This window comes from Gavia stellata, chromosome 4 (assembly GCF_030936135.1).
Source record: "Gavia stellata isolate bGavSte3 chromosome 4, bGavSte3.hap2, whole genome shotgun sequence".
In the NCBI taxonomy this organism is placed as follows: Eukaryota; Metazoa; Chordata; class Aves; order Gaviiformes; family Gaviidae; genus Gavia; species Gavia stellata.
The window spans coordinates 77686544-77758632 of record NC_082597.1 but is presented as its reverse complement, the minus strand read 5'-3'; the positions used below and the strand labels follow the sequence as shown (position 1 = coordinate 77758632).

Here is a 72089-nt window from a genome sequence, read left to right as displayed (position 1 = left end):
TTTTTGTGATGAACATTTGGGAGATTGTGATTTCCACACACCCCGCCCCCCTCCCCCCCCCCCCCCCCGTAGTGTGAAGTGTTCTAATAGCATCAATGTTTATTAAATTCTTCTTCACCTACTCCCCTGCCCAACAATTACACAGAATCATTTAGGCTGGAAAAGACCTTTAAGATCATCAGGTCCAACCATCAACCCAACACCACCATGCCCATTAAACCATGTCCTGCAGTGCCATCTCTATACGTTTTTCGAACACCTCCAGTGATGGTGACTCCACCACTTCCCTGGGCAGCCTGTTCCAATGCTTCACCACTCTCAGTAAAGAAATTTTTCCTAATATCCAGCCTAAACCTCCCCGGCACAACTTGAGGCAATTCCCTCTTGTCCTATCACTAGTCACTTGGGAGAAGAGACCAACACCCACCTCTCTCCACCCCGCTTTCAGGTAATTGTAGAGAGCAGTGAGGTCTCCCCTCAGCCTCCTCTTCTCCAGACTGAACAACCCCAGTTCCCTCAGCCGCTCCTCATAAGGTTTGTGCTCCAGACCCCTCAACAGCTTCGTCGCCCTTCTCTGGACACACTCCAGCACCTCAATGTCCTTCTTGTAGTGAGGGGCCCAACACTGAACACGGTGTTCGAGGTGCGGCCTCACCAGTGCTGAGTACAGGGGCACAACCACCTCCCTGCTCCTGCTGGCCACACCATTTCTGATACAGGCCAGGATGCCGTTGGCCTTCTTGGCCACCTGGGCACACTGCTGGCTCGTATTCAGCCGGCTGTCGACCAACACCCCCAGGTCCTTTTCTGTGGGGCAGCTTTCCAGCCACTCGTCCCCAAGCCTGTAGCGTTGCATGGGGTTGTTGTGACCCAAGTGCAGGACCCGGCACTTGGCCTTGTTGAACCTCATACAGTTGGCCTGGGCCCATCGATCCAGCCTGTCCAGATCCCTCTGCAGAGCCTTCCCACCCTCCAGCAGATCAACACTCCCGCCCAACTTGGTGTCATCTGCAAACTTGCTGAGGGAGCACTCAATCCCCTCATCCAGATTATCGATAAATGTATTAAAGAAGACCGGTCCCAAAACTGAGCCCTGGGGGACTCCACTTGTGACCGGCCACCAACTGTTTTTGACTCCATTCACCACAACTCTCTGGGCTCGGCCATCCAGCCAGTTTTTTACCCAGCGAAGAGTGCCCCTGTCTCAGCCACGAGCCGCCAGCTTCTCCAGGAGAGTACTGTGGGAGACAGTGTTGAAGGCTTTACTAAAGTCCAGGTAAACAACATTGACAGCCTTTCCCTCATCCCCTCGGCGGGTCACCTGGTCATAGAAGGAGGTCAGGTTGGTCAAGCAGGACCTGCCCTTCATGAACCCGTGCTGGCTGGGCCTGATCCCTCAGTTGTCCTGCACGTGCCCTGTGAGCACCCTCAAGATGAACCTCTCCATAATGTTCCCCGGCACCGAGGTCAGGCTGACAGGCCTGTAGTTCCCCGCATCCTCCTTCCAGCCCTTCTTGTAGATGGGCGTCACACTGGCAAGCCTCCAGTCTTATGGGACCCTTGGGTGGATGCCATCAGGCCCCATAGACTTGTGAGAGTCCTTGTGGCACAGCAGGTCATTAACTGCTTCCTCCTGGATCATGAGGAGTTTATTTTGCTCTCCATCCTTGTCTTCCAGCTCAGGGAGCTGAATACCCTGAGGATACCTGGTCCGGCTATTAAAGACTGAGACAAAGAAGGCATTAAGTACCTCAGCCTTTTCCTCATCCTTGGTGACAATGTTCCCCCCACATCCAGTAAAGGATGGAGATTCTTCTTGGCTCTCTTTTTGCTGTTAATATATTTGTAAAATTCTTACACTCGGGGGAAAAAAAAGAGCAAAAAAAAGAAAAAGCTTTGTCTTGTAAAGCATGTGGCTGACATGCTTTCCCATTATGTTACTTCCCAGGTAATTCAGGCAAATTTCTGCAGAGATAAACTTTTCCAAGGGAATTCCGTCCACTTCAGACATATTATCTTGAATAGCATATATGAATGTTCAATTTTAATCCAGAGTACTGGCATTGTCTTACACAGTTAAGGTTGGGTTCATTCTTCCTGTTTTTTTTTTTTCGGTATAACCATGGTATGTCATTTGGACAGAGAACTGCCAAGATAATAGAGCAACCTTTTTGTTTTGCCAAGATAATAGACCATATTTTCTATTCTAAAGGTACAAAATATCCCAAAATGCAGAACTAGAATACAAGGCTGTTTGATTTACTGGAAAGCTGTAAAAGACCACATGACACTCTAGGCAGAAATGGTGTCAGCCCAGACTTTTATAGTCGTGAAGAACTTAACACTATCCAAAATGAGGGAAATGTCGACCATGTGTGAATGGAAACTGAACATCATCTTCAGAGGATGGTCTTCATTGCTATTTTGTGGGGGAAAAGAAAATAATTAAGACTTTCATTCTTCTAAATATCATATTGTCAGTTACACCAGCAGTTAAATTCCCCTTATAGATATGCGGTGCAGGAGCCCTGGCCTGAATAAAACACTGGTTGCATATCTGGCTTCTTGGAAGAGTTGCTCTCTGACAGATTGGGCTAAAATTGGAAAGTCATGAGAGAAATCTGTGAGTGGCTCTTCTCAATACTGAAATCATTTTTATGAAGCAAGTTCAATATAATCATGCTTGTTATCTTTTTTCATTGTGTGGAGTTTTAAGAGTAATTCATTGTGATCCTGTTGTAAAGTGTTGTGACGTGGCAGCATTTTCTTGATTAAGATATTGCTGAATTTTCATTTTTAGAAATACTATTGGCAGGGATTTAGAAACCTGGACTCTAGCCAGAAAATAAACAATCACTGAAACCAACTATGCAAGGAGATTCTATACACGCAAGTTGGAGACTGTTAATTATTACTTTGTATTGCAGACTCTCTCGTCTGTGTTTGGGCAAATCCATGAATTCCTATGTGAAGTAACTCAGTAGTCATGTAACCGGCCGCCAAGGGATCGCTGTAGTGCAGGGGCATTAGCCAGCGCAATGGTTACCGAGCCACATCCTGTCCCATAGCTCTTCATGGACTGGTGGCAAATGGAAAGGGTCCCGTGGGCTTGGTGCTCTTCTGCTTCTAACCTGTGATTTGTGACAGTCTTCAAGTTGTTCTATTGCTAGAAGAGCAGCAGGGTGTACAAATCGCTATGCAGTCAGCATCTTTGCTGCAAAGATCAGTCGCTCTTAACTTTGTCCCGTTTCTCTTCTCTTCACTCAGGGTGAGCTTCACTGTTATCTCTTGACTAGTGTCAGTCAAAAGCAGCTCCCTTGGAACTCCAGAGGTGTATAATTTTACATAAGAAACCAGCTCACATCATACATTGCTGATGATAATTACTTTTTAGGAGCCTCACACATAGAACTATATTGATCAATGACAAGCCCAGCTTTCAACAAAGAAACAATTCACCTTTATTTCAGAGTAGAAGAGCACAGGTGAAGAGTTACTGAACAGGGCTCAAATATTTCTTTAATATGAAATAACTATTTTCAAGACATGCATTCTACTTTTATAAGTCCATGGGCAAATTCCTATTTATTTGCATGGAAGCGGGGTCAAGCCCCATGTCTCTGAGGGATGCTATTGTGAAAGCAAGCCCTTGCTGAGTCCCCTCTGCAGGAATCGGGACGCACTCCTGGCCAGTAATCTAACTATAACAATGTGAAATTTATGAGGAAGGGCAGTAATATGGAAGTAATAATACTTCTTTTGCCTTTCTACTCTTTATCGTTAGCTTGCCACACTTTTGGGTCATTCTCAGCAGAGAGCCGTTCAGTGCATTAATTGCCTTTGTTAGACAGTCTCTATCTTCTTTCTCATAGTAGGGAAAGTTCTATTCGTAGCAGGGAAAGTTCTATCCATCATTAGTCATTTAAGCCCTAAGGCCATAGTCGAAAGCTTGCTTCCATTTTTTTTTTCTAGAATCTATTACAAGAGAAATGAATATGTATCCACATGCACACATATAGGCATACATGCATAGCTCTCATTAAAACTAATTTGTGTTACTTGTGTTCATTTTATGCTTTTGTAATTGGTCTAATCTCTCAGTGATAATGTGAGAGGTGCAAGAAGGTTAATGCTTATGGCAAATTTTGGTCCAGAGTTTGTAACCCTTATAACTATTTTGTAACTCCACCTAGCTTCTCCCTAAATCTTCCGAGTTTGGACTGCAGTGGAAGATTTGCAGTAGCATGAACATGAGTCCAAATGACTGAGAACTAGTAAGAACAAAATTTATTACTTTACCTATTGAACATAAGTAACATTGTTCTAAACTTACTGCAGTGATGGAAATGAAATATGGAATAAACATGTTCACAAGGCTTCACAGTTTTAAACATTTAAGAGATTATTTTTCTATTTTCTTTTTTTCTTCTCCGAAGTATGACATTTAATCCAATAGTCTTACATCAATAGGGCTTAGGCAGACATGCAGTGGAGAGTAATGGGACCCTCGTCACTTATTTTAATGACCAAAGTCGGGACTGACTGTGTTTTGCAGTATACTGGTGGCGTGGGTTGGGCTAATAAAGTGGGGGTGTCTCCAGCAGCTGCCTACAAAGTTCCAAAATTTGCTGGACTACTGTCTCAAAGAACATTTATTGTGCCGTCTTCCTCTTCATATCTTGCATAGGAAATGGTACTAGGAACAGTGGCAGTGGTTTTGTTTCATGCAATACTGATCAGAACCAGGAAAATCCTTTTCCTGTTTCATGAGCCTAATCCCTATTTCCTTTGCTTTTTCCTTTCCTTTTCCATTCTGTCTGGTATGAAGTAAATGTTCTGGTGTTTTAGTTTCAAGCATCAAAACCAAACAAATGTTCATGTTTAAATGGGATAAATGTCTTTTCTAATTTTTTCCAACTCAGCTGCCAGAACAACAAAAAATACCAGTCAGTTGCATAGCCTTATTGGAGAATTTATATCTGGCACAGAACAGCCACTCAAAAGAACATGGGTTTTCCTGTGATTTGAGATACTGAGCACATGATACAATCAGTCTGTTTCCAGAGTTGTCATAATTGCAAGTCCTCTTTCCTGGAAGAGAAGTCCTGTCTTCTTGCACAAAAGCATTTTCCATGATTGAAAAGCCAGAGACTCACCGAGTTTGAAGAGTTTAGGAAACCACTAAAAAACCCCCCAGAGCTTGTTTTAAGCGAGTAAATTACCTATGTCCTTTTCTTGAAAACAAAGCTTAAGACATGGTCCTCAAGGAACATGGTATCTTCAGTGCTTAAGCCTGTGCTGGCTAGGCTTATCATAGAATCACAAACTTTTTATCCAGTTTCAAAAAGTGCTGTTAATATGAAATACAAAAATATTTTTTGATAGATACCTGTTGGGCCATATGGTGGAATTATCTCACAAGTCATTTCTATATCCATGCTGAATGCAATCCATCAGTATGATGGTTTTGTTCATTTGGGGAGGAGGGGAAGATGCCACCTAAATTAAATTGCCTAGCTATTAGTAGCAAAGCAGCCTCAGTAAAGCAAGCTGGGTGTTCTACAGCTTGCTACTGCTAACAAATGTAATAATATAACAAAACCAAACATAATATGTAACAAATATACAAAATGTGTAACAAAATATAACAAACGTAATATATAACAAATTTTGAAGCACTAAGTGATGATGGATGCAACTGAAGTTCATCAGGATGGCAGATTCTCTGGCCTTCTTTCCCCTGTGAAGGGGATCCAGACTTCATAGCAAGATCAAGCAGAAATGTCAATGCCTTAAAATACATAAACAAGCACCTAAGCAATACTGAAGATTGTTCTATCACAAGAGTGAAGGATCTCTGAAAATTTAATGATATGAGTAGTTAGGAGCAAATCTCCCACATTAGAAGGGTGAAATAATGTCTGAAGAACATGCTGCTTTAAGACAGAAATGGTGAAGTACCACTTAAAATTAAAAAAAAAATAAAAAATTCCTTCTGTATGGTCTGTTTTCTTAGTGGTGTGCTGTATCAGTTTTTGGTCAAAACCAAAGTTCACCAGGACGCAAACCCTTTATAATTTTCCACCATATAAAGCACAATGCAATAGAAAGTAAAACCCTCAAAACACAGGTGATCAGCAGGGCACAAGTAAGGCATAAGTATCTATACAATATTAGATTCTGGTCAAAAAAAACCCGTGGGAAGATTCTCATTATGACAACAAAAGGGATCAGCTGCTTTCCTAGAAACAACTTAAGGGCTGCATGAGTCTGGTTTTTCTGAAGACCTTATTCTACACAGGCCAAAAACTAAGCTGTGTGCAGGCTGACCACTTGACAAGAGTCTGCTGAAGCTTTTGCTGCTGTTTACCCTGTACAGGGTCCAGTGCAATTTTAAGTTGAATATTTAGATAGTAGTTGTCTATACACAGTAATAATTGCACATCAGTACTGTGGCTTTGTCCTTTAACAAGAATCTGCTTCCAAGATGTGAAAGTCTGTTTGAAGAGTTCTCTTGCGTGCTCTGACCCCAAGTTGTGACTTCATTATATTCTGTGTTTTTAGAGGATCCAAAGCTGGGTCAGCTCTTCAGTAAGACACAGTGAAGGGTGGGTTATAAGTATGAAATTGTGAAGTTTTTGTTTGTGTAGCTGAAGATCAGAACTTGAGGCTATGGTAGTTTGTATTTGCCCAGAAGCAGACTTCCAGGCAGCCTGGAGAATGTCTTCTAGTACCAAGAGGTTGCAGAAAACTGTGATCTTTGCAGCCATCAAAAGCTGACTCTGAAGTCATGATCTGCTCTTGTAGAGTAATGCTTTGTTTGGTTTTGTATAGGCATTCTGCAGGGATGGGGGACAGGGCAAGGAGACTGGGCTTTTGTGTGGCTCTTTTGGATTGGGCAGATGACACAGGATGTAAGAGTGGATGTTCTGGGTCAGGTTAAGCATCCGTCTAGCTTGCTGCCATGTCTCCGACACTGTCTGGGCTAGATACCCTGTTATCTAAGTATAGGGCAAACATATTTCCCCAGATAGACCCTCTCAAGTTTCTCGTCATCTGCATCACAGGTACTTTCTACATTAGAGGTCATAGCTTTGTGTTTAATAGCTGTTGGTGGATGTTTTTATCCATTAAATTTGTTTAATTGTTTTTAAAATATAAGTAAGGTTTTGTCATTAAAAAAAAAAAATCCAGCTAAACTGCATGCTCTGTGGAAAAAACCCACCTCTTCTTGTTTGTTTTAGAACTGCTCTCTGATAATACTGTAATTCTTGTATTATGAAAAGCGATGCATGATTGTTGCCTATTCAGTTTGTCCATGCCACTCATGGATTATTTTTATAGACTTCTATGAGATTCCTTCCCAGCTGAATCTTCCTAGTCTTTTTAAATGCTTGCATACAGAAAACATTCTCCACCTCTTACTATCTGAAATTCTATCTGCTTTCTGACTGCTACTGGGTACTGAATCACCATCTGCATAGAACTGAGATGCGTAAGTTTTTTTATTATAGATTTCATATCCCTCTAAGATGCAGTAGCCCACCCAGTGTTGGAGCCCACCACCATGCAAAGCTGATGAAGGGAGGGGGTTTCCTCCCTGCATTACTTTGCATTTACCACATGAATTTCATTAGGTATTTTATCCCCCAGTTACTCAGTATCACAAGTGGTGGATTCTACTTGAATGATTCCTAGGTGAAGGCAAGGAAGTGTTCCACCAAGCTGTGGATGCTTTGAAGAGGGAGTCAGCTCAGTATAAGGGAATGTATGTCTCAGGGTTTGTCATAGTTTTGTAGAATTGGAACTCCTAAGTTCTCTAAAATAAATTTGGTCAAGAAATTCTCCTGTTAAGCCTGTGCATTTCTTTGCCTTCTGCCAGAGTCTTTGAAGGACTTAATGGGCAAAACCTGACAGCCAAATGAGGTTGTGGAGGAGTAGTGACAGCAGGAATGTGGAAGGTCTGCCTTCCTAGTTCTCAGGATCAAGGGCAGCAGCGGGAGGAGCAGAACACACAGTTGCAGAAGATAAGTTGACAAGAAGGAGAGGAAAAGACTCCTGGAATCACAAAAAAGAGATAAAGGTTGGTCTCCGCCAGGAATCTGTTAGAAACACAGCATCTTGATAGCCGGATGACACTATGGTCAGGTACTTGATCGGTTGACAGCAGAAACATTCATGGAATACATGCACTGTGGTCATCGTGGTTCTGTAGATTTTTGTTTTTTCTTAGCTGGCAACAGTGAAGCAGTTATCCACCATGGCTTTATGCTATGTTTCTTGCACAGATTTAAAGTTTCTGAGACAGGAGTGGTACTTGGTTTTTGCTCACTGTGCAGTGTTTTGGTCAGCAGTAGGAATTAGACTCCTTGGTGCTGAGAGAAGAGACCTTCAAAGTGATCTGAATTCTCCATGCTTACTCAGACTGCTTTAAAACTAGAGTATGCATCCTCAGGAATGCAGTACTTGGGTTTCTTGTGTAAGGCAATCTTAAGATGTGTCTCCTCACAAAATAAAAAACAAGAATAAAAATCTTTAAGGTTGTCAAATCTTCCTTCCCCTATAAACTGTAAGTTTTGCCCATGTGGAAACTAGCAATGTCTTCAGTAAGTCACCAGATGTTCAGGGGTTTTCCCTCCCTGTGTCTTTACCTTGGCTAGGGCATGGGCAATCGTTACCTCTTTGGGAAAGCAAATATCAGTTATTGGTGTTGCAAAAGAATTTGGTTCATTGTGGAGTCACACAGAGTATGTCTAGACAAAATACTTAAGGGGACTACTATCTAGCTAGTCTTCACATTAGTTTTTCTCAAGGAGACAGAACAATCGAACATCACCAACAGCAAACAATAGCAGCTCAGATCAGATATTGAAGAAAACGGAGTTATTTTTGCAACAGCCCTTTGTCTTGGCATCCTTGTGGTCATCTGAACAGTTTGAGGTGCCTCTATTTCCAAATATGGTATTAATGCTATTTTTATTTTTAGGGGATTTACCTTCTTGCTTTTATTTACTCTGTGAATTCTAGTTCTTTCCAGAGCTGTTTAGACCCTCTAGTCATGCTCTTTTGCTCTTTCTTTTAGATTAAGACATCAGCATTGTCAGCATTAACCTTTATATCATCAAAATATCTATGATTGTCCTTTAATTACCTTCTTTGCTGGGAAAGTAATCTACAGAATAAGTTCCCCTAAGGGGTGTCATAAAGGTATTCTGTCTTTCTAAAAGCTTTAGGCATAACCTTAGGCTGCCTAAGGTATAGGAAATACTCAGAATCATTTGTCTCTCCAGATTTCTCCCCTCATTCTCTTTTTATGTATTTGATTGGTTCTTCTCAGCCAATGTCTTAAGTTCTACCTTCGTTTATACTGCAGGTGCGTTCACTCTTTGCTTTTACATGTTATTCCAATAGCCATATGATAGAAGACTCCTCTTATAATCTCTATCTCAAGGCACAGACTGCAGTGCTTGAACTTTTTGAGCTCTGTTCTGTCCCTTCCTGTACCATGTTAACTGTCCTTGGACCCTGCATTAGCAGTTTTATATACATGGGAATGGCCTGTCCAGTGAGCAACGTGGTTAAACTCAGGGGTGGGTAATTCCTCCTCCACCATATTGCTGTGCATTGTACCTTTCTCAGTTCATTTACTTAAGCATTTTATTCTATATTCTCCCATTGTGAAAACAAACTACTCTTGAACTTTAACTTCTTTCCATGAAGTTTTGCTATCATGATTTGGCTAACCATGCCAACTTCTGTATGCCAAATATAAAAGTAATAAACAGCCCATTTGATTTCAGGCTGATAGTCTTGCTTATCTTCTTCTAAAACCCTGTACATGACTTTTAAATAGAATGCTTTTGAACTAATTATGTTATTGACATGGTTCTCATTCATGTTATGCAAGCTTTCGTTCTTATATGCTCTTGCTTAAGTGACATAATCCCCTTGTAGTCACTGCATCTGTTCTTCATATGGTGACAAGTTACCTTGCTGTCAGTTCACCATAGGTCCATGGGCAACTTTCTGTATCAGATTTCTTTTGCCTGTAGTAGCTTGGGTTCTTTGCATTTTGCATAGCGGTTGTCCACTGTATACTTGGATTTGCTTCGCTTCATTTCCTCAAGAAAGTTCAAGTCTGCATCTTCCAGTGGTCGGTCTTTGTTGCTGTTGTATATTGTAGTTACAGCCTGGTCTCTTGTCAGTGCAGTATTCCTAATTTATCTCTAAGGATGTTCTGTAGATGGCCGTCTCTGCTGGATTTGACTAAAAGACAATCAACTGCTGTCAGAAATAAGGTTTCTTGAAATTGTCTCACACTTAGCTGGTGCTCAGTGCTAGTAGATGGGATGTGATTCATCAAACTGGATGTATTCATGCACCATGGAGTTCTCTCCGCCTGTCATCATTCAGTGGAGTCAACAGCACATTCCTTATCTTCAAATGGAAATGTTCATATTGATTTGCATGCAGAAAGTGCTTCCTTCTCCATTGAACTGAGTATAGATATAGATCTGTATGCTGCAGAAAGATTTTAAAGATAGGTGAGATGTATCCCAGGAAAGTCTAAATATCTGCCAGGGGAATTTCTGCTGAGAGACCCTTAATTTAACCCTCTTCTACTAGAGGCATTGAATAGATAACAGATTTTTGTTTGAGTGTCATTTTGATGTGGTTTGTTTGTCTTCCTGGAATACCATTCTGTACTTGATTTTAGAAATGTAGCATGGGGCACAGCAGTCTTTTCCACAAGAGCTGGGTCCTTTACAAGGTTGTGTCTAGAGATGGAAAGCAAGAGCAATGATCACAGCTAATCAATCCAGCGTCATGGGCCAGTAGACAGTCCCTACTTTAGATAATACAAGCTTATGCAGAAGACTAGTTCCCATTAGCGCTCTCTTCTTAATATCTATATTGGATAAATACTCAGTCCATCCTTTTAATGAAGTTGATCTTGGACGAGCAAAGCAAGCTGAGACAACAGAGCTCTAGTGCACGGAAAACCCAAGCCTTATGTACTCACTACTGCCTGACAATAGCAAGGCTGACATTTCAAATAAGGCCCTTCACAGGTATGTGCAGGAATGTTTAGCAAGTTAATCTAATAAGTAAATTAATATTTTTGTTTTGATTTTAAGTGTCTTAAGTTCTGTAGCTTGTTCTCATTGGTTGGTCATGGTTGTTAACATTTAAATTCTTTGGAGATGGGAGACTGGGGAGAGGGGATATGAGTCAGTGAAAATCACACAAAAGTGCCTGTTGCATGGTACCAATTAAATAGATGTGGGCTAAAATGAAGCAGACATTAGCAGAGTCATTTGGATCTGAGATGCTGGGTAACAAAACTGACAGTGTTTCAAGTGCTGAAGGAATTGTTCTTTCCCGGTAGTTTGTAAAGTGACTTACCTTAAAACATTGCTTAATGATGAAGTATTATATGATGATTACTATGGAAATAAAAAACACTACTCTCTCTGTTGGTTTCACTTAAGTTCTTCCTTAGCTGCATTGATTCTTAAAAGAATTAGAACAGGCTTTGAATTTTCATTCTGCACAACTGGTTTTAGTCTCATAGTGTATTTAGGGCAGAAAATAACCATTACAGTGTTCAAAAATACTTTCCTCATACCTGGTAGTCCAGTTATCAGTAGTGAGTAAGTGCTAATGTTTTTAACTAAGTGTATTTTCCTAAACATCTGAAAGAAATGTGCTTTTATTACCTGAAGACAGATGCTTGTTCTGTTGGATTCTATCCTGTGTTTTGCATAAACTTGCCTCATATGTGCAGCATCCTTTTCATTCCTGAACCTTGTTGCTAAGAGGCTTTCTCAGTCATTGGTCCATCTTCTCACTCTTCATTTTTATTAATATCCTATCTCATATTACTTTCTTGTTTCCATTTATATAGTGCAGTATGTTTCAGCATAGTTAGTAGGTGATACTATTGAAAGACAGTAAAAAGGCTTTTGGAATAAGTTTTAAAACATATTTTAGTGGGTTTGAAAACCTGTTTTGTCCCATTTAGCAGCTTGAGACAATGTACTATGATTTCTACCTTAATTCAGGCAGATTCCAAAAGATCAAGCTATTAAGTGGAAACACCTTCATGAACTCACCAATATTTAAAGTTTTTACTACACTGAATATGCAGTGTGCATTGTGGTAATGTAAATCATTGCTTTGCTGATCGTTCAAGGTTCAGGACTGCACAAGGTTCTGACTCGCTCCTGTTTTTCTAAACCTATTCTCTGCCCTTCTTCGAATACACAAAACATCCAGCTAACAGGAGAGGTTACTCTGGTGGAACGTGACTCATCTCATGAGGATCCATCAAAAAGCAAGGTCCTGTTATATATGTATAACATCAAACATCATGTAATATCATATATCTCACAAACTGTGTGTATATCGTATATACTCGTATATATTGTGTATATATCACAGATCTTAAATATCATGTATATGTATCAGATATTGTATATATCGCATATCATATCGTGCATATCTATGACATATTGTATACATCATAGGTAGTATACATCATGTCTATATTGTATATATCACATACTGAGTATCACATAGCATGTATATATCACATATCTATATTGTATATATCACAGATCATGTATATGATGTATTGTGTATATATCACATTGTATATATCATATATCACATACATATAACATATTGTATATATTTTGTATGTATCACAAAATATATATCACATCATGTGTATCATATTGTGTATATAACATATCGATCACATATTGTATATATGGTATATGTATCACACATTGTGTATATATCACATATAGATCACATATCATGTATATATATCACATATCGTATGTATCATGTATATATCACATATATATCTCACATATTGTGTCTGTATCACATATATCTCTTATATACCACATAATGTATATATCATATATATAATATATCAAATATATATCACATATATGTCATATAGCCCATCATGCAGGGAAGTATGTCTCCTGCTTTTGCAAATTACAGGGAACAGCTGCAGTACAGCTTCTGGGCACCTGCACAGCATTATTGGTGCAGGTGTGGCACTGCTTGAAAGAGGACATGAGTTCCCAGCATTATGGCTTGCTTAAAGCAGTAATCATTTAAGAAAAACAGGTAACTTTGATCTTCAGTCATTTTAGCACAAACAACTGAGGACAAATGCTAAAGCAGAAAAGCCTGAAATGCCATTTCCATTGTGAAGTACATGTAACAGTAAACTTTTAGAGGCAAGTTTTCTATAATTAAATTAAAACCAAGAGTGTTTTGAAATCTTTGGCAACCTTTTCTGCTCCCACATGTTGCTTACATGAAGTATTCTGACTTTCTCCGATATAGAATCCTTCTTGGTGACCTAAAGGACTAACATAGTGATGACTGCACAGAATCCAAAGGGTGAAAGTCAAGCTGCTACACACAGATGGGGAGCCTTTTTGTTAAGGCAGTATGAATATACCTGTCAGATTTTAAAACCCTTCAGGAGAAAAAGGATATTAATATCCAAGAATATTCCTTGTCACTTAAGATGAATGCCTGAAAATATTGGCTGAAAATGCTACAGAAGTCTTTCACAAAACAGGGGGGAAATCACTTTCACATCACTTGTTCTCCAGAAGTAAAACTTCCTAGTGTTTGAACAGAAGTCATGCTGCTTGTAATTAATGACAGAATCATTTTTATCTTTAAAAAGCTTATTCTTAAAAGAGTGAGACATCAAAAAGTCCAAGTCCTTTAAGAGAAGTAGGAGCTTTGATTTTTTCAATCTGGCTCTCACTCTGCAAACCCTGAACAAAGCAGATTGCATTGATACTCAGGTATTGCAATACTGTGACAGAACTACACTTGTATAGGGGAGAGAGGGTGTGCTTACAATGACACGTCTACGCTGTAGTGGTTACTATATAGTTCTGTTATAGTTGATTATCAAACTTGAGACCTAGGTTGTAAGTTGCTCACGGAGTGCTGAAGCAACTGGATTGATTTTTAGCCTGTGCATAGCTGAAAAATAGAGTACCGCTTGAGGCTGTTAGGTGCTGTCTGCAGACTGTGCTTAAATACATGGAAATTATCTGTACGCACACTTTCAAATTGAATCAGGTTTGTAACAGTGGAGAAAATATTAATGTTTGCACCACTAGTTATTTTGTGTTGTAAAACTGCTGATTTTCCTTGGTGAAAACCAGCTTTCTTTAATTATCTGATTACCTTTTTCCAGTAAGAATGTTCTGAAGGATTGAAGTATTCATTTTTTGAGCTATATTATGGGTAGCTTTAGAGTGCATTAATTTTCTCTTAGCATTGAGCCAATGGAAGAATGAATATGTTCATCTTCATACGAATGAACAATCTCAGTGATGTGTTTGCATGACAGAACAATATGAATTATACAGAATATACAAAGAGTTTTTATTTTCAAGAATAAATTTTATTAAAAGCAAAGAAGCTTTAGCCTGGCTTTTAGTAATAAAAATAGGTGACATAAATATATGTGGTATAATATAAATATTTAAGGCTGATGATTATTTTTTTTCTTAGGGTACAACAAACCTTTCCAGAATGTTTTTCATGCTCCAACTACAAAGGCAAACTGAAATATGATGCAAAGTGGATGAAAAAGTAGCAGGCTAATTAGGTGCCGCAGTGTAGTGTTGACAGGTTGATACATCCATTATAGTGGAAATGCTTTTGCTGTCATGCCCACTGTGTAACTGTTTGTAATAAAAGCAAATTACTTTTGGACTTCTCGCATTACATTCTCTCTCTTAAATACACAGACACACACACACACACACACATTTTCCTTTGTCTACCTCTGCTCATGCTTTGCCAGAAACTTCCTCGCATGCTGGAAGACCTACCTTTGTAGCCAGGAGATGTGCTGTAGGAGAACCCCACGTTCAAGGGTTTTGTGTTTTCATGTACCGTGCATGTCTCAGCTGGCTCCCTGTTCCGCTTTTCTGTCATGTTCTTGGAAATACTGCTTTCCTGCTAGCTAGTAGCTTGTTAGTACAATGGGAAGCCTGACTGGAGAAAAGATGGATGATTGGGATGCTTTTCCCTTGTTATGAGAGCAAGATGGAAGTTTTCACTAATGTTCCAAGTGGTACTGATGTTTGCTCTATGTGAGTAGTTTCAGAGACCCACTGACGTGCTCAAATGCTGAGTAAGGCTGAATTCAGTTGGCTCTTGTTCTGCTCCACCTAGAAGACAAACAACAGAACCCAGATGCTTCCCTCAGGTTAACTGGCAGCACTTGCAAGCACTGATTTGCCCTGAAACCTTGTATAGGTACTTCTGTGGGAGATCTGCCTTTTTAATAGTAATACTGGCTTTCAGAAAACATGCTGATCACACTGTCCCCACAGAAAGTTTGAAAATGTCTGTGGGCAGTCATACCAATACGACTGCCTGGATTTTTAATTGAATTATTTCAATTGCAAATGCTTTGTTAGCCCTTCACATGGATGTTCTTTTGAACTGGCTGTATTACACAGTTGCAATTGAGACTGTGCTTTATTAACAGCTTGTTTCAAGTTCATTGAGCTGATATCCCCACAGGTCTCTTCTTAAGTGCATCTATTTGTCTTGTATTGCACACATTTAGCAGTCAGTCAGAGATCTTTAGTTCAGAAGTCTATGTATTGCTATCACATACGTGGCTGCTTTGGCTTTCTCATTGCTTGTTGGGTTGTAAACATTAATTGTCATACTTGTCTTCATTCCTAACCAGTTTTCCTTTCTGCTTACTTTAACAAACAATGCCTTCTGGATTTCTTTACGGCTTGCTTTACCTACTTGAAGATCCCAGGTATTTTTCTACTAGATAAACAAATAGGCTTACTCTTTCATGTGCATCAGCGATTCTTAGATGTGTGCTTTTTGCAGCTTTTACCTTTATTAATTATCAAATGACTGTGCCCTGCAAGGAAGTAAACTGGTTGCTGCCTCTTGACTTCCCTGAAGAAGATTATCGCTTCTTCAGATGAACTTTGGTTTCATCTCTGAGCATATTTGGCAATAGTCTTCATTTGAAGAGCCCCTTTGTGACAAGGTTTATGACGTTGGAAGGCAGTTACAGTGCAGATGCTTAGCCTGGTTATGAACCTTTCTGTGAAGGATTCAGTGGAACTTGGTGCCCACAGTCTTGCAGCTTCAAGCTGCAAGCCTGATTAACTGAGAAGCGTTTTCCTAAGTGTGATTTTTCTTAAGTTCTTTCTTAATCAGTGCTGTACTTCAAGGTGAGTTTTCTTTTTTGTCTGAGAGAGAGAGATTTCTGTAAGTTAGAGTGGCGTTCCCAATTATTGTTAATTACCTTATAACATGAGGAAGATGATGAACTGCATGACTTGCTTTGCAACTTCATCTGTTCAAAATTGCCTTCATAAGCTGCTATGCTTAGAGCTTATGAGCAAGATGAAATTGCAGTTTTACCCTTTTTGTTTGGCATTTTCTGTGTACAGCTGAGGTAAAGACAGTAGTGGTGGGAAAAACGGTATGACCCAAAAGCATCCTGCGAGAGTAAATAGCTCTTAGCTAGAAGTATATCAGGTTAAGAACAAGGCCTCCTTTAAACTGACTTTTTGTTGTTCACTGGATGGTGTTTCTAATTGATAGGGTTTCTGAACTACTGTGATGTACCTTCTCAAAGAAAACACAGTTTTTAAGCTATGTAAACATCAGTCTAATCTAAACCGTTTTGAAACCATTTCCTTACTACTTCAAATTAATTGGTGTTTCAATACTCTTGCATTTTCTAAGTGCATCTTGGAAATAAGCGTTATGATCCAAGCCTTATTAAAAGAGAATTCTAGCTTCCTAATCAAGGACTCTTGAGTTTCTCACATATTTCTCAAATGACAAGTGATACAAGACTTGCTCCAGAGAGAATACTGAAAAGATTGAAACTTTATTGGAAGGTGGGATGCAAAAGGACATATGGAATTGTAAGTGATACAGCAAGGGAAGATCAGCCCTTTTGTAATGCAAGAACAAGAGAATGTTAAACTGGTCCAATAGCATTTACTATTTATTTACAACCGAGCAATAGAAGTCACTACGGTAAAAGATAGCCATGCTGATAAGAGCTCTAGAGAAGAGCAGACAATAGAAACAATGAAATAACTGTGCTATATTTCACTGTTATGATAATTACATGAAGAGTTTTCAGGAGTGAATTTTTTCTTTAAAACATTGTAAGCCTCTAATGAAAGGGATATAGAAGAAATTTACCTCTAAGACATACTTCTGCTCATGTCCGCTTTCAAATATCTAGCAGTCTGTTCTGTAGAAGGAAAACTGGATTTGACCTGTGGCTGATATGACAGCCAAATTTTCTGTAGGAATTTCACTGTAGCCTCTTCTAACCTACTGAAATACCTCTAAAAATCTACTGTTAGGAACCAAAACTTCCATTTTGTGTTCTTATATTGAAACTTTTGTCATTGACTTCAGTGTAATGAAGTTGACATTAGAATTAGATTTCTGAGTTAGTGGCCATATGGAAAAATTAAAGCATATTGTATGAGGAATGGAGTGACATTAAATAGGGTTAAACAGAAATGGTTTTGCCTTTTCAAGGAGGGAAAAAACCCACAACTGTTAAATCAACCCAGAATGTTTCATTTGACCCAGGACAGTGTGTATTTCTCTTGCAATGTAAATTAGGGAGAAATAAAATAAGCTTTTGGATGTTTCTAGAATAATTTTTTTTTGGTTTTTTTTTCTGTTGTTGTTCTCAAATGCCTACATCTAGAATATGAAACATTTCTCATTTTAAAAAATAGTAATTTTTAGGTGACTTTACAAATGATTATTCTCGTTATAAAACTTAATTTTTGGTGCATGCAGTATAATCAAAATGTTCTATTTTGATTTACGCCATAAATAAGCAGGAAATCGGCTCTTTTCCTCAAAGAAGACTTCTTAAGAACAGGAACGTCTATAAATTCTGATGAGTTAAACTGTATGTGAAAGAAATTTAGACAACTGGCTTAAAAGAACAGAGCTGAACTTAACTATCTAGAGTATAGCCATCTGATAGTGCTGTCAGCCTGGCCAGTAAGCAGAAAACTGGGATGATTAAAGTTCTGGTAGTTGTAGGAAGGTGTAACGCTACCTGGAAGGAAAAAAACCCAAAACAAACAAAAAACAAACCCTGTTGCAGTTCCAGTGATTAGTCTAATATTTTACTTCTGCTGTGTTTAAATCTGTCACAAATACACATTTTAGGATGAAGCAGCAAGATTAACAGTGTCTCAATGCAAAGAAGAAGCAGAAGAAACCCTCAAAATTCATGCACATGGAATAAGGTATTATTCTGGCTTTTGAAAACTATGTAAACCATTCTTTGGGCAGCTGATTTCCTGTAATCAGGAAGATTTCAATTCTTAGAAATTTTTTCAGTATTGTGGCCAGGACAATTAAAATTTTTCCATTGTATTAATGTAGGATGGATAAGATGCTAAATAAGAATAAATTACATCTTTGTGTGAAAGACCTTGGATTGCCTAAGTCTTTTTAGGAGGGCTGTGTTTATTTGCTACATTTTGCTATGACTATAAGTCTAGATTATTTTCTTACAGCAAAACTTCTTGACAACATATCTAATGGTTTGTTTGACTTATGGTTACATTTAAGGCCTACAGTAGCTACAACAACGGATGCACTGACTATTCAAAAGCCCTTGGAAAAGGCTGAAAAGCCTCCTTTACCATTGTTGTGGTGCCTGTAGTGTGTCATCTGAATAGGACATCCTAGATGGTAACTACGTGACACAAATGACACCAAAACATGCTGCAGTTTATGCTTACCCTTTTAATTGATGTTGAAGCCTAGGTATTAAAACATGAGGATTCAGGGGCCAAGGGGGTTAACCAAGATAAGGATTTTTTTTAAGACAGAGAATAGTACAACAAGGAGAACACAGAGTAATATGTAACCTTTGCTCAAACACCACAAACCAAAGCAATATGGTTAATAGTTTAAACACAGTTGGTTACCAAGGAAGCTGAGGAATGGACTGATGACTTTGATTTTTAGCTAGAAAAGATCATGTGTCAATGAACTTAGAGATGATGGGGAGATGGAGGAGGATTTTAGAAGCAACTAGAATGAAGAATAAAATTCAGGAAAGGGAGGGGTTCTTCAGAAGTTGTCTGGTCATTTCTATTCCCACCATTTTGGCTGGAGGCACTAAATCATGATTTAAGCAGCTGAACGTGGTGGAAGATGGGAAGGAATAGAATAAGGTTAGACAGGAGGGGAGAAATCACTCCTGCATCTGGCTCCTATTTCCTTACTTGGAAGACCCCTTTTTCCATTGCACTGTCACTTAGTTTCTATCTCATCCCTTCCTTTGCCTCTTGTAATACTAGCCATCTTTCTCCCAGAGTTTTCTAGAGAGATCTCTGTGTGTTGTCATTCCAGGTAAAATAAGGAAGGCAGATTGCAATCGTTCTTTCTCTATATCAGAGCTCTTTATTTGGGGGAAGGCTGGAATTCAGGTTTGGAACCCGTAGCTGAAGTGAGTTAACTCTAAATATAAAAAGCCCCTCCGCTCTTCACAGACTTCATTAGATTCAGTTCAACTACATTTGAGTTCTAAGGATTTCATAATTCAGTATATTTTGGATGTAATTTACTGTGCCAAGACACAATTGATTGTCTGGGGTATATGACTTCACCCATACTGATAAATATATAATACATAGTGGACATCAAAGGCCTTGTTGTTAGTGAAAAGAAAATCACTGCAGAATGAGCATCTGTGATGGCTGCCAAAAGGATTATATTTTTATTAGACAAGAGGGTAAAAAAATTTTTGTTACGATAGATACGATGTTTGGGAACAGACCATGAAAATGTATTGAGATACTAGGATTAAAATAATACTCTGCTCATAAAATTTGCATGCATATTGTGCCCCCCCACCTTAGATGCTGTAGCACCAGCTTTTTTTTGTAATATGTTTTATGATTAGGTTTTAAGATAAGTTTTCTGTGTTCCCCATTCAAGCAAAATAGCTAAAACTATCTGTATTACAGGATAATAAAATTGTCACTTAACAAATGTAACTAATTTCATGTTGCTAAAATGCCCAAAATAATGGGTCATTGGGGCCAGACTGTGAGAAACTGTTCCCTGTGCCAATAAGGGATTCTTTACATAGTCTCTGATGAGGTAATGCGTATGATGTAGTATTATTGCAGCGAGGAAATGCAGTTATTCAGCCAGAATTTCCAGAGACAAAGCATCTAATTTTCTAAATCATTCTTGTGATTTAAAACTCTGCATTCTTATTTTGTTTCTTTAAACGTGTCCCAGTTGTGATCTGTTCCTCACCGTCTCTGTGGAGGTTAAGTATGACCCTTCAAAGACAGAAAAGCTTGTTTTCTACAAGGGTGGTTTAAAGTGATATTGGTATCCCTGTATCCTTTCATCACAATCTTTCAATAAATTGAGGTGTGTATTTAATTATATACAGGTTAAATAATTCTCTTTTAAGTTCCTTGGGACAGAGACTTTGTAGGAGTATCTCAAAGATACAGTGGCTGCCATCTAGTTCCCGTCAGAAAGTCGTAAGTTAGACTTCTGACTGCCACTTTCCAACTTCACTTGTGCAGAAGATATCACTATGGCTTATAATGACTTCAAAGCTGACCATTACTAAATAGGGTACAGCAGAATTACCTAGCTGTGCTCTCTTTTGTATGTAAACTTTATGAAAATCATTTAAACATCAAGTGAGTTTATATTCTCATAGGTAATGGGTCTGGTGGGGTTTTTTTAATTTTTTTTTTTTTCCCTAACCTGGTCAGTTTTCACAGGAGCGTGGCATTTTTAATCTGTGTTTCCTGTTTAAGGCATTAGACCTAGAAACTTGATATACAGTTCTCAAAACTGAGGTAGTCTTCCTTTACAACTTTAACTGCTCTGTGCATCAGCTTCTTTTCTGTAAAACAGAAATAGTACCACCTCTCCACTTGTCTGTCTTCATTTGTTTAGACTCTAAAATATCTGGGAGAAAAAAAGGACTGTATGACTGTAATATTGCTTGCTAGTAATATCTTTGCTGTGTGACAGATATGATGAATGCCATACTTTCTTCCTTACATATGAATTATTTGGAGTTGGTATGTTGTGTTGATGATGTTCTATATACGGGTCTATAAGGTAAATAGGAAATGAATGTCACTCAGAGGAACCATTTCAGGAAGTTCTGTCAAATGGAACTATTGCGTGCTGCAACCAGAAGACAAGTAGTGGTTTGTTACTGCAGATGTGAGCATCTGATGCAAAAGGCTGATCCTGTTGACTTTGAGACAAAACTCCCACTGACCTCAGTAAAGCTGGTATTTTACCCTGAAACTTAATTATAAGTTAGCTAAGGAGCTAATCAAAACACTATGGTAAAGTTACTTTGCACAAGATGCAGAAATAAATGCCCTTCTCTATGTAGGGGAAACTAAGATAGCATAAACCAATTGAGCTGGATAGAAATACACGGCTGGGCCATGCTTATTTTAAGCATGTGTACTTTCCATCTGCAAGTTATAAGGTGCTTACTGTTAGTGCGTGCTGAGGTAAGTTGGATTTCAAAGGATGCTGGAACTAGAAACATAATAGTGGCTTACAGAAAGATGGGTAAATGGTTTTTTAGGAATACTTTGTTTCCCACCATAGAGCATGATTGTCAGCTCAGGGGCTGACACATCCTCGAGGGTGGTAATTCCTCAGTCAGTTGCTTTGTAGTCCTGAGCCTGTGTTCAGGGTCATTTCTCTTGATTGGAATGTTGGGTGATTGTTCTCCAGTATATAGTGTGAACCCATCGACTTCCTGCCAGACTTGCGCATGTACCAAGCAAAGGTGAAATTGTGTTTCAAGTGTAGTTGACAGCAAAACTTTATTTCAGTAGTGACATAATTTTGCACCCGGCTGAATCCAGTGGGACTTAATCCCATGATTGAAACCAAGTATATTCATCAGTCTTCATAACAGCACTTACTGCAGTTATATTCTTGAGGCATTTAACTTTTGCCTTTAAGCTTCACCGTTTAAAAATGTAAAACTAATCCCTATCAATATTGGAATTTTTCGACAAAGTAAACTATTCTAGTAACTCTGCAGAGAGAAGCGTACATATGGGTCACATGCAATCAGTGCCAGCTTTGCGCTGGAATGACCCAGAATACCACGCCAGAACCTGTTTCAGGTGTCAGCTGAGCTTCACTCCATCCCTCTTTCCAGCCTCTTTCCAGCATCTCTTCCATACAGATTGTTCTCTGTGTACTGCTGTAATTATAGACATATAAATGGCAAGTGTTTTAGGTGGAAGCCATTTCTTAGGTACGTGGCTGTATGGAGCAAAGTACAGTGTTGATGTCAGTGGCTCACAACTGGGTTTCACAGGTACTATTGTAGTACTCGGAACACGAAGGAGTACGCCCTGTGTGTAGGATGTATGCCTGCCCACTGAGCATGTACAAATAAATATTAAACAAAGGAAACCACTTCTAAATGAATTGTGGTTTCAATCTGCAGTTAATGCTTCTGGTACATGCCTGTATTTTTGCTCAACTCCATGGGGTTCAACGGGGAGGGGGTGTTCAATGCTTGATCCATGTGAGGTCAAGAAACAGGATTCCTGTGGAATTCTATACAAGTCTTTTCAAGTAGCTTCCCTCGCACCTACCTCTGTGCACAGCAAAAAACCGGCAGAAACCCCAAGCTAAACATAAAATAAGCACTTTTTACGTCCTGTAAAACGAAGGACATGACACAAAGGTTGGGGCCTGTGATGTCACCACCAACAGCACAGCTTTGTTTTACCTCGTTTTTCAGTTCCAAAAATGCATGCTCAAAAAAAAAAAAAAAAGAAAAAAAGAGAAATTGTTGAAAGCCACTTTTCTGTTGCTCTGCGTGCCTTTTTTCCTTCTGCTTGGCAACCTCCACACCTGCTGTTCTGACTACTAAAAATTGTCCTTTCTTTTGTCCTGCAAGTATTTCTGCCTAAGAGTAGAAGACAAAGGATTCACTAGTGTTTTTCTTGGTTCTGCTGCCTTGTAACTTTCAAAATGAAGTTCTTGTTAACAATTCAGTTTTTATTGGGGCTCCAAAGTTTAGGGGTTTTAATTAGAATGGCTATGAGCTAGGATGGTTGCAGTAGCACAGGCATGTACTGCTCTTAAAACCAGCTTCTTAATGTATTCTTTAAGTTTATAGCAGTGAAAAATGGCATTTTCTGCTGCAGTGTGAGGCTGGTGTGGTTAACAGGAATGAGGCAAAAGAACAGGTGAAAGGAAGTTACTCCCATCTTCTACCATACAATTTTTCTTTCCAACATTCATTGGTTCAAGGCTCCCACACAGTTTCCTTTTTGCTTAGCTGCAGCTCCTTATCCTGTTCTAGTTTGCTTTAAGAACAACCTTCATTTGTGATGTTACTGAGAGACATTTCAGTATATGAAACATTTGAATATACCATCGCAGGTGTTTCACAGAGGAAGGCTGGTTCTTTCTCAGTTTACTCTGATGGGTGTTTTTCGTCATGATCTTTAATGAGAGGGTGAGCAAGATTTGACCAAAATGTTTCCTGGAATCCAAAGAGTTATTTGCCTCTTAAGGGAACACTGATGGCTAGTTTCAGATTTCAAAAGTGAAAAAGTCTTGCCCTTTGAACAAATTCATACCAGAGCCAACCCATCCCAGAAACACCACCACTACCACACACATGGACATGGTAGATTAAGTGCAGAATTTTGCCAGTTCACCCCAGTGACTACCTGGGCCATTTTATTTCTCATAAGCCTTGTTGCTGCCAGCACTATGGGTATATCAACACTAGTCTGTAGTATAAAGACAGCTGAACGGGTTCTAAATGAATCAACTTAAATACTGGAAGCAACCTATATGTCTTCACAGGGTAGACGAGCCTACGCATAGGTCTGCACTAGGACAGCTAGTGTGCTTTCAGTTCACATTTAGAACTGGCTTGCAGTGCACGTTGAGATGTTTTCCTTAGGGAAGTTGGAATAATACTGCCAAAATACTTGTAGTGCAGATCCATCTATGTCAGATAAGCTACACATTGTATTGGCATAGTAAAATGATCCTCATGGGGAAAAAAAAAAATATCTTTGCTGGTTTAACCACAACTGGCAGCTTCTTCCAGCACTGCTCCATTAATCAGCGGTTGCACCCTTTCCTGACTTAGCTAATTGTGCCAGCAAAATGAGCTGGTTTTCCCATTGCAACGTGTCCTGGTTTTAAAATGCAGAGTGACATTTTTGAGCAGGAAGTTATCATTGCAATACTTGCTGGCCAGAAAACCATTTTAGAGCCTTTTCGAAAGCAGTAGCTCTAGTGCTGTAAGACAGGGCATGCTTAAGGTAATAACTTTGCAAGGATTGATGCCTGGTGGTTAGCCAGAGTTAAAGTACAACTCGGTACCTGTACAGGGGCTTGGATGTTTAATTAGATTGTAAAGGAATGGAGTAATAATTTGTACTTGTAAAAGGAAACATCCTTTCTAAAGTTGATGGCAAGAAGAAAAAAGTATTCATGAGGATTCCGAATTCCTTTGAATTTGACATGTTTAAATTAATCCTTTTTTCTGAGTCCGCTTTAACTTTTGTGTAACTTACTCCTCATATTTTTTCCCTTTTGAGCAAAATAATTTTTGAAACTGTTTTACAAACCCAGAGCGACAGAAGGTTAGAAACCAATCCATTGAGATACAGATAATGATTAACAATGTTCAAGAATGTGCGAATGAAGTAAAATTTAGATGTCAACAGACTTTTCACAGGAAGGTTTATTTTTCAGAATAGGCCATTTTGAAAGGAAAATATATCAAAAGTGTTCCCTTAGAGAGTATAGGTAGTTCTTAATTTCTGTATATATACAGCTGAAAACATATTGGTGAAACCAAAAATTTACTCACACTTATTTTTCACTACATAAATTGTTGATATATTAGTTTTTTCTCAAATGGATAATAAAAATACACTAGCCAGGTTTACTGCCATGTTTATAGATACACATATTCTCAGGTTTTAGAGCTATGCTGTAATATAGAGATGAGCGATATTTGTCCGTCTATGAGATTTGGGAGATTTTTAAAACACGCCTGTTATAAAACCTCTAATCTTACCTTCATAACTTCTTTTATTTCTCAATAGCGTCTTTAAATTTACATGGACAAACTTGTTTCCAATAAACTAGTAGAATTTACATTATTAATTTAAGATTTGGAAATTGTAATATTTTAAATTAAAGTACATTTCCTCTGGTTCTGTACTGAAAGTAGCTCAAAAACACAAGCTTAAGTTTCCCTAGAGAAGAGCTTTGCATTTCTTAAAAGCTGAAATGATGACTTGATTAACAACGGAGATTTGTAATCACTTTAAAATGAATCCTGTCCTGCACTCAAGCTCTCTTAGAAAATTATTACAAAACTGTGTATATTTCCTTATCATTCCTGCCTCATGGGAGACCAAGAGCATTCATAATTCCAGAGTCAAAATTCAGTTGTTTCAGATTACTTTGTTCCATGAATAGACCGGACTTGATAGTTTCATCGTACTAGATTTATTTATTAATTCATTAATGAAGCACTTGTTTCAGCTCACACAGCTGGCTGATCTTAGAAGCTGGTTGCACAAACTCAGTCAGCTGCCTTGTTTGACTCAGTAATCCAGGTATACATCTGAACTGAGTTTAGTTCATTAAAAATAAGGATTCTGGATGACTACAACAAATCTTTGTCAGCTGCCTACACGGATGCTGATACAGTACATGCAAATGAGAATATATGAATATTTCAGTTTCTTAACAAGCCTAAGTGGTGTTCAGAGCATTAGGAAAGGTTGCAGTTCTTGGCTGCAGAAGGAATTTTGCTTTTGAGAAGTGAGAAGGTTGCCACTAACTTGTAGCTGAAGTTAGTTATCGGTGTCAGTAAATCATCACAACTGCAGCTGTTATTTTTACATAGCTGACTGTGTCCCCAAAGTAATTTAGGTATTTTTCCCTAAAATGAGATCTAATGTATACAGTGAAGGGCCAGTTGTAGGACAGACAACAATCTAAAATTTTCTGACCTTCATCAGCAATAAACCCAGGAAATCAAAAATTTATTCTACCAAATGTAAATACGTAATGGATTGCACCAACAAATTGATTAGCTAAAGTTTATTTGCACTACAGTTACATTATAGTAATATCTTTAATATCTTTAGTTTTGCTTTGGTCAATCAAGATTTTGTGCTATCTTAGGGAAGTTTCTTGTCAGTTAAATGTTGTGATTAAAAGGTCTGGATGTACCACTGGTTCTCTAAAATTAATTCTCTTGTAATAAAGGAATCCTTTAACTTCTGTATCAGGTTTTACTGCGCAATGTGCTGCGTAGTCAGGGTAAGAACTGCTAAAATCCATTTCCAGCTTGCATGTGCAGGATGTGTCTCTCAGGATGTAGGTGTAGGGCAGGTCGCAATGGCTGACCGAATGTGTTGGTGAAAAGGGAAAGGGGTAAAAGAGGCAGGAGATGAATGAGCGGCTTTGACAGTTGTAGCATGTACAGGTTTCTTGGCCTTGTCCTATTAGTAACAGCTGTAGACTGCTTGAAGTTCACGAGATGGTCTTCAAGCTGTACTTAATAGCTTTATTTTTTAGGACTCATGCCTGTTGTTTCTTCATAACTATTTGGAGAATAGCTGGGGGAAGTAATAAACATGGGGGGGGGATGTAAAATAAAACAAAGTAGTTCATATTTTCAATTTTAAAATTTATAAAATAAGGGGGAAGAATTTCATGACCAAGTTAGTGTAGAATAAATCCGCTCGTCTTCAGAAATACTAAAACCCTAACTGCAATGCTTTATCTCACACATACTTAACTTCAAGCATATGTGTAGTAAGATGTTTTTAGGGAAGAGACACTGAGTAATGTTAATGCTGCACTATAATCCAAAGGGTTTTCTACCAGCAATTCCTTTTCATAGGTTGTTTCAATCGTTTCAAGCAAGACAACTGTCAACTGAAAACTAGTGTCTGTTTTTCCTAAACATTTTCTTAAGGTTATTGCAGTGTGAAACCACGTTTTCTTAATAAACAGGTTTTCTTTCATGCCAGTTCCATTGCTGCCTTTGTAATAAGACTGTAATTTTGTTGTAATAGCATTCATGAACTCATGCTAGATGCATTTTTAAGCTTGTTTTAATGTGAGAAGTGAACAGAGCTGGACTAGAAGTTAGGTTTGGATCACAGCCTTCTCTTTTCCATCTGATTTTAAACAGCTTTCTCAACCACTGTGATTGTCTTGGCCTCATTATTCATCCCCTTACTGCTGCCACAATGCAACCAGTGTTGTCTGTTATCTTCAGATGAGCAAACAGGTTGAGAGGAGGCCATTTCCCTGCTGGTGATCCTCCTTGTCCCAACAATGTAGAAAGTGCAGCAAAGCTAATATGTGTCTGAGGTTAGTGAGGGTGTTTTCCAAGATGAGACTGGGGAATAAGAGATTACAGAAATCAGAGCTTTTCTTGGTATCCTTTAATCATAACTGTGAAAGATGACCTCCGTGTCCCAGGAGAATGGAGGAGGAAGTGGAGGGAAGCCTATCCCTGCAACTGCTGCTATGGCATGATTTCCCAGGGCCAGGTCACTGGTACTCACTAAGACTGGAAGGCCTGCTGGACATCAGTGTGAAAAGAGAGAGTCATTCTTAATTATGTCACATGTGGTGGTATGCTTTTACCTATATAGTTATGTCTGTTTGTAGATGTCCCTATCTTGGTATATATATATCTTTTCACAGAATCACTAAGGTTGGAAAAGACCTGTAAGATCATCAAGTCCAACCATCAACTAACACCACCATGCCCACTAAACCATGTCCCACAATGCCTCGGCCACACGTTCCTTGAACATCTCCAGGGATGGTGACTCCACCACCATAGTTGATTAACTATGAGAATTAGCAGAAGCTCTATGGCTCTCTGCACTTCCGTAATGCTGTAATTTTATTTATGTTGGAAGAGTTGGCAGCTATTGGGGTGTTTATTAGGACCTTCTGGGCAGTAAGAAAATATAAACAACTGAAACCAAAACTACACTAAAGTTACACGCACAACCTTGCCATAAAGTGTAAAGCCAGATTTAAGAGGAGGTATAGCAAATACGTTTTTTAAGGAAAGATTGTACGAAGTGGAAGTTGTTAGCCTAAGAAGAGGCTGAGTGAAGATATGATAGTGCTTTTTGTACGTGTTAATTAAAGACTGATGCAAAGAGAGATGTAACCACTGTATCTGTAAGTAAAATGTTCTCCAGCTCCACTGGGGTTAGGATGGGCTTGAATCAAAGCAAAGGAGCTGCAAGTTAGACACAGGACAACCTTTCTAGCCATGAAGTTAGAGAAACACTGGAAGGGAATTGCCTGAGAAGGCTGGAAAACCCCTCTGGTGGTGGAGATTCTGTGAACTTCTACTAAGAGTGGTTTAGATGGACTTAATCCTGTGAGAGAAAGATGGATTAAATGATCTCTTGAATCGCCTTATTTTCTGTTATTCTATACAGAGAGCTAATTTGTGAGACAGTGCTGATGTATTTAATAAATTCCCTTGATAGCTCCTTTTGTTCTGTCTAATAACCAAAAAATGCAAAATGTGCAATGTTTTTCAAACATCTCTTCTAAACATAGCTTTTCTTTTCCTTCAAAGTGAAGGGAAAATTATTTCTACATAAAAATGTTGCCACATGAAACGGTTATTTCTCTTGGCAGCTTTTCTTTCCAGTGATTCACTGATTCTCTTCAAGAAAAGACAGCTAGATAAAACTACAAGGATAACCAAAGCAATGTACATAGCAGCAGAGTAAGAGCTAAAATGTCACGGTGTGTAAGTAAAAAGTAAAGTATGGCATAATGATCTGATACATGTATCTGTTCCCTGCACCTAAAGTCCATGGTGAGGAGGGAGGTTAAAGACAAATGAGTTCAGTTTCCGTAGTGGTGGTGAGATTAGAAGTGACAGTGCAATTGCAGGCTTTTCGTCGGCAAACAAAAAGCCACCCACCTGCTGTGTCTCATATTAATGTCTGTTCTCCTTGATCATAATATTACAGCACCTTTCCTTTGAATGTTGCTCTCTTTGAATCATTCATTGTTGCATCTTCTGCAAGGGAAAGCAATATTCCTAGCATAATCCTTATTCCGTGAAAAGATAGCAAAGCACTTAAAACACCTGAGTAAGGACCATTTCTTCTATTTCATGGTAGACATGTTGAAACACAGAGTGAAAAAAAGCCTCTAAAACTCTGATTCTTCAAACTCTACTTTATGATGTAGCTGCAGAGATACTTGTGATTGCTAGCAGAAGGGAGGAGGTGATGTGAAGCTAGGAATCTTAAAGGATATGGAAAAGGATGGGCATTCTCCTTTCCACCATGGTGACCAGAAATAAGCTTAAAATGGTACATTAAAAATTAAAATCGGTGCACTAGACCACCTTTCTGATTGCTGATTTACAGAACGAGGAAGAAAACCTAATGTCTTAGCCTCCAGGCCCTCAAATTTTATTTAAAAAAAAAAACAAACAGGAACCCACAACCAATATGAACTTTCCTCTTTTCTTCAAATGTAATTCTCTAATTTTGAAGTGTCCTATCAGTCAATAATAATAATAATAATAATAATAATAATAATAATAATAATAACAATAACAATAACAATAACAATAACAATAACAATAAAATAATAATAATAATAATAATATTCCGGTAGATCACTGCTAATTACCATGTTTCTATCATCTCTATTCTCTGGCCTAGCATTAGGAAATACTTTGTACAATCTAAGCACTTTCTTTTAGCATGCCACCTATTCTGCCCATGTCTTCCACCTGGCTGACTGAGCTCTAATAACTCAGAGACATCCTCATGATACCGCACTAAATATGACTGCTTTAGTCAGTCAACAGCATGTAAAAAAAAAATTCAAAATGGTCAAGTAGTAAGTGGTTAGTTGTATCTCTGTCCTCCTAAAAATGGTCATATTCAGTTAATGATCAGTGGTTATCAAAACGGAGCATGTCCTTATCATCACAAATATGTATGTCTGTATACATACACACAGATTCTGTCCCTCTCCTGGCCTTCGATGTGTGGCTCTAGTGTTCTAGTCTCCTTGCTCTGATCTTCCCAGCTGGCGCTTAACGAAATACAAGCATCACAAGACTTGGATTAAAATGCCAATTTCATTGTTGCCAGTTCTATTGGACATAATTGAATAAATCTTCCCCTCCCTGAAAAGCTTCTAGATTTCTACATACAGTACTGATTAAAAAATTACCAGTAAGGCTGTGTGTATTCAATTACTAGCAAGACTGTACTTTTCAAAAAACATGCATCTTATTTCCAGTCTGAGTCAGTCTTCCATAACTGATATGCTATATTGGTTTTTTGCATAATTCTCACTGCCTGGACAAATTGCATGCTACTAAGTGAGATATGTTACAGAAATCTACTATATTATTACTATTTTTAAGCTACCTTCATCAACAACAACACTGAGAGAAATAAAATTTGCTTTACCACAAACCCACAGTGATATGCATTAATTATATTAGTATCCTTAATTATTTATTAATTGGATTCTATATTAACCATTCCATTAACTTTCTCTAGATCCACATCACACTCACAAGCTTGTAATTACCTGGATGATCTCATTTACTTCTAAAAATGTCCTTCGGTTTCTTCAGGTCCTCTGAAAGCTGCCATAGTTTCCCAACAAACTGAAAAAAGGATATATATGTCCCCCAGCCAGCTCTTCTAAAATAACTGGATACAAATTACACAGAATTGCAAATATCAAATTACAAACCTTAGTATCAACTCATTAATGTCATCCTAAATTATTCTTGATATGGAAATATTTAATAGTCTCAGCTATACCAAACATCTGTCTCTTCCCAGATACACAACAGAAGTGCCTATTGATCTCTTTTTAATTAACTGTTACTAAAGCCAAGATTTCCCTCTAGTAATGAATCACTATCAGAATTCCTGCAGCTTCGGTTTACTCAACAAAAAATCTTACTCCTTTTATTTCTAACAATATTGGCAATGGCTTGTTCTTTGTATCTGTTTTTCTTGATTAAACTCCTACATTCTTAACCTCTGACTTATAGTCAGTATTATTCTTTTTTATGCAATTCTAACTTTAAGTCTGCTTGGTGTTTTAATTAATATGATATTCCTTCTGAAAAAAAAGTGGTGGCTTTTTCAAACAGGATTGATGCTTAGAGAAATATTCTGAATTAGCATTCATTGTTTTCTGCACTTTTTTTTCCCTTATGGTGTTATGGTTTCTGATTGTTTTCCCCTTGGAAGAACTGACTTATTTTAAAGCTACAAATACAATGGTTTGGATGTTAATCATGCTTGCAGATAACAGTATAAACTGTCATGATTTCTTGTACAAAAGTTACCATTGATTTTTAGGTTTGTGATCTGTTTTTTTCATTTGCTAAGATGACTTCTTAGAGAATCTGCTTGTGCTGGACACAGCATTTTTTGTTAGTGAGAAATCTTTTGTCTCTAAACACTTTGTAGCTAGCACTGTGTCTCCTCTCCTGTGCCCACATATGTTACTCAGAATTTAGCTATTCATGATAATGTTGATTTTCACACCCTCCCCTTTTGTTACAAGCAGGTGCAATTGTCTTGGGATTTTAATTTGATTCAGTAGATTGTAGTAGACACCTATTAGTAAACTACCTAGTGTTTATATGGTAAAGCACTGACTTCATAACCATTTGGCATCATTTTGCTCTTGAGCTGTCAGAAACTGCAATTTTTGACATAAATTGCCATTTTCCTTTCTTTTTTCCAAGTTGCTTCTTACACCTTAGAACAATTTTTTAACAACCCAAGAATTAAACTAACCCCACCATCTTTCAGTAGCACCACCTAGGCTTTCTGTTTTATAGCCCAAGCTCCCAGTGGTGTTGTACTAACAAATAAATTACCTCTTTATTATTCTCTAATGTCAACGTGAGTTCAGAATGCTGAAGACCTTATACGTCCAGCGTTAGTCTGCATTAGCAATGACAACAGGATAGGGTACGAAACGTTCCTACTGATGTTGGTGACGACACCCGTATTGGGACAGAGCCTCTGCTAGAGCTGTAGAATGTGCCGCTGGTGACGTTGAATCAATGTGCGTATGAGATGCAACTGGACTCACCCAGTTGTGGGGCTGTTCTGCAAAAAACTAGGATAGCCTTTTTATGATGACTGCCAACCAAACTGCATCACATCTCACCCTCACTTCTAGGAAAACAAGAAATAGTAATCCCATTAAAAGCTCCGATTCTAATGAAAAGACCTTTTTTTGTAATGTTTCCAACCATCTCAGTTGCTCGACCCACTTTCTGAACGACTGCACCCTCTAATGGGGTAAAACAGATTGACTTTCAAAGCAGCCAATTTATTTTTATATTGTTTATATCCTTCTAGTCCTTATAGGCATAATACAACAGCCCATTCTTGTGACAGTAAAACAAGCACAGTTTTGCTGAATGTAGATTACAGGGGAGGTGAGAATATCCAATAAAGACTTTATATGATTCATCTCTATTCTGGGTTAATGAAAAGTATCTAAATAGATGTATACATTCATGGTGAAACGAGAAAGGGATTTTAACAAAATCATAGAAAGGAGAATTTATTTCACTTCTAAGTCCGGAAAAAAGTATGATTTTTTTTTTCTTACTGTGTGAAGCCATCTCGTTTTACCAAAGCTTTGTGGGGAAGTGAAAGTTTGAACAATGAAAGTGAGATGAAACAGACACTTAACCATGATGTTGCCTCTTGTCCAACAGGTAATTCTCTAATGGACCAATGAAAGCCAACGATGACAAGTTGTGGTCAACAGTCCTTGAATGCGCTGATGGTTCTGTTTTCATTACTCTTGTCAGCAGGTAACTTTTATGGTTTGAATTTATCTTTCACTGATGTGTGCCACAGGGAGAAATGAGTTGCGATTTAATACTGGGTTCCTACAAAAGAAACAAGATCAAATGGATTGTTAATTGAGTAATAAATAAACAAAGCCTCTTTGTATTTAAGAACTGGAAGCTGGAATTTGAAATGCAATTGAAAATTCAGTTTAAGAACGAAAAGGTGGTGGGGGACTGACAGGGTAAAGCAGGCTGAAAATTTAGAAGAAACAAAGCTACTGTTTTGATATGATAGTTTTTCAGCTTATCTAAAAGATAAAAGCAAGCTCTACACCACTGTACAATCCAACGATTTTGCTAAATAACCATCTGTTGAAAGCAGAGCAAGTTGGGTTGCAATTGTGTGTTTTTATATGTGCACACAAGAGTATGTAAGCATGTGAAGGATTGAACTTGGAACTTCAGCTATTCTTGAGATGAATACGTTAGATACAATGTAAGTTGTCTTACATATATTTAAAAGAAAAATGCATGACATCATGGTATGCAAATACTATGTTATTTTCCTGAATCTAAAGAATTGACTGAACCAGGGAATGGTTCCAGAGATTTTTCTCCTGATGCTTGGTAGATCTGCCCTAGATGTTTGCTTCTAGCACACAGAAAGGATTTGCGCAGAAGTCTGTCAGTTGTTAGATTGACAATTAGTCGAATGCTCTGATTATTAGTTGCATTTGTTCTTCAGGAGCTATTTATGACATTAAAGTTTTCTGTAATTGTGAATGCATATTTAAAAAGAGATAATTGAAAAGGTTCTTAGTCCAAATAGATTTGATCCTACAAGTTTTTAACTCTCAGTAAAACGTCTTTCATCCTCCATTCTCAAAGCACCTTTTTAATCCAAAAAGATTTTCTTTTCCATCACTGCTCCTTATTCCCTTGTACTACATCACATCCCTAACCACCACACTTAAAACTTTACCAGCCATTATATATCTTAAAGTATCCTTGTGCTCCAGTTAGAGTTGTTACTACTCTGTCTGCGTAATGCCTATGATATTCAGTGTTAGATCCTCATCAGTTAATTCAAGTGTGCATTTTGTTGCCCACATTCTTATTGCTTGTTTGCAAGTGTTCAAGTTGATTCTTGCTGATGATAGTTCTTTATTTAGCTGTAACTGACACAGTCCTTTTACTAACAATGTTATAATATTATCAATTAGACTACTTCTCTGCCTAATCTTAAAACACTCTTTGCTTTAGAGTCCTTCCACTGCTATCCCTATGTATGGCGCTGCATCCCTAGTTATGTAACTACCCTCCTCCTGTGTACTAGAATCAGGCACAGGGGTTGTAGCAGCTTCTTTGTTGTTTTCCAGGTTAAAGTCATTTCAGAAAGCTATTTCCCTGCTGCATGAATGAAGCCAATTATTCAAGAAGACTTCAGTGGATGTATCCCAGTGATCCAGCATCACAAAACTTTTCCAGCCCCTCCAGTCTCTTCTGCTGATCTTTAGGTTTTCATCCCTTTACCACTCTTTATAGGGAACTTCTACTAGATACTGAGATCCTGAGATCCCACTTCTCCAACCATTTTCCTCAAGATGATGTAAATACCCATGTTCCAGTTGAATGGGACACTGCGATGACACCGTGTGTGCAAATAGAAGTAGTCAGCCACTGGTATATATACACACTTATTCCCTTAAACCCAGACATAAAGCCAGTGTTCCGGTATTTTTTTCTCTTAGAAGAAAAGTACTGCCACTGAAGTACAATGTTTTAATTTGAAACTAGTTACATACAGCTTTTACTTCTTACATAATTTATCTGTTAACATCACAAACTATTGTCTTTGTAAATGCGTACCTTATCTTCTTGTTGCTCCTTGGCTATTAGTATTTTATTATCTGACATCCATTATTAGCATGTAGAATACAGGCTTAATCCGAAATCATCACAAGCCTTTCATGCCAGCCTAACTCTGCTCCTTGGGGAATTTTACTACTGACATCTGTAGGAGTGGGTTTAGGTCATTGCTAACTCACATGCATTTTACAGGATGAACTTTATTATTTTGCAGCCAGCATGAATGTAAATTTTTTTGTCCAAGACAGGTCAGCTTCCATAAAGCAAAACTACTGGCTTTATGCAGTGAGAATGACAGGGGAAAAGAAGGATGCTACTCTCACTGGAATTACATGAATGTAATTTTTAAACTGAGCTGAAAGGAAAATGTAGTGCAAGCTCCTTTTGAGTTCCCTAGATTTACAGACTTCTGTCTGTAAGATCATGCTTTACTTTCAAGCCTTTGATATACTCAGATTCACAATCGTAGTACTAAATTTCTAAAATCTGCATGCATGGTTGAAAACTGCACTTAACAATTGGAAGCGTAACTTTCACTGGCTCCACAAGCAGAATGAAAGTATGGGCACGAGTAGCAGAAAAGTTCCCAGAGCCCGGTCTTCGTTGTGTCAGGAAAGGAGAGAAGCGGTGACAGTGGCAACGGAGCAGATGTGTGGTCAGATACTGAGGTCGTGGCTCAGAATGAGGATGAAGTTTGGCAGCTTTAGCTGTGTGGTTAAGAAGGAGATGCAGTTGCCTAACGTGGGCAAAATGCTCTCAGGGCAGGGACAAATAAGGCTGAAAAGAAAGGTTTCAGTTCATAGTAGGTAGTCTATGGCTTCTTTGTAAAAAAGGATGATATTGAATTGAGAATACGGAAACTTCAGACGGATTTTATTTCAATGCTATCAAGGTCCCAATGGCACGCACTTTTAGGATTTGTGAACACTTACTAGTTGTACTAGCCACACAAGGAGTGCATACTAAAGGGAGGAGCAGCATGCAGTCATGCCAGAAGAATACCCTTTGTCACCACTAACTCTTAGATTTGCTTTGCAGTAATGTCAATACTTATATTCATTTAATGGATTGAAACACATTTATAAAATCAGGGATGACAGCAAGCCTTATATTAACAAGCAAAAATTGACAGATTATTTGCACATTACAGTATTTTTCCTTTGAAGTAGGAAATGAACATCCATATAGGAAAATTATCAGAGGATCTCAAACGACTGGCATTGTGCCAAGAAAAATGCACACGTGTGAATATTTCTGTAGATCCATATGAAAAGCTTATAAAGACCAGCCATTCTGAAAGCCTTGGGGCTTTAAAAATTTAGTAGTTAAATTAAAAATTTAATCAGCATTACACAGATCTGTAACTGTGAACAGATAGGGAAGTAACAGTTTGATGTACACTGGCTGTTTACTTTTTAAGGTAGAGTAGATAAATCTTAAGATGAGCTTAAATCAGTCATTTGAAGCACGACAGACTATTCTCCTCTCAAAATTAGTAGGAACAGAGATAGGAGCATCTATATCACTTAGCTGTTCAATAATACTTTTCAAAAACAGTGTGAGAATTTGCACATGCAACTCCACTTCAGGAACAGCTGCCATCTTTGCAACGACAACTTAAGAGCCTTTCAGGTACAATACTTTCATCTGAAGTATTTCTGTAGAAATAAGGCTCTTTAATCCTCAGGAATTAAGCAAAGTTATTTTCAGGAAAAATACTTTAAAAAAAATATTGCACTTTGTTTATTGGATCTCTGATTCTCAGAGAAGCAAAGACAGCAAGTAAAATTACCCAGATTACAATAAATTGATGAAGTTCTTCCACTGTGTACTAGGTCTGGCTGCGATGGGGTTAATTTTCTTCACCGCACGCGTGGTGCTGTCTTTTAGATTGGTGACCAAGACAGTGTTGGTAACACACCAGTATTTTAGCTGTTGGTGAACAGCCCTTACACAGGGTCAAGACCGCTTCTGTTTCTCGTTGTGCACCCCAGCGAGGAGGCCAGGGTGGGCAGGAGCCTGGCAGGGGACACAGCTGGCACAGCTGACCCGAACTGGCCAAAGTGATACTCCGCACCTTATAACGACATGCTCAGCGATAAAACTGGGGTGGGAATTTACCCAAAAATTGTTTGGGGACTGGCTGGGCATCAGTCTGCTGGTAGTGAGTGATTGCTTTAGCATGACTTGTGGGTTGGGGGTTTTTTTGTTGTTGTTCTTGGGGGTTTTTTCCTTATTCATTTATTAAACGGTCTTTATCTCGACCCACAATTTTTCTCACTTTGCCCTTCTGATTCTCTCGCCCATCGCACTGGGAGGGGGAGTGAGCAAGCAGCTCTGTGGAGCTTAGCTGCCTACCAGGGTTAACCCACCACACACTGACTACCAAATTCAGACTGTAATTCAGTCATCATGTTATGCTCTTATTTGTGCATTTATTTTAATCACTGACACACATTTTACTATTTAAGGATTTGCTTAGGACTACATTTTATTACAGACATCACTCCTCCTCTGACCTGATGTTATCTTCATTCTCCCTTCATTTTGTAGTCATCCTTCCCCCAGTTTTCATCCCCAAAGAAGTCTGGTGTTTGTTTTCCTTTTAAAATGGGCAAAGGACCTGCCTAGGGATCAGGGGACACTTTCACATGAGCTGTTAAGTTAAACCACTTTGTAGTGATGAGCAAGCTAAACTTCTTAGGGCCCTATAGCCCTCTAGTGCATTCTTACAATGCAATGTCTCTCTCAGAGCACTGAATAATTTCAGAAGAATGGACGTATTCGATCACTTATGAAACATAAAGAACTAGTTTTAATTCTTACAGCATGCAGTAGATGTATATACAAGTCAGGTATAACCTTGCAGGGCTGCTGTTCACTTGTGGTAGCTTAACACAGGTGTAATTCACCTAAGCTAAGTTGTAGTAATAACATACAAGAAATGACATTTTTGCTATCCTGTTATTTGCAAAGCTAGTTCTAGCAATAAATGTATTCTGTTAAAATGTCCCAAACTCAAAACCACCATCTATATTGGAGGCTTCAAAAATTACTAACATGTAAGTAGTTGTAATAATGTAAATTTTAAAAGGAAAAGTAAGTTAATATATCTTTAGCCATAAAAGGCACTATACCTGCATTTTGAAAAAAATTATGATTTTGTTGATAATGCATGATAAACAAAACTTGTGTTGCACTCTGAGGCTTTGCAGGTATCAAAGAAGAAAATTTTGTTTCCTAAGAGCAGCTGATATAATTAAAGTGCCGATATTCCAACTAAGAAGGAGTAAGTCGAGATGGCTAAGAAGTGAGAACTGTCAAACTGATCAGTTCAGATCAGTTATATTTTCTCTACGGCTGCAACTGAAGAAGTGCATGCATTAAGCCATCTAATTCTGATAAGAAATCTGTAGGTTCAGTGAAAGTTATCTTTCGGCTGGTTAGGGAGAACACTGGACAAGGTGGGGAGAAAAAACCCAAACACAAATGTTCAGGACATAAGCAACCCCTAAAGGAGAAGAACAGAAAAACATTTTTCTTACTAGAGAGTTTATTGCGCAGCTTTTTCAATATAGCACATATGTATCTTCCTTTGAAGCATCTGAAGCTGGCCATTTATCAGAGAAGGGTTAGATGGGTGCTCTTCTGCTGGATACTGTAAATAAAAATACCGTGGATAAACATCACTATTGGGAGTGCAGTGCTACACTATGTGCGATCCCTTCACTTGCATTTATTAGGTCCAACAAGATGACTTATTTTCTGTTTGTTGACATCAGGCATGGACTCACCTTTTTTCCTAGTAATAATGACTAGTGGAACTACACTCATTGTAATGCATGTAATGCACCCTTGCAAGCTGATATCAAACATTTACAAAACACTTCTGGACCTTTATCAGTGCCTAACCATGTGCATCTAATGCCATTTGCCTTGCCCCAGATCATCCATGTGTGCACCGGACCTACAAGAGACCTGCATCTCCATCACTGAAAGCTGGAGACCAGACAGACCAGCCTAGGGAAATCTTAGCTGGCACTGGAGACCTGTACTTCAGTAACTGAATCAAGCTCCTGTTCTTGTTAGAAATCAAATACTTAGTTAAAAGTTCTATTTAGTTTGTGAATTTCTCCCATGCCACATGTCTCTCCCATCATTTTCTAGATTTAACTTTTCCAAAAACAAATGATACGTAGTTAAAACTAAAATGATGATGGGACAGAGAGCAACCTCAGCAAGTTTCCTGTTGATACAGAAGTGGGAGGAGTGGCTGGTACGCCATAGGGTTGTGCTGCTATCTAGAGGGACCTGGATAGACTGGAGAAATGGACTGACAGGAACCTTCTCAAGTTCAACAAGGGGAAGTGCTAAGTCCTGCACCTTCCTGGGGAGGAACCTCGGGCACCAGTATATGCTGGGGGCCAGCTGCCTGGAAAGCTCTTTGTCTTTGTGGTTCCATTAGTAGGAGGGCTGCCAGCAGGTCGAGGGAGATGATCCTTCCCCTCTACTCAGCACTGGTGAGGCCGCACGTGGAGTGCTGTGTCCATTTCTGGGCTTCCCAGTACAAGAGAGAGATGGAGCTATTGCAGAGAGTTCAGCAAAGGGCCACTGAGTGATGAATGTGACTGGAGCATCTCTCGTACGAGGAAAGGCTGAGAGAGCTGGGACTGTTCAACCTATGGAAGAGAAGGCTCAGGGGGATCTTATCAATGTATATAAATACCTGGATGGGGGGATGTAAAGAAGACTGAGCCAGGCTCTTTTGGGTGGTGCCCGATGACAGGACCAGAGGCAATGGGCAGAAGCTGAAACAGAGAAGGTTCCCTCTGAACGTCAGGAAACACTTTTTCACTGTGAGGGTGACTGAGCACTGCCACAGGTTGCCTCGGGAGGTGGTAGAGTCTCCATCCTTGGAGCTATTCAAAAGCCATCTGGACATGGTTCTGGGCAACAGGCTGTAGGTGGTCCTGCTTGAGCAGAGGGATTGGAGCAGATGATTCCAGAGGTCCCTTCCAACTGCAACCATTGAGTTTTTTCAAAACTTAATCAATCCTGAAACACTTTCATTATTGCTGTGTTAATTAAGGGGAGGTGCAGGGAAGTAAGTACTTGTTCAAAAAAATACATGTTCATGCAATTACATGCTTTGTGGATTTTGTGACAGAATTCGAACATGCAGATTTGTTGCAAGAGTTACAGAGGGTTTTGAAAACCTAAGTCTAAAGAAAGAGTTTCTTTACTGATTGTAGCATCCTCAGATTTGGAACACACATTTTTCCCAGGCAAGGCAAGAACAGATATGTAATTAGTTTTCTCTAATATTATGTTCCTTTGGAAATAGCATTATGTCATGGTTTAACTGCAGCTGGCAATTAAGCACCACACAGCCACTTGCTCACTCTGCCCAACACCCCCCCCCACACACACACAGTGGGATGGGGGAGAGAATAGGAGAAAAAGTAAAACTCGTGGGTTGAGATAAAAACAGTTAATAGGACAGAAAAGAAAAAAATAAGAATGATAAAAGAATATACAGAGGAAGTGATGCACAATGCAATTGCTCACCACCCTCTGACCGATGCCCAGCCCATTCCCGAGCAGCGGCCGTGTCCCCTGTTTTTGTTCAGCATGACGTGATATGGTATAGACTATCCCTTTTGCCAGTTTGGGTCACCTGTCTTGGCTGTGCCCCCTCCCAGCTTCTTGTGCACCTGGCAGGGCAGTGTGAGAAGCTGAAAAGTCCTTGACTTAGTGTAAGCACTGCTCAGCAACAACTGCAACATCACTGTGTTATTAACATTATTCTCGTCCTAAATCCAAAACACAGTACTATACCAGCTACTAGGAAGAATATTATCTCCATCCCAACCCAAACCAGGACATGTTATTCTAGCACTTTCAGTTCCTGACTGAAATAATCTACAAAAGGATTTTCTCTTTTGTTAAAGTAATGATGACAGGTATGTGTGTGTGCGCGTGCCAGCATGTGTGTGTATATATATAAACGTAAAATGTTTAGAGTGGTTTTCCTTCGCACAGAGGGCAGTACAAGTTACCTTGTTTTCTCTTCAGTTTAGTACTCTGGGTTTTGTTCTAGGCTCCCTCTATATACACAAATAAAGAAGTAATTTCCACTGTCACAATCCTTAAAATGTGACTAGACCTACAGAAAGCGAGTGAGAGATTCTTGAAATTAATATATTTTATGAAATTGAGAAACAAAAGTGTTAGGAATAGACTTTTTTAAGCAACGCAGAAAGAAATGAGGATTAGATGGATAAAGTACACAGGTGCAATTACAGATCAACAGGGACTATGTGTGGAGAGATGCAATACAGTTCAGCTAAATCCGTGCAAGTCATTACCTGTAACCTCTTGTATTGGTAAGCTGATACAAAAATCATACACCAAGTTACAAGGGTTAATTCTGTTAGTCTAAAGTGAATATCCTTTATTAATGGGTGTAACCTTATGAAGTGCATCGCTGTGCCTCTGTTCTCTAATCAGAGTAAAAACATTTCACTGGTAAGAGTATTCAGACTTCTTTCTACGTTTCACTTTCCTTAGAGTGTGAGGCCTTTGGGGGTTCTGTACGGTACATGAAATCTTAAATGATGCCATAAGGCATACCATAACACAAACTGTAAATGAGTTAAAATGTTGGCAGTATGTGGATCGAGGTATTGTCTCTTACAAGACTTTTCAGATCAACCAGGAAGTCGCGTGTGGTTGCTTATGAGCGTATGGGAAGGGATCTATACCCTGCCCCTCTGCAGGGCTGATCAGCTCAGGGAAACTAAGGTGATTGCACAGCTTCCAGTTCAGAGCTGTTCGCAAGCAGTTGGCTTAGAGCATGGTCAGAGCGCTTGCACCTGCCCGCAGTCTTACCATGTAGACGTACCCACAGTGTGCATATCACCGCACAGTCAGCTTCAAAGGAGATATATGGAGAGCATTTCTTTTTCTTCTTTTTTCCAGGAAAAGCAATGGTGAAATCAGTGTGACATATTCCCGTAAAAAATGTTCTCAGAGATGTAATAAACACTTTACATGAGAATTTAATAAAGGGGAAGTATAAGAACTCCCAGGAATAGCTGTATTTCTATTAATTCTATCTATTTGCAAGTTCAAAGTTGTTCAGGTCTGTTATGCTGTTTTGTAATTACTATTTCTGGCAGAATAAGCCTTATCAAAGAATGACCTTTACAATAGAGAATATATTTTCTGTCAAGAACAGTTGACTGTAAATCAAGTGCCATCAAACTTTTATTGCAGTTTTTACATAGACTTTTTGTTTTTATGAAGTCATCCCAGGAGAATCAAGCATGAAGATTGTTGGGGGTTATGGATAGCCATATATTTAGAACAGCAGTATGAAAACATTTCCCTGAATATTTTTGTGCTTCTTGGCATGGAGGGCATTTCTTCTCTTCCCTTAAAAGAAATAATAGTAATCAGAAACATAGTAACAATAAAAGTCAAAATACAACAAGAGGCTAAATATTGTAATCTTTTAGTACTAAATGTTATGATGTTGAAAGTTCTGAAATATTAATGTTTTTCAGAAATCAAACAACAATTGTTTAAGCTTAACCAATGAAAAATTATAGTTCATAACATGCAGATAACACAAGTGACTCACAAAGCCAATATTCTTTGTTTTACAGTGTTGTCTGCACATTTTCGGGTCTGCGAGCCATATACGGACTACAAAGGTCGCTACCACTTTGGTTTTCACTGCCCCCGTCTTTCTGACAATAAATCTTACATCTTTTGCTGTCACCATAACAACACAGTATTTAAATACTGCTGCAATGAGACAGAATTTCAGACTGTTATGCAGATGAACTTAACAGGGAACGCAGATGGATATATGCATAAGTAAGTAAATGAGTTTTAAAGTACTCTTCACCAAACTGTTCTTGGTCTAATAACATACTCTGAGGTGTACTTAATGATGGAAGCAATTAGGATAATTGCACATAGAGAAAAACATTACTAAAAGGTTTTTGCTGTTACAGAACTCCTAAAAGAAGGGTATTTTAGCTTTGCTTTCTTTGCTTTGACATGGGCTATAAACAGCATGTGTGTCCTAGCATGGGCTAAGACAGCATGTATGTAAAAGTTGCATATAAAAGTTACAAAAGTCTCTCCCCTGACCCCAATCTGATCCAAACTATGTTTAAACGTCTGTCAGTAAAAATAACCCCCAAAGCTGTCTATAAGGGAGAGAGGGAGTGAGTTGACATTTTCCGTATCAATCAAATGCACTATTTTGAATCTCTGATGTTTTGAATATAACTCTCTCGTAATCACTGACCTTGGGGAACAGAATGTATTTGCTTATGTACCAGCATTGTGTGGTCTCCTTGCCTATTACCTGGGATACTTCCATGTACTGCTGGGGCCTGTCCTTCAAGATAAATGTCAGTAACTTTTTTTCTAGAGAACCAATAAGTAGCGAGTAGATTTTTGTTACTGATTACCTATTTATGATGACAAAATCTTCACTTGTGGTCTGTCTCCTGTTTCATATTTGACATTGTGGCCACACTAATCTGCTGCGATTTCTCTTGGTGCAGAGGGCAACCTTCAGCTGATAGAACCCCCAAGGTTGAATTCTGATCTATCTGCTTTCCCCTGCCATTTTATTCTGCTATCCCACCCCTCCAGGGCAAGGAAGGGGCAGATTAAAGACAACTGGAATTCCAGGCTATTGATTTTGGTTTACAACAGGAATTTTAGTGTTTACTTCTGCAGTGCGAAAGCCAGTCGGTGTGTTGTCATTCATTCTTATGGAAGCAGGTGCCAGGCTGCTAGGAGGCTATGGTGCTGGAATACTGATGTCGGCTCTTTTAACTCACTGTGTGCAGCTGCCTCCAGCAGCAGCCAGCTCACAGAGTCAGCAAACCGTCGTCTTCCGTAACAACCACTCCTCATACAGCTCTGCCTAGAGAAGTTTGAATCTTGCGTAGATGTAGAAGTTGCATACAACTTTACAGGTGTTAAAGTGACAATCAGTCTCAATAGAGAAGTCTGTGTACTGTGTAGTGTAAAAGAAAGACAAAAATAGACTCTACCCATATAAGATACCGTTAAATCAATGTGGATCTATACTGTCTTGTTACGGTATGTGCAGCTATGTCTTTGAGGTGAAATTTCCTCACCTTGGCCTTGTAGTGCATCTGGGAACCTCATGAGAACATATCCCATGGAATGCTGGGGAGAGACTTCAAGTCTAACAGGCCCATTAAAGGCCATCCATTTTCTCCACCCTTTGTGCAGTCCGGACAATCTAGAAACTGGTAGCACCCTCACCTGGGGCTGCCCAACTCTGCCAACGTATATGCTGCCAGACAGCCTGGTGGAGTTCGTACCACAGTATGCGCCAGTGCCCCCACGCAATGCATATTCTACATACGCCCTGTGGTAAAAGTAGGACGTGCTCCCCCTGTGTTCCCTGGGATGACCATGCTACCGTGGCAGCAGTCGGATGCCTGCCTGAAGAGAGGTCCTCACAGGACTCTCGGTACCAAAGGGCTGTGCGCGTAGTCGCAGACAGAGCCAGAAACCGCTTCACACTCAGAGTGATAAAAAGAGAGTCTCAAGAATGGACTAGTGTGGCCATTGCCCCCACACTTTCCCGATTCTTTGTCTTGCACACAGCAAATTTGCTTTATTTCTTCCCTTACTGTTCTGTAAACCCTGCACCAACACTGCTGAACAACCAAGTCTGCATAACAGGCAGCTTCATCACAGAGTTTGGGATGTTACTGGCCAATTGTAGTTCAGCCAAGCAGAAAGACAATTCCTCAGGCTTTTTCCAATATCTCAGCAGCTACTCCATGTAGTCATGGCCAGAGTTTACTAAGGTAAGTCCCTTCTGTTCTTCCTTTCATCAACAACCTGAAATGGACAGGGCAATCAGCCACTTTCTAAAGCAGATACGCACAGAGGAACAGGTACAGTCTGACTGCAAAATATGCCCTGGGCTATAGAACGTTTCTTTGCCTCCTGCATTCTCCGTTTGCATGCCCGCTCACGTCTGTGTCACACACGTGCACACACACCCACAGAAATAAATATAGGGCTCTGCATACTATAGGGCTGTTGCGTGTGAGCAGTTCCTCAATGGGAAAAAGCTAATTTGGTATTCTACGAACTACAGTATTTATGTTAATGAAAATATTTAGAGTATAGTGTAGGTTTTATATTAGTTTTCATTCAGCAATCTTTTTTAAAAAAAAAAAGTCACCTCATTCAGTTGTGATGGAGAAAGACCTACCTCTGTAGTCTATCTTGGTAAGACTCATGGTTGAGAACCACCTGCAGACTGTTTACCATATATGTCTTCAGTCCAGAATTCCCTGTGGACATTAGCTATGTGCTGATCTTTTGCAAAGGTATGTGAAATCATGCTAAATACAATAAAAAGCTTCTGGAGGTGTAACTTAGAGAAGTGCAAGAGTGGAACTGGTATTGCCTTTTTGTAACTTCCCGAAACCTCACTTCTGATCAATCAATCAGGGGCAGGAAAATGAAGAGATGCCAATTTTCTACATAAAACTGTAGTGAGACAGAGAGAGAGATATCTCCTCACCCTGAGCTCACTGGGATTGGGAGAAAACTTCCTGGGAATTTTAGTATGCTGTGGAGGGGCAGAAGGAAGTGAAGCCTAGATGCCTACATTAAAAACATTGTAAAAAGCATCTTACTCAATACACTCTGACTTTATTTAACATATATGACAATTTATTTGGATTCTAATGCAGCCAAGGTTCACTTTACAGTAACAAAGTAAGCTCTTTGTTTAGATCTAATTTCACACACCACTGAAAAAAATTCTGATGAAACCTATTGTACTGTGGCTGGGGAGAATGATTTAGGATACGGGAATAGCAATGAACTGAAAAAAAAGGATTATAGTTTTCAGGGAAGAGTGATTCAATATTATTATTTGGTTCATTTCAATATTATTATTTGGTTTATTTTTCCCCTTAGCCATTCTTGTGATTATCAAAACGAATTTCTTGTTTTATAGTGCAGTTGAGGGAAAAAATTAATGAAGTGGCTTGTAACTTCTTTGTCATGGCACAGCTGAAAAAACACGTTTGTCTTCTATAGTCACACAATATAACTATAGCCAGGTTTAGTTACATTTTTTCCATTACTATAACAACAGATTTCTATGTTTTTATAAGTGCAGAATACTGGGCTATTATATCTTTGCGATCATGCAGATTAATCAGTCTGTAATAGTTTTGAATGTGAACAGTTCATTTAGTATTAAGTATAGAAATACCAATGATGTCTAACAGACAAGAAGAGTTCTGCCATCCAAAGTATTTTTCCATAAAATTTTGTCTAATAAGTTGTTTAACTATTCTTAAAAATAGTATTCACTTTAATCTGGTATTCATACTCTCTCAGATTTTCTATTATGCATGTTTTGGTGGATTATGAGCAGTACTACTATGCCAGGGGTCCTTAATCTGATACTGGAACAGTGTTATGGCAATCTGTAATGCATCCATGTTTTTCCTTATCTCTTATTCCAGTTTTTCAGGGTTGAATGGCTTTTGCACACCAGGCTACAACATTGCACCGAAAGCAATGTGAGGGTAGAGTAGCGCTATCTTTCTCCATGTACAGCATGTCCCCTGCAGAACTGGCATTTGCTTAAATATCTCCCAGAAAGTTGTCTTCACAAGAAAGCAAAAAAAGTAATATATCAATTCCACTACCAACTGTTGCAAAAAGGTGTAATTTAGCTGGGAAGCCCTCTTAGGTACTACAGTTACAGATTCTACAGGAAAACACAGGATTGTGCAAAGGCCTTGAGATAATAGTAAAAACAAAATAGTAAAAAAAAATCACATGTGAAGTGTACATGCAAAAACTGCGCAGATTTCGTTAGTGTTAGAAGTACCAAGGCATTTGCTAGGATGTAAGCTTGCATCTCCTTGGGGCGACGCTTAAAAAGTGTTACTACTGCAAGTAACAGCCCCGTTTAAGGAGAATAGGGAAAGAAACAGTTTCCGTGTCCATCTGCCCACATTTAAACTCTGCAGCTGTAGAATTCTGCTCACAATTGTTTTGATTTGTTGGTTTTTTAATTCCCAAATGAATCATTTTCTGTTCATGTGCTGCACATAAAAAACAACAAACTCTTCTACAGAAACTATAGCCTGGTCGTAACCTGCTTGTCATCTCTCTCAAAAAGTTTATGAATTAGATGGAAGGAATCACATGGGTAAGAATAATAATAACAGAACCTGTCTTTTCATTTGTGTGTAGGGACGTTAGAGGAATCTAAGCAGGATTCTGTAGATGGAATAGGAGGAGATGGGTGGTAGAAGTATTTATTGTTCTCAGCGAGCCCAGTTCAAGGCTCCCTGAGGTCAGAGTAAATATTTCGATTTACACAAGTGGGCTCTATATCAAGGCTATACTATATATACATCGTATTTCTGTAAAAGGTGAAGTACCTTAAAATATTGAGCTACTAAGTTTTTCTGATAGGTCCATGAATTACCCTGTTTCACCGAGAAGCTAAAAAGAAATTGTAACTTTTACTCCAAATTTAGCTTTTGTATTTGTGTGCCAGCAGCAGCAGAGGACTGGGCAACATACCTTTAGAAGTCATTTTCAGTGTTATATTGCTAAACCTTGTGTTAAACCTAAACAGAAACCTCCAGAATGACTGACTGGGAGGGACGGGAGCACTAGCAGGGCAGGGCACGCTCTCCAGCTGGGGAAGGGGAGAGGAGGTACAACCACACCAACACAACTTAGTATTCTGTCCCTGGGAAGGAACAAACCCCTGTAATTTCAATCTCGGTAAATCTGGAATCTGTTCACACTTTATTTTTAATTGAAATGAAACTTCTGCACGGAAGTACAGGAAAATCAGACTGCAAGATGAAACTTTTACAATTAAATCATTCAGTTCAATGCAGTGAGAGCAAGTCCTAGGTATTTTTTGATTCCCAGTACTTCTCTGTGTCTCTGGCCTTACTGTTATTCAGCGTAAGTAAGATTGTTTATTGTCTAATTAAGACATCTTCTTAATTTGTAGAGAAGTTTTAATTTTTACTATAATTGGTAGCCATCAGCAAAATCAGTATTTTCTGCCATCTTAATAGTTTGGGAAACAGAAAGCAACAAAGTGTGGAATTTCCCTCTGTGTACAAAACATACTACTTATTAATTTTGCTTGTGATTTTTCACAAGGCCCTTTTGATAGTGCTGTTGTCCCACTGTCTGTTAATTAAAATAAAGCAGTCTTTCATTTTTGTACTTGTGAGAAGCAGATGTTATTTAGAAGGAACAGATGGATAGCTCACATATGGCATGATTAATAAATTGTTGCTTTAAATTGGAACACTCAAAATAGCTCTGATTTTCACTAACCAAAATTTTGATGGGTAAAGCTAAATACCTAAAATAGAAACAAATTCTTTTAACTATAAGAAATGTTCCTCCCTCTCACATTGTTGCCAAAACAAAAATAACATATTTTCTAATATTTCCATTCTTACTATGGATCAAATACAGCTCACCTATTTGTAAAATGGATCCTCTTGGCATTAGTGATGAAGAAGAACAGGATTTGTTACAGTGGATTTCTTCCTGACTTCTCCAGCCTTCACTTGCCTTTTATTTATATTAGCAGAATATAGGAGAGTTTACCCCAATCAGTCCACTGAAAGGCAAGGGTAGCACTGCTGAGGAGCCTGGATTAACCAGATCCTGTTACACTTTCAAGTGCCTGGACTGCAAAGATTTTAATGCATTACAAAGGTCTACCCACTCTTGTGTGAAGTTAGGCATGCATGTGTATGCCTTTAGTAAAAGCAAAGACTCTTGAGTTAAGGGTTTTCAGAGGCACTGTATTTTGTCTACTTCCAATCCTCCTGGAAATTTCCTGAAAATTTTTTAAAATCCTAGGCTTGTGTAATCCTAGAGTTACACAGGAAGGGACCCATTAACAGCTCTGACCTTCCTCTTGTTACTTACAGTTAGTTGCTGTGGAACCTCATTTAATCTAAGTACGTTATATCTGTGTAGTGGAAAAATCATTCCCTGGAGAGGAGAATCAGTCTTCTGAAGAATTAAGTCTTCTGAAGTGCTGACAGGCAGCAACACAGAAATTAAAATCTGATTTCTGATTTCTTTCTGATTTCTTATCTGCTTTCTTGTTTCAAGGTCTGATTTTTTTAACGTATAAAATGAGAGAGTCATACAAAAGTTTAAACGGAAGTGAAAGTTCAAAGCAGACTTGAAATGGTTTAGATACGAAAAGGCTTGGGACGTGATCTTTAAGGTCCCTCCCAAGCCAAACCATTCTATGTTTTTAAAATGTCAAAATATCTTTCTGGCTTGCATCTATAATATGTCTTCTCAGCCTTTTTTCTTCTCACAGCACTTCCGTTTTGATCAATGTTCTGATAAAACACAGTTCCCTCTAATTTTGTCTGGATGTCTGGGAAAGAGAGCATGGTTGAGTGTGTGTTCAATTTTATTCATGCAGGTTCAGGTTCACGTAGATGTGGGCTGCCCACCTATTACTTCCATATAATTTTTCTCCAAGACTGTCTTCCTAATGATGTTTTTTACTAGTATCCCTCCTGCTTGCTCTTGTTTTTACAGTCTCTGGTACACGTACTTCCACATTAGCTCATAGGCCTAATTAGCCGCCTTTGCTTTATACCTAACAATCTCATTCTTACCCATTTCTTTCCTTCTCTGTTCTGACCTCATCCTCTCTGCTCACACAGTTTCCAGTCCAAACTGCATTTACACCTGACAGTCATTTTTCTTTTAATAATATTGCATCTCCAGCAGAGCTTTAGCACTTCTTCCCCTTTTTGATCTCCAAATTCTTAAGCCCTTATACCCTTTTCTCCTTTTTTTTCCCTGTATCTTTTACTATCTTTAGTTGCCTCTCATAGCTTTACAGCTCCGTGCACCATGTCAGCAGCTGATAATTTTCATGGCCTTTACCTATATGTACACATTATAACTACAACAACATATAGATATAATTGTAGTACATATTTTCCTTCCTGTGGAATGCATTGTATAATATGATCTTGTCAATGTTCTTCCTTCCTAAATTTATTACCAGCAAACTAAGGGATCTTTAGCAGTTGCTGTTGAAAGCCTATACTCCTACAAGTATCTGCTGTATCCAGCAATAATTAATTATTAAATACAGAGCAAATCCAAGCACATTAAACACCTTTTAAGGCAAGTGTTTATAACGCATGTCAGCAGTGAGTGTTTTCAATAGTATAGAGACTCCTCGGTCTCAATTATTACATGTATTTTCGTATTATTAACTCTTGCTTTCAGTAGGATGACTCTCTGGGAGTGAAAGTTTGCAGAATAAGACATACAACCCTTCAACCATGTACATACCAGTGGTCTCACTTAAAGCATTGAAGCTAATTGCACACCAAATATATGTGCTGATGTAAGTACACAGATGAGAGGGAGAAATAAAAAAGTTTCTTAAGACAGAGGGCCTTAGTTTTTAAAAACCTCCCATGTCATGCGTATAGCAGTATTTAGATTGAAATAATAAATAATTTTTAAGGACACATGCTTTAGAACAAAATTTTTGTTTTATCCATCTATATATTATATTTCTGTAATTAATGAAACAAGCTACCTTGATAAACTAACACGATGACCATTACTGATCTATGAGATAACTTTTCTGTTTTCCCTTTTTTTCTTTCACAGCAACTACAGTGCACTGTTAGGAGTGTGGATCTATGGCTTTTTTGTGGTGATCTTGCTGGTACTGGACCTTTTATATTACTCTTCAATGAACTATGATATTTGCAAATTTTACCTGGCACGGTGGGGAATCCAGGGAAAGTGGATGACACAGGGACAGAGTCGATGGATTAACCCTGCTCAGGATCCAAGCCAAGTACAGACACAGCCTCAGCCAGAGACACAGCCTCAAACTCAGCCACAGCCTCAAACTTCACAGACAGTACATACTTTAAAAGGAGATGCTTTAAGCCCACCCCTGATGTCTTTTCAGAGTACATCTGCCTGGTAAGTAAGTTAAGCCATATTGTGATATATTTTTTGACTCTCTTGTTTTGTAGTGTGAACCATCTCCTGTATTTGGACGTGCCTGCAAATTCAGGCTGAATGGCACCATTTCTAGCACATAATTCTTTATATCATGAACTGTCTTACAGAATTACTGCTTAGGAGTGATTTCTTGCTCTGGAATATATTAAGTCATCTTTTCATACTGTTCTCAGAGAAACAGACGCTGCCATTTTTCAATGCTAAATAGTTTTCCTACTCTGTGGTACAAATAAACTACAAATCTTTGTCGAACATTATAAAATCAATTTTAATCTGGTGTCAAAGACAAATTGCTGTGTGTTTCTATGTATCTGTTGGTCTGGTTTTAAAAGATTGTAGAAATAGCAACATTGAAATGGCTTCAATGCTTCAATTCACAAATCCACACTATTTGTGACATGAGACACAGAAACAACATAAAAACCAGGTTAGTTTTTTTTATATGCATAGCCAAAAAAGCATAGCTTGATCTCATTTGGCAGAGTGACACAAGTAGGCTACTGTAAAGTTAAATGCTACAAAACCAAAATAAAATGCCAAAAAAAATCCAGACCAAATGGGAGACAGGTACTTCAGGAGCAGGCAGAACATGCAATATAAATAGAAGAAACTAAATACTGATAGCCATGGGACAGTATGGCATTGAATGATTTTGGACTGTTTTTACCAAAGAAAACAGAAGAAAGGAAGAGAGCTGAATAAAACGATACTCTGAATAAGGTGTCAAGAAAGGTGGGGACTTTTTTCTTGGCAAGAGAGCATAAAGACTTGGAAGGGGGCAGAGAGGGTACAGAGTCACCAGAGTGTTTTAGAAGTGTCGCAGAAGGCTGAGTGCTGATTTTTGGCAAATAAAGTGATCTAAGAATGAGTAGGGTGAAAAAGAGAACAGCAGTTCCTGAAGCTGTAGAGAATGTAAAGCCACAACGTTCATCTTGGTCTGAAACCTTTGAGTAGCACTGTGTTTCAGATGGTATGATGAAAGTAGTAGTCCTTTTATTCGATAACTTGCCCTTTAATTTTAAGTGTAGATCTAGAGCAAATAGGATTGAAGATTTTTTGTAATAGAAAAGACAGTTGATAGTTTGACCCATGGACAAGGATCAGTGAAAGAGGAAGTTGTTTGGCATAGTAGCTGGTACTGGATGTATCCAGCGCAGATCAGACTTAAGGACCATTCTAGCAGGCCTTGTTCAGACAGAAGAGTCTAACAGTGCTACTTAAGATAGAGACTTGCTTATGCGCAATTATAAGCACTCTTCTTTTCACTTCTTCTTCCTCTTCTCCCCTTTTTTCTTCTTCTAATTCCTTCAGCTTTTTTGCACATTGATTTCCCAGTCCAGTCAGAATTGCTATACAGGTTAAGATCAACATTTGTAGTACAATAATTGTCTTCTAGCTTAATACATGTGTGTGCGCGTATGTGTGTATATATAAAAATGTAATGGCTGCATGAATATATATATATATATAAAAAAAAAAAATATTAGCCTGATTATACCACTTGGTAATTCATACCATTACAAATTAAAGGAAACTATTCAATAATTCTTGAAGGATTCTTGGTCACTTTCCATTACTGACTTTTGTTGTTCTGTTTCTTTGCTTTTTTTGAAGCATTAAGCGGGGAATGTATGTTAGGATCAGGTGAGCATATCCCGTATGCTCCTTTTCCTGTTTGCAGGAGATGAGCATTGCTAAGTCACTCCAGTAACCCTCACCCCTTCCCCAGTGAACCGTCTGTCTGCGCTCCCCTCAGTTCCCATAAAACTGGTTCTTTTTTTTCCTAATCTTTTCATTGGTCAATGAAAGAAATAAGTAGATGTTTCCTTAGCAAAACCATATTTATCCCTTGTGTTTCACCATGTAAAACACTACAAGAGATGCCGTATTTTCAAGCTTATAACCTGCAACTTTTGAAACTCAGAACCCCTTAACTGAGTGTGTAGATGACTCCGTCTGAGTTGGATACATAAAAAATACCAAGAAAAAGGTAGTAGGCACTGGTGATCACAGGCAATGTGTTTAGCATGTGAAAGAGGTTTTTGAGTAACCAGCTCCCTCAGAAAATGACAGACTTGTGTGCTGCAGCAATTGCTAAGACCGTGGGGAGTAAGAGGAGGCTGCCTGGCTGTTTATTTCTCCGTTAGATAATCTGCAGGTTATGTACATGAAAATATGGTAATTTTGCCATATAGAAATTAAGCTTAATTTCAGAGTCCGGTTCTGCTGCAGTCTATATTTGATGAATGACCTCAGTACTGTCTTCTCAAAATGTAATCATGCTATCAGTCAAGAAGTGCAGTGGAGATACTGGATTTATAGTTCCCATCATTGGTTTTAAAATTGCCTAATCTATTAATATGTTTTTGTATTTTATAGCTGAATTTCCGTTGTTCTAGATGATGACATCAACCTCTTAGATGCTTTAGTAACAGCAGGTTTTCAGTCTATAAAATCAACTTTTCAGTTCGTGTTGGCATTTTTAATGTGTCCTAAACTTATCCCAGCTTTTCCCTCCGTAGAGAAAATAAGCATTTTTCTTTAGCACCTCACAAACACACTTATGTATGTATTGGTAGTATCATAGCGTAAGAACAGTTCCTGTTTGCAGATGAGCTTTTTGAAAACACAAAATAGGTTTTTCAGTCCTGTGAGATATGCATTTATCCCAGGGCATAAAAACTTAAATACTGCTACAAACATTTTCCAAAACAGTTTGGAAGTTTTCATGATGACAGATGTTGTTGAAGCTGTTAGCTTCCTGTACTGCATTTATCCTAATACAGTTAAAAACCATGCCCATTCTAGAAGACACTATATGATGACAATAGGAAAGTGATTCTCGCACATCAAGAGTCTCAGCAACACCAAAGACTTCAGGCATCCTTATTGCAGAGAACTGACAGTGTAAGAAACTATCCCAAGAAAGATGGCAGGATTAACCGATAGTTTGTAAAGCAGTTTGGGATCTTCCTGGATTAAAAAAATTATGTAAGTGCTTTTTATTTTATCATTTCTTTACTTGTTCTAGTTTAAATGCTACGAATTGGCAATGAAACCAATGACTGAAACAGATTATGTCAGAGAGAAAAATCAAGCAAGTCATAGTATATAGTGGGTAGAACCATCCCCAAGATGTTTAAACATTTTGTCATAGCAGATCACTTCATTATTTACTTGAGACAAAGAGGACCATGTATAGCCACAATATTATTATAACTAAAGAAGTCTGGAATCCATTATACTTGCTGCTGGCTGCTCTGCAGAGGGCTTGCGGTGTTGTGCAAGGGCAGGAAGGAAAATCATTAATCTCAGAAACATTGAGCCTGACTTAGAATAATGTTGCTTCATCATGTAGTGTATGGATTTTGCGGCCCGACTAATGCTGATTTCTTCTTTAGTATGGAAACCATCTGAGGGCTGTCCAAAGGCCTGTGTGGTCTGAAGGTCCTGGTTGGATGTATCTTCCGCAACCCAAACACCGTCACAGACTGCACCGTCACGGTGGTTTCTCCAGGTCGTGGCTGAGGTGCATGAGCTCACTGGTCCATGTAAGAATCTGGAGCCTGGTTAGCCTGAGCACGCTTTTATCAGCTGGAGATCAAACAGCAACAAGCAGCAGGCGCATCGTTACTACTGCTCAACGAAGTACAAGCCAGGGAGGCGATAAAATGCAATATTGTAGGTTGAGGAATCAAAATCCTGACTACCGAAAAAACTTGTTCTCACAACCACAGGAATATTGTTAATTAATAATGACTAAGAAAGGTCAGACTAGCAAGGAAGATCACATAAGAGGAAGTGTGGGCCAGGGCAGCCTGGCAGAGTTTCTCCAGATTCTCCGTGGCTGTGCTGTCTTCCACATGTGAGAGGGGAACAGATGAACGTGATCTCTGCCTTTCTCTGGTGATGTTAAACTCCTCCCCACCTCCATCAAGGATGCAGATCACAGGGAATACTGTCTTGAAGTCTAACTTTTGCCTCTCTGTTCCCTGTCCTTCTGCGCAACAGCACGCAGAGGCGATGTCTGCTCTGTGTGTGATCATGTACGTTCTGCTACATGACTCACGGTATTGGAAACCCGCTCGTTGTCCAGAATCAGGAAAAGTATCAGCCCAGCAGGGTAAGCCCATGCTTATTTCCTTTATGCAGTTGGAATGGGTTAGACAAAGGCAAGTCTATTTTACTTCCCCTTATTAGATGTTGCAATCTGCTTTTGCTGTGAATTCCTCTGAGTCACATTGCCTTTCAGACAACAAATAGAATAGTTTTTAGCCTGCTGCTGTTCACCTGCTACTTGACACCTCTTCAAATGACTACCGAAGCAATTACAAACAAAGAGAGAAGAAAGCCTATAAAATATTGGCAGAGTTTAGAAGCCAGCAGGTAACTGAGCATGTCCACAGCAACTGTGCAAAAACCACAGGGAATAAATACTTTGCTGGTGGCTAAAAAGGCTATGTGAAAGAATTTCCTTCGATACCAAATTTTGAAACAGGATACGGACTACCACTGGAGCAAAAAATCCACGTTCAGTAGGTCCTCTGCTTCAGTAATTTCCAAGAGCTGCGCATGCAGTCTTGCCTGCATCGCCTAGCTTGGGACATTGGCACTGAAGTGGGTCAGCTGTGCCGCGTGAACACGGCCATAGTCCACCAAAAACATGAGGCGCTGGGGTGGCGGGAGGGTTTGGTGCAGAGGCTGCTCTCGATACAAGATATTTACAGTAACAAAGTGAACAAAATCTGTCTCCTTCCAATTTAAGTAACGTGTTTTGAAAATAAGAAAGATCTCAAATTTACATTTGCAAAATCGCTACATTAAACAGGAATACAAAACTATTTTAAAGATGCAAAATTTTGCATAAGAGGGCAAAACATAATTTTTATTTACAGCCCCTACCTAGATTTTTATATTATACTCAGACTAAGTACGGCAAACCAGAGCACCAATAGTTTTTTTAAAAAGATGGAAAGAAATAAAATTGAATACCTAATATAGTGCTTTTATGAAAGAACTGTCTGGGAATTAACATCATCTGGAGAATCTGTCTGGTAACAGACGTTATGTGTGTCAGGCACCATCTACCATTATATGTGTGCCTCCATTCCCTTCAAAATATATTGGGTTAGAATAACAGATATTGTTGAAAATATTTTCTTCTAAACATTCTTGTCTGTTTGCTAGGAACTGCATAACTGTAAAAATAGAAATTGCTTAAAAACAAAAGCACAGCTAAGGAAATCACTTTCTGCTCCTAGAAGAGCTGGATGCTGAAACTTATTTTGCATTGCATAGCCCTTCTCCTGCCTGGCCTCCTATTCGGTGTCAGGGCAGGAGACCAACAGTACAGACAGGCAGTGCGCTTGGAACCAAACACCTCAAAATCTGCAATGCTCCAAGTCTTGTTTACTTGCCTCAGTACTATAATCGTGCAATAAATGGGAAGATTTAGTTTTGATTTTTATCATTTGCATTTAAATAATTCAGGATACATAAGTTAGAGTGCTTTCTTTTTTCCTTGTATTTAGAAATTCACTATTAGCGTGTGAAGTTAAGACAATATGCAAGGTTTCCATCCACCTCAATCTGAATATAGGCAATCTTTGTATATATTGATAGACACTGCATCTTTTGTTGATACATATGTAATACATATTGTTCATTTCATGCCTTATTCTCCTTTTCCTTTTGCTCTGTAAATTGTAGACCCCCATATTGCAACATTTATTTCTTTACATGCTTATTAACTGCAGATTCATTGGATATGGACTGATTGATATTCCCTATTTTAGCAGTTTCTCAGCCTTTCCATCAAACTGGGAATCACATTTGTCAGCTTCAGGAAAGTCTTTCTTTTAAATGGACTGTACAGTTGCAGTGATTTAACTTAACTTAAAAGTGGTAATGAATTGTCAGAAAATAGCAATTGGAACAAAAGTGAGTAGTTAAAAGGTTATCCGAAGACTATTGCTGAATGAACTCCTCACACTGAGAAATGAAAGCTAGTAAAAATACTGGAAACCAGTTCTGAACATCTTCCATATTTAAATTTTCTCATATATTTTGAGTAGAATTTTTTGCAGCGAGATCGTTACCTCATCTACATTATAACAAATCCAGAATGAAAGTACTGAAGTAGCAGATAGCAGCGTGAAATTTGTGTGAGATCAGAAGACTCCAATTAAGCCCACAATTGCACTGCATAATGTCACAACACTACAGCATCACACACAGGAATGAGTGTAACATCCCAAGTTTTATCAACCAATTCCATCTTCTCTGTCACAATAGAAACCACTTAATTTTAAGACTCTGTAGTTGTTTTAGTAGTTACAAAACTCCTACCCCTTACATCCTCTTAAGTGCTAGATGCTCAATAGTAATTGTAATAGCACATGCACGTTTTACACATCTTATATATGCACTGAACAAGAAAATAGCAAGATTATTCTAAAGCTCCTCGCTTAGATTCTGAAGTATCACAGAGAATCTTTAAAACAGCCCCAGCCACTTTTCAAGTACAGCTGAGTGCAGCAGCTGAGCTTCAAACCCACATACACTCATGCAGTCCGGCCATTTCTCTCAATAGCACATCAAAGGTGTCCAGGTTGCCTACTTTCACGTTTGCATTTAAAAGGCTAAGTGGGGCGCTTGCAATCACTCCTGGTTTAGTTCTGTAAATACAAATGTAACTGAAAATCAGCCTAGTTGTCTCTGGCATGCTTTTAAGAGTAGCTGGATCTAGAGTAGCAAAGGCAAAGGTATGAACCAGTGAGTAGCTCCCATACCTTGTAGTGAATTATGCAGTCTCGGCTGTATTAAGCTTTAACTGGCAGGGACCAAAACTTTTATTACATTGATAAAATTCAACTAATTGCTTCTAGTTTTCTAATAAGGCAGATGGACAAGCAAACAACAGGGGGAATAAACAGCATTGGCCAAAGATGTTGCAAGTGGTAGAAGAAATGAAAAGGGAGGTATTAAGGAGCTGGAGTTAATAATCTAAACAGGCAAGCCTTCCTGTGTTTATGCAAAGTTGCAACAGGAGTTCTAAGTAGGAGATTTAGCGTAACTCAGAGTTCTGAACTGAAAGAAAACACTTTTCAAAAATAGGGAAAAAAAGGAAAGAAAATGATGGACAGAATACTGTCCATCTTAAGTAGGCTATGCCCCAGAGAACTACTAAAAACACCTGCAAAACAACTATCTATGTGCACTCGGTGCTTTTAACAGAAGTGAGAATGAAGAAGAAGAAAAAAAAAATAAGAGCCTCTGAAGTAAGATCCCATTGCTTTCAGTGTCTTGGAAAATCAATTCCCAATGTATATTTTGGATGTCAAAAAAACAGATAACTCCCTAACTCAAGGAGGAACTAGCAGGTGGTAGAGCTGAAGATCGTGTACAGACCAATTTATTATTCTCAGAGTTATTACTAAACAAAAAGCCAGATGTAATAAATAATCCTTTTATGGGGTTGCAGAAGATCTTTTAGACTATGCTAAAATTTCTACATGAAGTAATGGCATACTATGGAATACCAGCTGGTAATGAAATCATCAAAAGCTTATGTGATAATGCTGAACGCATGACCATAAATGGTAACAATGTCAGACAATTATTTGCAGTGAGAGCTGAGGTCAAGGATCTACCACATCATTACTTTTATTGTCACTGTTCCCTGATTAGATCATGACGAAGACAACTGCAGCAAGCAATTAGGCGTTTCATCAGAAAAGTGATAAAACATGTTTGTATGACCTTGGTTTTATAATGATGTTTCACTGCACAGTTCAAGAAAAGGCCAGCAATTAGACACAGTCAGTTCGTTCATCATTAGGAAGATATCAGATATATGGCTGTTTAAGTCTCAAAAGCAAAATAGATCAAAAAGTGTTGAAATTTCAGAAACATTAGAGTCATTTTACTGTTCATTAAGTCATGAGAGAACGCCACTGTCAATCAGCAAACAATTTTCAAGAACTTAAAAGGTTTTGGAGAAGTTACATGATCAACACTGTCATAAATACATATACACAGATATCTACAACCATAACTGTGAAGAAAATCTATTCACTGCAGAAAAAACATGCTTCTGAAAGGACTTTGAAATCCACTATCAAAAGTTTCTTGGCAATCGGGAATGCTAAAGAGATAAAACCAGTTTAAGGCATTAAATGGCAGGAATATGACAGATGTCACTGGAACACAATTAGAAATGCTGCTAATGTTAGTCCCATGTCAGGTGATAATGTGATCCCAAAACAGAGCAAGTGAGACATACTACTTTAAACATCAGAGAAATGAGTTTAATCAGCACAACACTATGTAGCCTCCACAGAGCAGAATGAAAGGAATAAATGGTGGAAACAGGGCACCCATCATAAAATACAGGAGGGTAAAAATAACTGTAAAAAGTGGTTTTGTGTGAAATAAGCTACCTCACTTTACTTCCCAACAGGGTAATCTGTTTCCTGGTATTTGTATGTATTGGTAACCTTTACTCAGGCTCCAAGGAATCTCAAAGGTGAGATGATTCTGGAGACATAACCATTTGCAGTGAGGGTTAAAAGCAGCGATGGAAAGGTGTATGCACAGCGGTTCATGCGATCACCTGGCAGAACAATGACTGCTGGGCTCAGATATACAAGGCAACAAGGTCCAGCTACAGTTTTTCTTTCGGAAAGACTGGTGCTCTAGTACATAGTGGAGTAGTTTATCCACAAAGGAGCCTTTGTAGTTATGGGGATTGTGGGTATTAACTAGCTAATCATATCTCTGAGCTGAATTCTGTGTTAGAGCAACTCCTTGCAGTCATTAAAGTGATGCTGCGCTGAGAGCTGACACGCGCTACGCAGGCTGCCTTCTTTCTGTTGAAAATCATTACTATCATGTAGCAGCATGTGAAAAGTAATTGCAGTGAGCTTCATCAAAAATTACAGTAAATTAATTAAACAGTCATTAACTATATTCTGCGTTGATTAGTGATACAGATTTTAATCAGTCACGCAGACGAGGGAGGCAAGTGATTTTCTATTGCATTCCCAACATCTCACCTCTGAGAAGAGATGAGTCACAGGGAGCTGCTGAACCCAGCACCTTTTGTCATTCTTGTGCTAACAGCTCGTCTCCAGCACAGTTTCACTAAAAAGTTCTGAAGAAATTCTGACTGGAAAGCAGCCAGAGTTCACCCATTTTGATCACCAAAAACCTCCCAAACTTCTCTTCTGCTGCTGAAGTTAACAACTGAAATCAACTTGAAAAACACCTGCTTAATTTGCATTTTAAGACATTTTAAAGAAAATTACACGAGAGGCTGGGAGTTGACTTTTTATTTTTTTTACTATTCACTGAAGGCTCTCGGAGCTCACAACAAAAAATGGCATCCCAATTAAAAAAAGCCCCACTGATTGCACGAACAACTAAAAGAAGACAACAAAAACGTGGATGCATTTTTGTTGTGTTAAATTTTGATGTATTAAAAATTCCACCTAAGTGTGATGCTATTGAAGAAAAAATAAACCTGGTTTGGCATTTGCCGACTCTTGCTCAGGTTGCCTCTTCCCATCTTTTCCCTGGGAATGCATAAAGCAAAAGTAAAAATACCTGAAGCAGTCCAACAACCATACTTAAGAAAGTCCAGAAGGTGATGCTGGCTATAAGAGGCAGGTTTTGGAGGAGTTAGAGACAAGTGAGATAACAGAAAAAAAGAGCTTGTTAAGCATTAGGATTATGACAAGAGTAATCCACATCTTCCCATTTTAAGTCCTAATCTTCCAGTGTTTGTTACACTAACAAATTTCACCTGTGAGGACAATCTCTGCCTCATTTTCTTTTTTCCTTTATTCTAATTAGATTAGTGCAAACATGGTCTAGAACATTTAAAAAACAGAATTAGTAAAAATTAGGTAGAGGGTTGGTTGGCATATCCCTATCGTTCTTAAAGGCAGTTGTCATGACTACTGGCTATCGCTGGAGTTAGCGCTGCTCCTATATACTATAAAAGTAAATGACTACTTAATAGGCTGTGGTGTATTTATCCGCGCAGTGCTTATGTGAGCTAGTCAAGTTTTATTACTTCCATTCGACAGATGAGACAGAAAAGCTTGTCTGGTTACTGAGGGCCACGCTGAAAGTATTTGACAATACTTCCATTATTGTAATTTGTGTAAATTTTGTAAATTTTGTAATACTGTAAGAGCAAGAAATTGCTCCCCCCAGTCTCATATTGCAGTTTCCAGAGGATCGTACCTCCTTCCTAGCTATGAGGCTGTAATCCTGGGACTGTGGAGGCATGTAGAAGTCTGTAGGTTTGGGCTCTGACAGTCCCAGGTTCAACCTGCTTTACACACAAACATATGTGAACACTGATTCTTCTAGCTGGGTTTTGCACCTTAGCTGACATACTAGGAGGGGACCACATGGAAGCACGTGAGTAGATTCGCTCGCACAGTGCAGCATGTAACCTAGTGCTTTGGCAAGGTTCTAGTGGACTGCCTAAGAGAAGATCAAGGGGTCATTAAAGGATTCACAAACTTTTGGCACTGCATCCTGTTTCTACATATGGCTCTCCCATAGTTCTATAAAAAATTGCAAATGCATTACAAAGATCAAACATGTAACAGACTGTAATCTAGCTCTTAAAGACTGATTATACCACGCTCTGCTTTGGTATCTGAAACTCAGCACACCTACCTGGGCAACGAAGTTCCTGCCTCACAACACTAAGATTGCACATTTTATGTTACGTAGTAGAAACATGGACTTAAGGTTCAGGTAACAGCACTACTCACTCTCTACTGCTGTGATGTAGGCATCACTGATATAGAGTATCCTGGTACAATTTGAAATATCCAGTAATACAATAGGTAACTACCCACCATCAGTTTTCTACACAGGATGATGCCTAAGCAAGCTAACAGAAAAAAATGTAATGGCAGATGGGAAAGCATTCATAAAGAGCTGCAGAGCTTATCTGACTTTTGGAAAGTCTGTCAAACTGTGAAAAGTTTAAGAAGCTGAAGGCTAAAAGAACATTAAAAGGCAATTTGATCTCAGTCTGTAAATTCTTCATGGCAAGGAGATTTCAGATAATAGAGGATTGTAGCAAACAAAGACAGGAAAAGATCCAGTACCTGGAAGATCAATTTATACAAATCTTGACTGGTGATAAAGAGCAGGATTAACCTCAGTCAATTTAGCCATCTAAAAGTCGAGCATCTACTGGTTATTTAGGCATCCTCACTAACACATTGAAAGAGGCATTACCAGAGGGCTATTAATCCCACCTCTCTTAGGATGGATTGAATCACTTGGAAGCTTCTCTTCATTGATTTTTTGACATTATGCTGGAAGATGAGCTTATACAAGTCACTAACAATTAACCAGCTGGGATTCATCTCACCTAAGTGTACATTTCTTTTCAAAGTTGGCAATTCACCAAAGAAATGTCTTGAGATGCAGCAGAATACCCATTACTTGTATTTTAAAACTGGCAAGGGGGCTCATGGAATATAAGCAAGAGTCACTGGATGGGAAGCTAGGTCTGCAAAGGAGGCCAAACTGAGGAGCCTAAGGAGAATGGCTCTTTAAAATGTGATTTATCTGGGGAATGTGTGAGGCTGTGTTCCCAGAAGACTCACACCAACATCAGTTTTCATAGAATCATAGAATCATTTAGGTTGGAAAAGGCTCTTAAGATCATCGAGTCCAACCGCAAACCTAATCCTGCCAAGTCCACCACTAAACCATGTCCCTATGTGCCACGTCTACACGTCTTCTAAATACCTCCAGGGATGGTGACTCAACCACTTCCATGGGCAGCCTGTTCCAATGCTTGATAACCCTTTCAGTGAAGAGATTTTTCCTAATATCCAATCTAAACCTCCCCTGGCGCAACTTGAGGCAATTCCCTCTTGTCCTATCACTTGTCACTTGGGAGAAGAGACCAACATCCACCTCTCTACAACCCCCTTTCAGGTAGTTGTAGAGAGTGATAAGGTCTCCCCTCAGCCTCCTCTTCTCCAGACTGAACAACCCCAGTTCCCTCAGCCACTCCTCATCAGACTTGTGCTCCAGACCCCTCACCAGCTTCATCGCCCTTCTCTGGACACACTCCAGCACCTCAATGTCCTTCTTGTAGTGAGGGGCCCAAACCTGAACACAGTATTTGAGGTGCGGCCTCACCAGCACCGAGTACAGAGGCACGACCACCTCCCTACTCCTGCTGGCCACACCATTTCTGATACAGGCCAGGATGCCGTTGGCCTTCTTGGCCACCTGGGCACACTGCTGGCTCATATTCAGATGGCTGTCAACCAACAGCCCCAGGTCCTTTTCCGCTGGGCAGCTTTCCAGCCACTCGTCCCCAAGCCTGTAGCGTTGCATGGGGTTGTTGTGACCCAAGCATCACAGTTTTCGTAGCATCGCATTCTTGTCAGAGTTACAGAGCAGTCAGAAAACACGGGCCAGCAGCTGCACATCAATAATCACACAATGCTTCTTCCAGTTGTTTCCTCCTCTACCATTAGGGAACGCAGGGGACAAACATGTGGCCTTCTTCCTCCCCACCTCTTCCAATAAACGCCTGATTATGCAGCTGCTGCATAATAGCTGCTGATGCCAGTGGGACTGCGCGGTGATTGCGTAAAAACACCAAAGAATGGAAATCTCTGGGCAAAGTCTCATCTCGGCACCACCTGCCAAATCCTTGTCTCTCACGTTCTGTGGGTACACAAAGCCAGTGCTGGTAGCAGAGCTGAAGAGGTGAAGATTATTTTTGTGTGTAAGTAACTGGCTTCCAGTTTACTATTTGGGAGTGCTTTAAGATTATAGTGGACACAAGAACATTGACATAGCACAGCAGGATTCTCTGTTACAGTGCGTGCATGTGATGATAGCTGTTGTTGAAGTATTTAGTCTGAATTATTACAGTCTTTCTGCCTCTTATCTGATATTAAGGTGCACACCTGAAAACCGCAGTCATCACTGGGCAACTGCAAGAAGCCTAAATGTCTGTCATGAAAAACTGAGCATACAATAGATCCACAATACAAAACGTGCACGCACATGAAAACAAATGAGTAAATAATGAAGAATAACATAGAACAAACAGATAATAACCCACCAGCTGGCATTCATAATTGTTCAAAACAAAAATTTCCATGCTTCATAAATTATCATTCAAACTAAGCCATACCAAGTGGAATACCTCAGCCCGATGACGCCAAGCAAGCACTGTTTTTCTTTCTCTGCAACTCAAGAAATGCTACTCAGCAGGGGTCGTACGCTGTCATTGATCCATGCACAAAGATCCTATTGCAGCCAAAGGACGTTTTACACCCCAGCAGACCAATATCTAGATGCAGCTGTGAGACAATTTAAAAATAATAAACCCGTCACAGTTCCACCACTGGCGTCAAAGCATGTTTCTTTGTAAAGCCGGCAATACAGCTCAGAAAGAGAAATTGTTTTCTTGCCTCTTACACTCTGCTGAAATTGTCCAGGGTCCTTGGCCTCCTCTTTCCACATCTCAACGCACCTCAACTTCTCCTGTGGCTTTTTACATGGGAAGGACAGGGAGGGAAGAGGGAAGAGTCATTTCTGCATAAAATTGTCTTTCTAACATCTCTTCCAGCATGTAGTGCTGTTTCCAGTGATGGTGGTGCGGGTGTTACCCTTCTGCTCCTAACTACAAATAAACAAAGTTAAAAATTATTTATTGCTTGGATGGTTATGTGTGAAGAAATATACACTGGAGCTACAACAGGAAGCCAAACAGTAACCAGATTAAATTGCAACAGCTTTACTCCTATTTTTTTAATTGTTGATAGTTTTGTTAATGTTAAAAAGCCGTTCCATGCTCTTTTTTTGAAGTATCTTCAGAAATTTGTTTTAAAAGAAATAATAGTTTTAGATTTCATGCTGCTGGAAAAGCCACACAAATTCAGTTGAAGAAAAATAAATCATACACGGAAAGAACAGTTACAGGAAACACAATGACTGTTTCATCCTACATTGAAATCTAGCTCTCAACACAGTAATTACTACATATTTTTTCTTGAGCTCTGACTCAGAAGACTAGCCTTCTTAATACTGAAAAGTGAAAATAGAAAATAAGGCTCTTTGATAAAAGAAATAACTATTTCAAGAAATACAATTTTTTCTGTATGTCATTAATATGCATTTTATTGCCAGAAATGAAAGAATTGTGAGGAAGTAAATAAAAAAAGATGATTTAACTGGGAGTAAATATGCAACTCAGGGTTAAACCACAGGTTTGGGGATAAAATTCAAGTGCTGAAACAGATTCCTCCCTCCGAAATAGACCATTCTGCAGTTGGAGCAAGTTCCGCCTCTGGCGAGGCGAAAGGAAGCAGCAGATGCATCTTGTTTCAGCTCTCCTGGAGGAAGCAGCAGTTATTATAGAAGGTTTTTAATGCGCAGGAGAGAAAAATGGAACCAGGAGAAAGAAAGGGGAGTAACTTAGTAAGTCAAATGAAAAGCAGAGGCTAGGTGGGGACCAAGGAGCAGTTCCAGCATCCAGAAGGGCTCGCTGCCTACCTTGCTGCTGGGCGGTTGTTGGATACGGGCACGGGAACCGGCCACCTTCCTCTTCAGGGCTGCTGTCCTGCCCCCTCTGCCCTGCAGCACTCACCTTGCTACCAGGGCAGTGAAGAGCCTGAGCATTTCGTAATGTTATTAGGAATTGCGGGTGATCCAGCTGGGATCCATTTCAAGCAGTATATTAACCTGATCTGCTTTGGAACCCAACTTTGCCACCTTCTTTCAAATGGAATCTAGAAAAAAAATTTCTTCTGCTTCTAACATCAGTCCCCTGAAATCTCAGTGGCTTTCGGTTTTATTGACTTCCATGGGCCTTGAAAGAAGTCAGCACCTTGAAGCTCTGCAAATGGCACCGAAACACTCAAATCTAATGTTTGGCTAACCCCTTTGCCCCCTTTCAGCATGTTTCAACAGTTCAATTTCCATGAATGTGTTTGTTTTTATCCTCTGTTGGACTTCAGGGCATGCTAGGCAGCAATTTTAATAGATTGAATTTTGCTGATGCCAAGGTGGCAAAGAGTGCTAGGGCAAAAAGAGGTAATAAAAGGAGCAGGATACTCACCTGATGTAGGTTGGCCTACTTTTGTTTAGCTCAGTAGTTCATTCTTGAATTTTACGAAGAAACTAAGCTACAGTTATATATAAAACGTGTGAGATTATATACAGAAACTGTGGGCCAGATAAATAAAGAATAGATACATATATATACATATATACCTATGTACATATGTACATATATACATAAACATGTGCATGTGCACTCATAACACTATACATATAGCCACATAGTTCCTTACATATGGCCACATTTCTCCCTCACTTACTTACTAACTTCTCTGTACAGCTCAATTAACGTCAAGGTACAAACCACATACATCATCCTGTATAATAAATCTACATTTAATCTCAGCTGTAAGTTGCAAAGACCTGTTATGATACTTATAACAGGCCATCTACATGAGTAAAGATACTCTACACTGAGTATAGCTTGCATAAACGTCCTTTTAAATTGTGTCCTTCATTCATAAATACATTATTGGTCACTGTATGGCAAAGGAATTACAAAAAATTTAGAAGCTGTTAGACTTAATAAAAGAATACACTCTATAACTCCTTTTCTTTCTGAATCAGGCAGTACTGTTACACCAAAGTTTGGGTGGTTTTGTTTTTAAAATATCCCTACTAAAGTTTTTGGGTGCTTTAGGACGTTGCGTAAGCAGGGAATGGCAGTGTCCTAGCAAGCTACATCATAAATCACATGGCAAGTTTTACTGCTTGCTTTTTAAACCTGGCTTTCAATTTGTGGCGGATCTATTAAATTCAGATTGTCAGCCAGCGTGAAAGGAGGCCTTTTTCTCATAGCATGTACCTGAATTTTACATAGAAGGGCACGCTCTTGTAAAGCCTCTTGTGCTTTTCATTGTGCTCTCTTGGATCTTAGATGTATGGGTTGACACTGCTGTATAAGAGCTCAGGAAACGAGGAGAATACTTGAGTATCTTAGGTATGTCAAAGCCCCTTTGTGGGAACAGATTTTGAAAGCCGGTAACATCAGCTTTTGGGAATTGGGATGAGCTGAAATGGGAGACACTCAGATAATTCAGCCCTTACCACTGATGTAAAAATATTCAAAGGTTCAAACATTTTTTTAAAAGCTTTTACAGCAGTACCAAGGGATTTCACTGTGCAAAAAAAATTGAGTATCAAGCCCTGCTCCTAAGAGTGCCCATCTATTACCCCATCCACAGAGGCATGCAGCATCTCTTGGGGTGCTACAGTCACGAGCCTCAGGGGTGCACCTTTCCTGCCACTCAGCCCATGGAAGTTCGTGAGGGAGGGGAAAAAAAAATATCTTTGGGACTGCACATGCACATGCAGTATAAGAAGCTGCTTATCTTTCCAGAGGTAGCTGTATGTGAGGAAATACCTACAGGCCTTGGTTTTTCCATCAAAATCTTTAGGATGATACAGGTCTTAAACACACGAATCAAATCTGCTCGTGAATAAACATGAGGGAAGAAGGTTTCTAACCATATCGTGGAGGCTACAGAACAACTTCCACTTAGTGGTACTGGATTGTAAATAGCACAGAGTGGGACACATTTACATAGAAGATTATATATTTGCATGTGGCAGTATGAGACTAAACATGATGGTAACAGAAATCCATCCTAGTGTTCCACATTTTTATAATTCAGTTTTTGGGGGCAGTGGGACTACTCATTCCCTAAGTTAGGCATCAGACTTTTAGGCACCTGCACCTGAACTGATTACCCATCGGTTTCTCTTGGAGACAGTAAGGACAAAGGGGAGTCCCCGCAGCATCGCTCACCCAACTTGACGCCTATCCCAGGAGGAGGACAGTAGCTCTGCAGAGGTGCCTGTTGCTTTCTGCTGACAATAAAGGAGCCTGAGGTGACTCTCTGGAAATGCAGACATGCAACAGTTTTGATGTTTAAAGATAGGTGAGATGAAATCCACTTCGAGTATCCATGCCGTTAAATTACACATAGCAATAATCTCCTTTCCAAAGCAACATGCCTTCCCCAGACCTTAAAGAAGCAGGCAAAAAAAGGCTATCTTGCCTCTAGCAATAGTTCCTTTTGGCCTCTCCGTGTCTAAATATCTCAAGTATTCTTCCTCTATAATCAAGTATTCTTCCTCTATGACAGGAATGCAATTAAAGCTATTTGGTCACTCCAGTTAGCTGAAAATATGTGAAAATGAGCACAGTCTGAAGTGGAACAAGATGATGATATCCCTATTCATTTTGGCATCATGACTCACTGAGGTCATGAAAAAAAATGGAAGGCAGTTCAAACTGTATACATGATGAAACCAGGCGGTTTTTTTGTGAACCATGCAAATTGATTTGCCTTCAGGTGTATCAGTTATTTAATGGTTACCACACATTAGCCTACAGGAAAATTTGGCAACAGTCAGACAGATGAATTTCAGCCTCCAGTGATGCATCTGATTCGGGCACCCTGATGGTGACTTGAGGGTTTCATAGATGTCTGGTAAATTAGTAAGTCCAGCTCACTTTCAGTTTTACTTGTAATTGGCCATCCACAATTTTAAGATGCTTTGGAAGGCCCAGGGTGTTTTGAGGATTTTTTTGAAATAACCTTAAGAGGAGGAAGAAAACATTTCAGGTCATTAAAAATCAGTCTGCAATGCTTCAGTGTGGGAAGACGCAGCTTTTCAGTGATCATCTTTCAATTTATGTCCTCAAACCTTCATCTGTTCCTCTATTCAACACTCATAAATCAGAACTTTGAATGCTTCGTATTTCCTTTAAAAAACCCTCAGAAATTCTCCAAGAGAACTGGATGTTTTTACGTTCCAGAACTGTGTTCAGGAGTATCAACCATTTCAGGAACTGTCAAATGAAAAACATTGCTACTAACTGAAAAATACTTGACTTTTTCAGAAGCATAGGATTACTTCAGAAACCATTATTCACAGTAAGTAATATTTATTTATGTTAGCAACCCTATTGGTTTCGCATCACTGCTCTTTGTAAGTGAGAATTGTAAAATACAGCCTTTAGTGAAAAATAGAGAAAATTGTATCCTGTGTGGTTTCATTCCTCTCCCACCCAACCCAGTTGGTGGGACAAAAGACGTATTTAATTTGTACAATTACAGATATTCCAGAAACTCTACAGGAAACCCGTTTTCTCTCTTAGCTTTGGTCTGTTAGCCAGGCAGCCATATTAATAATAAAAGTTAAGCCAGCTGCTGTTTTAACACCCGCAGTTCTGGTGGAGGAGGTGGGGAAGGCAAGTCCTCGCCTGCAGCAGCTCTCCAGGCTCACTCCAAGTGCCAAGTCTCCTCCCGCATCCATCTGTGAGACAGACCTGGGATCCGAGCAGATCCCAGGCTTCGCTTACCAAAAAAATCAGTACGCCGTGCCAAAAACAGCATTGGTGCGGGGCCCTCCCCTTCATTGCAGGGGAGAGCTGGGAGGCAATTTCTAACTGGTTGCAATTTGTTCCCCAGTTCTCGGGCTACCAGCTCAGAGCACTGCCCCAGACACAAGTCCAAACCAGTGGACCCACCAGTATGAAGCCCAAACAGACGCTATAGACAAAGCGTTCCTCTAAAAACCATCTTTGAACTCCCCATTAGCAACAAGAAGTCATGGAATCAAATTAAAAAGTAATTTAAAGCGGCAAACAAAGACTCTCCACTGGTGTGAGTAACCTTATCTCATGTGTGCCCACACACCAGTGGGGGGCTTGGCTGTCGTTAATTAGTAGGTCTTAGTATTGGGTTCAGATTTAGCTAGGAAATAAGCAACAGTAGAGTGTAAATCCTTCAAGTTGCTGTATGTCCCTCTGGTATGGAGAGTAGCCCTGCGCCTCCCCTGACCCACCAGCCTTTCCTCTGCAGGACAGCAGCACAACCAAGGACCTGGCCAGCAGCTCCTCCCATACAAGTGCCTAAACCAGCCTACCCCTGGGAACGCAAGATCTTCCCAAAGTTTCTAAAGCTCCTTTAAAGCCAGTGAGGAGCTCTCAGCAGTGATGTGAAGTGCCATTTGTTTTATATGCCCCAGTCCTTATGGGAGTTACACAAGCTTAATCCAGGCTAAAAGAGGTGAGATTCTTAAGAAACGGAGCGAGCAATTTAAAAGCCGGGTTTACCAACAGTCATAACAAATTATTAAAATGGAAATTTCTTAAAAATTGCACTGCTTCATAATTTGTGCACTTGACTTCTAGTAACCCTTTCTCAAGCATTGTAAACAGTCATTGCTACTCTTGAATATATTGCTACAATGCTCCAATGTCTAAGACAGCTGACAGCATTCACTTTGGTAACATATTAAGCCTTTATATGATAATTAGCTTCCGTAACACGGACAGGCGATTCTGCTCTGAAAGCACAATGGAAGTAAGCACACGCCTATTTCCCACCTCTATTTCCCAGGTGGAAGGGAGGAAATCAGTCTGACAGGTGACATGCAGCCCCATTTCCAGTGACTCGTAGGTAGGACCTGTTCCACCTGCACTTTTGAGTTGGTCCTAGTCACGCCTCATGTCTGATGTCTTCATTCAGTTTGCCATTGTACTGACGCTAACGCATTGCAGCGTGAGCAAATACATTGCTGTAAGCACAATCCAAAGGAAACGCATCTAATCCAAATGGCTTCTTCCCACCTGCAAAGCAACAAAATGAGCAGACAGCATCTTTCATGTGATTGTGGCTTTCCCAGCATCAATTACAGAAAGCAGGCTTGCCGGTGCGTCAGTGGGACTACTATGAACTTAGTATAATCTTTAGCGCACCCCAGCAAAAGCTTTCTCTCCTGATAGCCTTGTGTATGTTGAAGTACGTAGCACATCCCAGCACTGCTCAGGGCACGTCGCAGAAGTGTTGTAAGTAGGACTTGTCTTTCCAGAAGACACCAGCTAAATGCATGTTCTTCCACTCATTGTTGCAACCAACCTATCTTTTGCCTGATGCTCTTAAATAAAGATAGCAATTCACAAGCTACGATAGCAAAAGGGTAGGTTATGTCCTCCAAAAGAGAAATCCTGCTGAGAAAGTCTTCTCTTGAACTAGCAGGGAACTGCTGAATCTTCTGAGCACTCTGGTGCTACACCCCGTATCCATGACTCAGGCGAGTTGTGGTTCAAGGTTCTCCAGCTATGCTTAATCCAGAGCACGTAATAACCTTTCGAGTAATAACCTTTCTTATTCACACCTGCATTAGGTAAGTTACAGGTCGCCAGCTTAATACAGTTGATACCTGCCTTCAAATAGGAACCCCTCCAAAATGTCCCTGTGGAATATGATCAAGATTTAACAAGCCCATCTGTCCCGTGCCTCCCTGGGGCTTACGGGCCTGTTATGAAGTCCCACAGTATTTCTTAACAACTGATGCATGGAAGCATCCCAGACATTTCTGACTACTTAGCAATGGGATTCTCTCAGCTGGCCCCATTTATGCATCCCCCAACCACCAAGAGCACACCTCCCAGGGCAGAAGCTTCTGGTTTCATTCTTAACACATCCCAGGTATTTCCGTCATCTTTTCTTAGGTCTGCAGGTAAGGGATTGCTTAACTCTGAATGATGAATGATGAATCTGGTATGTGTTGCACACTTACTCTGTTTAAGCCCTAACGCTTTCCTGAGGTATTAGCTTTCAAACATACTTTGACATTTCTCTTCACCTTTACAGAATTTTCAGCTACGGTAGAAATAACCCTTGAGTTGAAAATTCAGAGTCTGTTTTTGAAGTTGAAAATTTCCAGTGCCTGGGTTTTGTTTAAACTCTTAAGCACCAGCTGTCTATCTTCCCTGAGCCAGCTAGTATTTCAGAAACGTTAGCGATAGCTACCAGTGATAGTGGTCATTTTACATAATGGCTGTAACAAAATTGATTTGCCACCATTTCAGGCAGTCCTCTCATCTGACCTCATGCAGGTGTGTGATGCATTTCACAGCTAGACCAGAGGAGAATTTGTTCTGCATCAAAGGGGATGTAACCCAGTAAAAGATCGCTCAGCCTGGGGATGAAAATAGGGGCCAAACCAC

The 72089-nt window shown here is 39.3% G+C and overlaps 1 protein-coding gene across 1 annotated transcript; it reads left to right on the top strand.

Annotated features, from left to right (window-relative positions):
- The first annotated feature begins 32940 nt into the window (after positions 1–32940).
- Positions 32941–52622, top strand: SHISAL1 (shisa like 1). Its single transcript, XM_009810218.2, has 4 exons — positions 32941–33007; positions 42526–42739; positions 50609–50932; positions 52589–52622. Exons 1-4 carry the CDS (start codon positions 32941–32943, stop codon positions 52620–52622), a joined length of 639 nt encoding a protein of 212 aa, XP_009808520.2.
- The last annotated feature ends 19467 nt before the right edge of the window (positions 52623–72089 follow it).

Bases quoted from the DNA above. Each gene is read 5' to 3' on its own strand.
- SHISAL1 (XM_009810218.2), top strand. From the start codon at position 32,941: ATGACAAGTTGTGGTCAACAGTCCTTGAATGCGCTGATGGTTCTGTTT. The intron at 42,740-50,608 runs GTAAGTAAATGA...TTTCTTTCACAG, and splicing joins GCAGATGGATATATGCATAA to CAACTACAGTGCACTGTTAG. The intron at 50,933-52,588 runs GTAAGTAAGTTA...CTTTTTTTGAAG, and splicing joins TTTCAGAGTACATCTGCCTG to CATTAAGCGGGGAATGTATG.